The sequence below is a fragment of the Coturnix japonica genome, chromosome 20, assembly GCF_054131305.1.
Source record: "Coturnix japonica strain WE chromosome 20, WE-NBRP24, whole genome shotgun sequence".
NCBI lineage: Eukaryota > Metazoa > Chordata > Aves > Galliformes > Phasianidae > Coturnix > Coturnix japonica.
In genome coordinates this window covers 1,824,092-1,895,728 of record NC_140682.1, presented here as the reverse complement: position 1 = coordinate 1,895,728, position 71,637 = coordinate 1,824,092, and the positions used below count along the sequence as shown (strand labels likewise).

The 71,637-nt window shown below is 43.8% G+C and overlaps 2 protein-coding genes and 1 long non-coding RNA gene across 3 annotated transcripts; 1 reads left to right on the top strand and 2 right to left on the bottom strand.

Annotated features, from left to right (window-relative positions):
• Positions 1–26,798: 26,798 nt before the first annotated feature.
• Positions 26,799–34,472, bottom strand: LOC146757479 (kinesin-like protein KIF20B). The gene is made up of 6 exons (XM_085520665.1): positions 34,359–34,472; positions 33,800–33,961; positions 31,932–32,051; positions 30,224–30,424; positions 28,653–28,779; positions 26,799–27,031 (listed from the first exon to the last, which is right to left on the bottom strand). Exons 1-6 carry the CDS (start codon positions 34,470–34,472, stop codon positions 26,799–26,801), a joined length of 957 nt encoding a protein of 318 aa, XP_085376791.1.
• A 7,786-nt stretch (positions 34,473–42,258) lies between these two features.
• Positions 42,259–52,229, bottom strand: LOC146757478 (kinesin-like protein KIF20B). The gene is made up of 9 exons (XM_085520619.1): positions 52,131–52,229; positions 50,458–50,544; positions 50,206–50,322; positions 49,875–50,013; positions 48,386–48,570; positions 45,363–45,474; positions 44,839–44,910; positions 44,230–44,376; positions 42,259–42,421 (listed from the first exon to the last, which is right to left on the bottom strand). The coding sequence occupies exons 3-6, from the start codon at positions 50,254–50,256 to the stop codon at positions 45,382–45,384; spliced, it is 468 nt and encodes a 155-aa protein (XP_085376745.1). The 5' UTR covers positions 50,257–50,322; positions 50,458–50,544; positions 52,131–52,229; the 3' UTR covers positions 42,259–42,421; positions 44,230–44,376; positions 44,839–44,910; positions 45,363–45,381.
• Positions 52,230–53,580: 1,351 nt separating this feature from the next.
• LOC146757477 (uncharacterized) lies at positions 53,581–54,672 on the top strand. The gene is made up of 3 exons (XR_014936145.1): positions 53,581–53,676; positions 53,974–54,252; positions 54,566–54,672. It is a non-coding gene; the product is annotated as an uncharacterized LOC146757477 (long non-coding RNA).
• The last annotated feature ends 16,965 nt before the right edge of the window (positions 54,673–71,637 follow it).

Genomic DNA, 71,637 nt, shown 5'->3' with positions numbered 1-71,637 from the left:
CTCCCCTGAACGCCAGAACTCGAAAGACGTCAGTCTGTTCTGCGACAGAGTTAATATAGAGTCCAGGTCCCGTGACCTATCGTGTTGTTCCCTGGGAGATGTAGTCTTCTTCTGTAAGTTGCAGATTCAGTAAAATTATTCATGCTTTATATGATGTTATGATGTGGAATACTGATAGCAAAAATTACAAAATTATTAAACCATGACACAGCTACTTCGGAAGCAGCCCGATCCCCCTTATACGTGGCTAAGATCTCCTTCTCAGTTGGAGTGTAGCACTCTTCAGACCCCTTGTACGCTCAGCTCCAAAATCCCAGGGGTCAGCCTTGGGTCCCTCCTGAGGCTCTTTGCCACAAACTCCAAGTGGGACCTTTCTCTCCAGCAGCTTTATAGAGGATGTTCTTTACATCCTGTCCAGTCCGTACTGGCCCCAGGTCCACGGCACAGGCTATCTCCTGTTTAATCTGTTCAAAAGCCTGCTGCTGCTCTGGGCCCTATGCAAAATCATTCTTCTTCTGCATCACCTGATAAAGGGGGCTTACAATGTGGCTGTAGTTTGGAATGTGCATCCTCCAAAAGCCCACTGCACCCAGGAAAGATTGTGTCTCTTTCTTGCTAGTTGGTGGAGACATGGAAGTGATTTTGTCAATCACTGTTGGGATGTGATGAAATCCATCCTGCCACTTTATACCTAAGAACTGAATTTCCTGGGCAGGCCCTTTTACTTTGCTTCACTTAATAGCAAAACTGGCTCATAGAAGAATTTGAATTATTTGCTCTCCAGCACAGCAGCACTCAGTGGGGGTGTGACCTCATTCAGGCCACGGTAGTCTACTGTCAGCCTCCATTCTCCACTGGCTTTACGCACTGGCCATATGGGACTGTTAAAAGGTGAGTGAGTTTTACTGATCACTCCCTGATTCTCCAACTGGCGAATCAAATCATGAATGGGGAGCAAGGAATCCCTGTTGGTGCGATACTGCCGTCTGTGCACTGTCTTTGTAGCAATCGGTACCTGCTGCTCTTTTATTTTTACTCGTAGCAGCCTCACAACAGACGGGTCCTCTGACAGGCCAGGTAAAAATGACAGCTGCTTAATGTTGTCCGTATCTACAGCAGCGATTCCAAAGGCCCAGTGATACCCCTTAGTATCCTTGAAATGCCCTCTTCTGAGGTAATCAATACCAAGTATGAACGGAAACCCTGGGCCACTCACATAGGATGTTTTTTCCAGTCTTTACCAGTGAGGCTTATTTCAGCCTCCAGCACAGTCAATTCTTGAGAGATATCCAGAAATATGGATTGATTCTGTCCCTTCATGACTGGAGGGCATTAGGGTGCACTGTGCACCTGTATCCTCCAATGCCTTATATTTCTGTGGTTCTGATGTGCCAGGCCATCAAATCCACACAGTCCAATAAACTCTATTATCCCTTCCACTCCCTTGACTGAGGGCAGGGCCCCTCTATTGGTTACCTGTGATAACTGGAGCAGCCGTACTGGTGGTTGGACTGTTTTGTAGTTCTCTCACCCGTGCTAATAGTACAGGGGTAGGCTGGTCATGCCACTTCCTCATGTCTTCTCTGTGGTCACGTAGGTAACGCCACAAGGAAACACGCAGTGCAATTGTACTGTTGTTCCTTGCTCGAGCTGGAAAGCACTTGTGTCTAATAGCTGAGATTTTTAATGATACACATGAAGGCTTTATGATCGTTAATTTCTTTACGATCTCTCGCCTTCAACTGAAGCAGCAGCTAGGCCAATTACCAAGTGACACCAAGGAGATGAAGTGGCAAAATGGCGATTTATTGAAACAGACACATCCTTATATAACCTACGCCTTTTTGTCTACACCCACTGTATTACACTAAGATTCTTCCAGAATATGGGGAAGGGCCTGTCACATCTCAACAAGCTACCGTCCCAGCTGTCCCAACAGCGAAGAAACCAGGTAACAAGAGATTCATTCTGGTGCCGTGTGAACTCCTTTCTTACGCCTTCGATTTCAGTCATCTTCAGGGGTCGACAAACAGTAATAGAGATTTCCTCCTCATCACTCTCTTCTTCACGCCACTTTTCCTTTTGCCTTTGTCGGTACTGATCCAGACCTGTCAGCTGGATCTTCTGTTGCCTTCTCCTCCACTTCTTTTTTCCGTTCTAGATGTGAGGACATCCATTTCCATTTCTTGCCTTCCACAGGGGCAACTGATATTGTTACTGGTGCCTCCTGTGACTGATCAAAATTGACTTGGGGATTTCCCTTTTTGGCTTGAACCTCAGCTCAGAAACTCTCTCTTTTCGGAACAGTGTTATATAGAGCACGGTAAGAACAATTCAAGCCCCAACTAAGTCATACCCCCTTAGATCTATCTAGGCTGCACCATCCCTGACTCAAATACTGGCTTAGTTTCTCGGGATCCCACAGGTGTTCAAGAGTTAAATCCCATGACATTGCGGCCCCCCACGTGTTGGCGAACCTGAAGGCAAAAGTCAGCGTTCTAGGACAAACAACCACACACCAATATAGTTAAATATAGCTGTGTCCATCTATTGCCTGAAAAGCCGTACTTTTATAGCAAACAAACAAGGGTGTTCAAAAATCACACGCACTAATTGGAAGAAAGCTTCTGCAATAAGAAACCTAAAACCCCGCTTCAAAGCCACGAGCCTTTCACTCTTTTGCTAGAGGTGTCCTTGGTTCTCATGCTGTTTATCCTGCTCCGCAGCTGCAGCTCTGTAAAGTGCTTATCTTGATCCATGGCAGCTGCTCTGTAAAATTCTTCTTGTATTACAACAGAATGGCAGTTCCCTGGGGTCTCCAGCACACCTCCAGCCAGCTGGCAAATGCCGCTGAGGACCTTCAGGAAAGACATGCCCAGGGTAGTGACAATGTCCACTGGACAACTGTGAGCCCCACAATGGGTCTCGTACCTGTGTGCCACCTTCTGAACACCAGGAGCACGGTGTAGATGCAAGGTCCAGCCAGGAAATCAAAACATGCTTCTGGAAGGGTATGCTTTCTGAAGAGTATTTACACTAATGAGAGGACCACAAACATTCACTCAGCGAACTCCAAATCTCTGTGCCTTTGCAGGCCTAGGGTCTTGTTTGGTTCACAGAGACACGGTGGGTTGATTCTCAGCTCTGTACTGTAGCAAATGGGGTACAGATTCTGCATGACGGATGGGCAAGGAAGAAGAGAAAAGGCTGCTGCCATCCATGAGAGGGCACTGAGCTCTGCCTGCGGATGGCAGAGGAGCCAGCTGAGAACTGATGGAAAGTTCTCAAAGTGGAGAGCAGCAGATTCTGTTCCTTGCTTCCTGATCAGGAAGAACAAGAAGAGGGGACAGGCAGGAATCTGAGTTACAGCTCAGATGGAATTGTTTTCTTCAGACTGTCTGCTGTGGTGCAGTGTTTTGGTTCTTGGAGAAAACCATTGATAACACTCTGATGTTTACAGCTGCTGCTAAGCAGTGTTGTACAGAGCCAAGGCCATGGTCAGTGGAGGGCACATGGAGCTGGGAGGGAACAGAGTGAGGACAGCTGACTGATAGTGGCCAAAGGGACGTTCTCAATCAGCTGACAGCAAGCAGAAATTGTATTGAAAGGGGTGGGAGTTCATCTCAGTCTCTTCACTGCCCAGGGTCCAGCTGAGCATCAGTCTGGTGGTGCTGAGCAAGTGCTTGTGCATCAGTTGTTACATACAATTCCATATCAACGGATATATAGTGATAACTATTACTCCTTTTATCTCTCTTAGTAAATTGCTTTGTTACAACCCAGAAGTTGTACTTTTTTTCCCAGTTCTCATCCCCATCCCACTGGGAATTGGGCAGTGCACAAAGCACTGTGAGCTGCTAAGCCACATGTTGGGTTCAACAACCACCATCATTTTGGTGCCTGATGTGAGGCTGCAAGGGTTGAGATAGCAGCACATCTGTCCAGAGAGAGATAACTCAGGGCTTTGTGGGAGCTGGAAAAGTGCAGGCCATGATGCTGATAGTTTCCCTATTTGTGGAGTTTGTTGAGTCTTCTCATGAAGCTTCACTGCACAGCTCCTTACTTGGTGCTTGGATGCTGCATTAGGGTATTTATTTTGCTATGCTGTTTGACCTCAGTTTTTACCACGATAAATTGGCAGCTGACAAAGTGAAGTTTTGTGCACATTCAGCTCTGCGGTCATCTTTGGGTTTTGGAAGTAATATTGTCCATATGATTAGGAATTACACATTTTACATTGTCTTCTGGGAGCCCAGGGGTATTCAAGGAGTGACTGGATATTGTGTTGAGGGACATGGTTTAGTGGGAGCTGTAGGTAATAGGTGAACGGTTGGACTGGATGAACTTTTAGGCCTTTTTCAACCTTGGTGATTCTATGATTCTAGGATTGAGGTTAAACAATTATTCAGGAATATCACTGAGAGATCTGCCCCAAGGTGAGAAGGCTCTGCATGGCAGAGGGTGTGGGACGGTCTGGGCAGCTGCCTGGAGCGGTGGGCACCCCCAGGGCTTTGGAACTTCATCTCTGAGCAACTGCAGGATCCTGAGAAACTGGTAGAATATTGGGGGCAGGTCTGCTGTGGCTCTGGTAATCCCGAATGCAGTGTGCCATATCCAGAGAGCTGGATCTGATGACAGTGCTGCAGCCTCTGCAACTCCTGGCACAGACCCTGCAGCAGCTCCAAGGTTTTGCTACACGTCCTGCAGTTGCTCCAAGCTCTGGGACAGATCCTGCTGTCACTCCACCCCTCATAATGAGCTCTGTAGTCACTCCTGCTACAGGTCCTGTAGCTGTTCCAAGTATGGTAATAAGAAAATGCTACAAATTCCTCCCAAGGGAGGAAGTACAGCCCTGCGGTGACTCAAACCCCTCCAATGAGCCCAGTGGCTGCTCCAACATAATCACAGGTCCTGTGGTGGTTTCAGCTCTAGCAATGAACTCTGAGGTCACTTCAACTCCTGCAACAGCCCAACAGCCACTACAGCTCCTACAGTGAACCTTGTGGCTGTTAAAACCCCTGCAGCTTGTCCTGGACTTGCAAACAGATGCACATAGGGATTAGTTCATATATGTTTGCAACTGCATATGTTGTATTTGTTTGAAAATACACTAAATATATTATATATGTATAAATACATTTGTCATAATTATTATCCTTTTCTTTTTCTCTTTGTCTCAACCCATAAAACTTAAACCACAGCACTGCCCCGAGACACTTAAGGATTTCCTTGGGGCTATTCAATCTGATCTAGTCATACACTGAAGAGCACCAGAAGATCTCGAGGTTTTCTCAGGGAGCAGCTCCTGAGGTATATTCCTTACACCAGCTTTGGAAGAGGCCTCCATCCAATTCTCTGGTCCTGCTCTAAAGGGGCCCTCCTGTTATGGCAGTGCCAGCAAGGAGACCAGCTCTGACAGACCTGTTCATATTGCCGGCTACTGACTGCAGCCCTGGATTGCTGCTGTAGAGACAACAGGATGGTCGTGAGACACACAAGACCTTCAGGACTGCACAAATGAGAGGACTTGAGAGCACTGTGGTAGTGTAAAGAGATCAGAAATGAAAAGAGCACGTTGAGCTGCTGTCTGTGGCTGTACCTCCCCAAATCCAGACAAAGTAGGAAGAAAGAAAATCTAAGTAAAAGTCTATTTTGAAACCTTTTTAGGTATCTTTTAACGTATTCGGGGAATCTGGATACATGTTTACATGAGCTCTTGGAGTGAAAAAATGGAAATTAGTTTGGAAAGAGGTGTAATACAATTTTATTTTTAAGTTCAATAATATATATATATATTTTTGCACGTTGCTATATCTCACATAATCAAACAATCAAAGATGCATAAAACATAAAGAACCATCATTGGGAATCCTATGATGAAGCTGTACATTTTATGGAAGCTGGAATAGTGCGTATTACAACACCTTCTGAGAGCGTGCTTGATCTCCCTGTTCCTCATGCTGTAGATAACAGGGTTCAGTGCTGGAGGAACCACTGCGAACAGAAGTGCCATTGTCAGAACCAGGAGTGGGGAGGAAAAGGATGGGGGCTTCAGGTTGGCAAAAATGCCAGTGCTGACAACTAGGGAGACCACGGCCAGGTGAGGGAGGCACGTGGAGAAGGCTTTGTGCCGTCCCTGCTCAGAGGGCATCCTCAGCACAGCCATGAAGATCTGCACATAGGACACAACTATGAAAACAAAGCAACCAAAGCCTAAACTCACACCAAAAAAGATAAACACAACTTCCCTGAGGTAGGATGCTAAGCAGGAAAGCTTGAGGATCTGGGGGATATCACAGAAAAACTGGTTCACAACATTGCCTTGGCAGAGAGGCAGTGAAAACGTACTGGCAGTGTGCAGCAGGGAATAGAGAACCCCAGTGCCCCAGGCAGCTGCTGCCATGGTGGCACAAGCTCTGCTGTCCATCAAGGTCCCGTAGTGCAGGGGCTTGCAGATGGCAACATAGCGGTCATAGGACATGATGGTGAGAAGGGAATACTCTGCTGAGGCAAAGAAGAGAAAGAAAAAGAGCTGTGCAGCACATCCTGTGTAGGAGATGGCCCTGGTGTCCCAGAGGGAGTTGGCCATGGCTTTGGGGAGAGTGGTGGAGATGCAGCCCAGGTCGAGGAGGGCCAGGTTGAGGAGGAAGAAGTACATGGGGGTGTGCAGGCGCCGGTCGCAGGCTACGGCTGTGCTGATGAGGCCGTTGCCCAGGAGGGCAGCCAGGTAGATGCCCAGGAAGAGCCAGAAGTGCAGGAGCTGCAGCTGCCGCGTGTCTGCCAACTGCAGCAGGAGGAACTCGCTGATGGAGCTGCTGTTGGACATCTGCTGTTGTTGGGCTTGGAGTCCTGCTCAGAGTGCAGAAGATAATGACAAGTCCAGACTTTTCTCAGAGACACTCCTCCTGCTATACTATGAAATGCTTTTATTCTCTTACAACAGTGTACATTTAGCACCATTACTTGCATTTAATTTCATGTATTTCAACATTCCTTAAGCAGAAGCAGCATATGGAGCTCTAACCTTACTCTTATTTTCTTATCCCTTCTCCCTGGATATTTTCATCTGTTTCATGTCTCATATCTTTACCCCAAGTGCTCTTAGAGCCCCCTACCCCAGCTTCTGTGGCATTCAGTTTCAGTTAGAAAATGCTGCCTGTTTGTAGGATAAGTGAATTATTCATGCCTACAGAAAATGATGATAATTCCATCCTTCGAGAAAGGGGAGAGTGAAAGCACATCATGTGTGACTCTTCACAAAACAAGCAATTGATTGACGAAAAATTCTCAGAACTCTTATTGCCCCTTTTAGATTTCTGACTCCAAACCTCTTTGCCTCAGAAGAGGAAATGTAAACCCCCTGCCTTGGCTCTCCTTTTGCAAAGGACCCTAGGAAACATACTGTTGTGCAGTGGAGCTGTGATCCCCTGCCCCAGGCAGCAGCTGTGGCAGCACAAGCCCTGCCGGGGGGCTCCTTCCCCCCACACGTCTCCCCGCAGCGCCCTGGGCAGCTCCCCGGGCAGGCTGAGTGCTGAGCCTGGCAGGCGGCAGAGTCCCATACCCGGCACACAGCCCCTGGGGCACAGCAGGGACCCTGCTCTGCAGGACAGCCCTGGGCACCTGCCTGCAGTCCGGGCTGCACAGCCTGCAGCCGTGCTGGGACACGCAGCCCTCAGGGCTGTGCTCTGACACTGCAGTATGGAAGCCCTCAGCTGGAGCAGAAGGCTTTTTCCACAGTAAAGAAACATGCAGTGCCTGCATCCAGATCTGCTATGGGATGTCCCCGATTTGGTGATCCCTCCAGGAAAAGCAGCTCACGGTCTGCAGTGAGACTTACCCTGTCATGGTCTGTGAGCAATGCTCCTGCAGTGAGCTCACAGCCCGCTCACACCACACACATCCTGCAAGCTCTCTCCAGTTTCTCTCCTCTCCTTCTGTCACCTGCAGGCTGTGCTGTGCACAAGAGCTGCTCCTGGGCACAGCTGTCTCTCTGCAGCTCTGCCCACTTGTATGAGCTCCCTGTGTCCCAGCAGCCTGGACAAGCAAGCAGCAGATGATGTCATTTTTATCCTTCCCACTCATGTCCCCTGACACATCCCTGGGTCCTCATGGCCAACAGCTCCTGAAAGACAACAGCATCATGACTGTGCTTTGAAATCCGCTCAATTAACCACCACATGACCAGTGGTCAGTGACTGATTTGAGACATATGGGGAGTGCTCCCAGAGTTCGTTTGACAATGCACAAAGGGCACCCAGACAAGGAAGGCGAGGTTTGGACTTTCCCTGTGCAGGGCAGTGATCCAGTTGAGGCAGTGCAGGAGCCTCATCCGTTGACAGAAATCCTGGAGCTGAAATGGGATTCAGCTCCCTACACACCCACAGGAGCTGGGATTCCTCTGGTTCAGCTCAGAAGTGCACAAGGAGTTGCCTGCATGTGAGCTCCTGCTCTGAGTCCTCAGTCCTTTAGCAGGGAGGCAGCTGCTCACACACAGACACTGGGTGATGCCCAAGGTGCCTGGGCTGCTCCTGATGTGTGCCAGTGCTTGTAAACCGTGTGGGAAATCCCTGAGACAGGCAGCTCCTTCCTGGGCTTCAGCCGAGGGCCACAGAGAGGATAGCACCGGCTGTCTGGTGAATTCACTCACAGCTGCAAGTGCAGCACAGGGCCTTCAGCAAAGCCATGCCCATGGTGTGTCCATGCTGCTACGTCACCTCCAAGACCCACGATCGGTCTAATGCCTGTGTGCCAACTTCTGCGCACTAGTACAATAGATGAGCTATCCAGTCCGGCTATGTCCAGTGATGCTTTCCAGTGAGGATGTTTACTCCTGTATTTTTGCACTAATGCAAACACCAACGCACAAGAAGCTAGAAATCTTGGTAGAGCTGCTGGCCTGAGCTCCTGTTTGGACCATGGGGACACAGTTGAATGGCTTCCACAACTGCACTGTAGCACAAGGGGGATACAGAGTCTTTAGGATGGATGGGCGAGGAAATAAAGAAGGGTGAATGCCCTCTGTGAGAGTGCACTGAGCTCTGCCTGGGGATGGAAGAACAGACAGGTCAGAGCTAATGGAAATGGCCAACAGAGGAGACCAACAGTGTCTTTTCCTGTCTTCCTGATCAGGGAGAGTCAATGGAAGGTGCCCTCTGCAGACAGATGGGAATCTGATGTTGTCTGTCCCTTGTGCCCTTTGGGAGCCTTTTTCACTCCAGTATGTGCTGCAGGGACAGCACAGCAGGGCATGTGGCATCCAGCAGATCCATGGAGAGCACAGATGGCAGCTTCTTGACCAAGCCATGGAGGAACCAAAGAGGAGAGGTGCTCTGCTGGATCTCATACTCTCCGGCATGGAAGGACTTGTGGGAACTGTGAAGGTCAAAGGGACAACAGGCCATGTGCAAGATGCAAATGTATCTCTCTTTATTTATTTATTTATTTTGAGGCTGTAAGCTTAATAGTTGATCATAAATGTCAATAAAACTGAAACAAATAATTGAAGACAAAGATGGAAATCAATGAAAATGTGTTAACCCTTCTCAACATGAAAAATTCTCATGAGTCTTGTTCCATTTTAAGCTGTATGTGTGAATCTTTGAGATGATTTGATGTCTTTTTTTTTCTTTCTTTCTTTTTTTTTCTTTTACTGAAACTACAATGTTTTCCAGAACTGTGTTCGCTGGACACAAATGCCTTCAGGTTCAGAGACACAGACAGCGGTGCCAGTGCCAATGCCCTGTGACTATAGCCCGGTGCCCAGCACTACTCTTTCCTGCTGCCTATTTGATGTGTCTCATCCTCCAAGTGTTTTCAGCTCTCCTAAATAATTGCCATGGTTAAGGGCATGTTTTCAGCAGGCCATTTGGGCACACACTACTCCCACTGCCCTCCAGATTTCTCCATCCCTTGCTCTTTGTTCAGTCAGATACCTCCCAATTATCTGTCTGATTTCTGACTTTCAGGGGGATTACTGGAATTTGTTCCATCTCCCCAAAGTCTGATGGAATGTGTTGTCAACTCCTTCTCTGTGATTTGATCTATCCCTTCCTATCTATTCTTTTTCTTTTTCTTCTTATACTTTTTCTTTTTCTCAATCACTGTCTCTTTTTTATTAAGGCACGAAGTCTGAAAGATGTTCATTAATGTCAGTAAAAGTGAAAAACAGAGTTGGAGACAAAGAAAGAAATCAATGAGAATGTGTTAACCCGTCTCAATGTGTGAAATACTCAGAAGTCCTGATCAGTTTTAAGTTGATACCTCTCAACTACCTGGCTGATCTATCCCAGGGAGATTACTGGAATTTGCTCTATCTACCAGAGTCTGATGGCCTCTGTTGTCAACTACTTCACTGTGATTCAATCTATCCTATCCTACCTCAGTATAAATCATTTCTTTTAAAAGTATTCCATATGAAAGACAAACTTCAATAGATGCAGCTTGAACATGGCATGCAGTTGATCACTGTGTTTTACTGTTCATTCAATTGCATCACCTTTCCTTCTATTTGCTGGCCAGATAAAAAAGAGAAATCTTTCCTTTTCCATGTGCAGCTGGTTCTCTGAGGAAAGCCAGTGGGAGTTGGTGCAAAGCAGTTTTAATACTGAGTGGATGAATGCAGAGGGGAAGAGTGATGTGAAGAAAAGTGATGCAAGTCCCATAGGTCCAATGTGAGCAGAAATTGGGTGGGGAGGTTGAGAAGGACCTTTGTCAACACAGTAACAGTACAGAACTCATTGGGACATCCTGGATTGGTATCAGTTGCACAGTGCTGCTTTAAACCCAGCTATAAATAAAGAGACAATAAATTTATAATGGATTCTATCTCTTTATGCTCTCTCCAGATATCCCTCCTTTTTGCTGAACAAGTTCTGATAACCTGAAGAAGATAACAAGATGGCATAAAACACAGGAGATTATTTAGGTTATAATGGGCCCCAGGGCGCATTTGATGCTGAGTCTATCAACCTCCAGTGCAGAGAGAAGTTTGCACAAAGTGCTCAACAAGACAAAGTCAGAAGTAAAAGTGAAGTTTCTTGGAGTATTAATGGGCCCACTGAGGGCCATTACCAAGTAAGCTTCCCAACAGACTTGTTAGAGAAGATAACTGGAAGCCATGACTACAGGCAGGCAAAGGCACTGGCATGCTAAGAAACCTCTCCTTTGCCTTACGAAGCAGACAGGTCAAGCCCTGATTACAAGACCAGTGGTAGAGAGGTCCTGTCTCTCATGTTGGCTCCGGGCATTTCCTGCGGCAATGGGTTGGAGGTCTGTATGATGTTAAATGAAAGACATGGGGACAGAAGATCCCAGGCTCTACATGTGGTGCAAGGACGCTGTGAGGTTCATGTCCCATATGTGCCCTGTGTTTCATCGCAGGATGTGGGATGTGAGAAGGGCCCAGTCTGAACAAGCAGTCAATCCCTGTGAAACTCTGAACTTCACATCTCTCAGTTCCAGTGCCCTCCTTTGCACATTCTCCCAGAGTTTGAAGTCCTTTATGTTCTGTGGTGCCCAGAACATAGTGAGGCAGTAGCAATGCAGAGCAGAGGGATGATCCTTTCCCTCACCCAGCTGGCAAGAAGTTGCTTCATGCACTCCAGGGGACCGTTGGCTTTCCTGGCTGCCTTGGCACACTGCTGACTCACATTCAGTGTGATGCTGACCAGCACCCCAATCCTTTCCAGTCAGAATCCTCTCCAGTGTCCCATATCCAGTCAGTGTGTATGTCCAGCATTGCCCCTACCCAGGTGCACAATCAGGCACTTGTTCTTGTTATACTTTATGCACTTGGTGCTTAGTGCCAACTGGTACCCACTTCTCTGACTTGTCCACATCTCTCTGCAAGTCCTCTCCACCCTCAGTCAAGGCAACAGCACCTCCTCATCTGGTCTCATCAGCAAACTTGCTCAGAACATCTTCTACTCCTGCATTCAAGTCATCTGCATAAACATAAAAGGAAAGTCGCCCCAAAATGGAACCCTGGGGACCCCAACAGCGACCATCTACCAGCCTGATGGAACCCACTGACTATAATCCTTTGGGACTGACCTACTGGCCAACTGCTCACCCACCACATAGTGTTTCTGTCTAGCCATATGCAGAACATTCTGTCCAGAAGGTTGTTGTGAGAAACAGTATCAAAATCTCCACTGAAATCCTCAAGGATTACATCAACTGGCTTCCCTTGGTCAACTAAACGGATAACTGTGTCACAAAATGAGCTTAAATTAAACAGGACCTTCGCCTCACAAACTTGTGTTGGCTGCAACCAATGACAGAATTGTCCTTCAGCTGTTTTTCCATAACTCCCACCATCATTTTCTCCATAATTTTACCAGGCTCTGGACTGACAGGTCCATAATTGCCCATGTCATCTTTCTTGCTCTTCCTTACAATGAGTCAACATTTGCCAGCTTCCTGTCAGCTGGCATGACCCTAGACTTCTTTAGATGCAATTGAAATGAGAGCCCAGAGCACACAAAGGCGCCATCATTGAAAGAAAGTAGATCTGCCATAGCTTTGCAATGCCTTGAACTCCAGAGTATGCCACAGATGGAGCAGAGGGGAAGATTTGCCTCTTCTGTAGTGAACTCATTCATTTGGTAAGCAGAATAACACTACCTGATACACTGGGACTGTGTCTCTGCTCTGCTCTGCTCAGCTCACAGGGCAGCGGTTCAGGGTGTTGCTCTCATGTCAGTGCAGGTAAACTCACTTTAACCCTTTTTCCTCTGTAAATGCTTCCTCTATTTCTATGCTCAGATACACTTCCACATTCCCTCAAGTACACTTCCATATATCATTAACAATTACACTTTCTTATACCATCAAAACAGTTTGTCAAACAATACAGTTCTTCAGTTCACATAAACTCCCTTAATACAGTCTGTATTCTTCAGCTATAAACACTGTGCCACAGAACCAGCACTGACTGAACCACCTCCTTCACACACTTCCTCACAAGCAGTACATAGTATTACATAAATGGGTTGACACTCATTGGTCGGGTGGAATGTACACCTCTCCTCAGGACAATCTTACTAATCTACAGAGTACAAACTCCTGTCTTCTTACATACAAGCAGAAAGTACTTATGAGTGGACAGACAACACAGTCTTTCACTTTGTCCGTGTCTGGCCATTTCCCTCACAGGAGGAAGGAAACACGGGTCGGGACTCGGCACTCACCCTGCAGCTGTTCTGTGTCTCACTCACACCACACTCACTCTGACATTTAGATCAAAAACCATGGTTTATTCATACTACACAATGCTGACAAAGTTTTCTAGCTGGAATCTTAATAACACTCATACTGTGGTCGACCAGTTGCAAACGTTAATGTTTTTCCCAGAGTCGTCTTGACACACGGTACCAAACACTTAAAGCAGATGATAATATTGAACATACAACCTATAAGCCCCGTGATTACAACTTGGAGAACCCAGGCTACCATTTGACAGGCTATCCACTATATCCCATACCCGTAGGAGACACCAACCTAGGTCCCTCCTATTGCCAACCACCTAGGAGAGAGCATTTGTTCTTGTTTCCATTCATATGACATACAGTTCCCTTTCATAGGAACTCACCCAAGGAGTCTTCCTACCCCAGCTGGCAACCAAAGCCATGAGCTCACCTCCCTGGGAGCAGCACGTATGGCTGTAAACTGTGTAGGATGTCTCCTCAAGACATATGGGCTCCACTTACCATAAACATACCTGGTCCACCTACGGGTGGTCCTTGTCTGTCCCTGCAGTGATCAGGTGAGGAAGGGAGTCCTTCAGAGAAATCTCAGGGTGCGCCAAAAGTGTCTCCCTCTCAGCTGGTCCTGCAGCGAACTGAGCTGTTCCCACCTGGGCCGCCAAATTGACTACAGGAATTGAACTCTATAACCTCTATAACTGATACAGTCTCCCATGACATACTTATACCAAAGTTGAGGAAGTATGGGATAGATGAGTGGACAGTGAAGTGGGTCGAGAGGGACCTGGGCGTCCTGGTGGACGACGCATTGGCCATGAGCCATCAGTGTGCCCTTGTAGCCAAAAAGGCCAATGGCATCATGGGGTGCATTAAAAAGAGCGTGTCCAGCAGGTTTAGGGAGGTGATCCTCCCCCTCTATTCTGCCCTGGTGAGGTCTCATCTGGAATATTGTGTCCAGTTCTGGGCTCCCCAGTACAAAAAAGACAGGGATCTCTTGGAAAGAGTCCAGCGGAGGGCCACAAAGATGGTGAAGGGCCTGGAGCATCTCCCCTATGAGGAGAGACTTAGGGAACTGGGTCTGTTTAGCCTTGAGAAAAGAAGGCTGAGAGGGGACTTGATCCAGGTCTATAAATATTTGAGGTGAGGGGGGTAAAGTGTTGAGGCCAGACTCTTTTCAGCAGTGTGTGGAGACGGGACATGGGGAAACAGACAGAAACTGGACCATAGGAAGTTCTGCACTAATGTGTGCAATAACTTCTTTATGGTGAGAGTGACAGAGCACTGGAACAGGCTGCCCAGGGTGGTTGTGGAATCTCCTTCTCTGGAGATATTCAAGACCTGCCTGGATGCCGAGCTGTGCGACGTGGTGTAGGGAACCTGCTTTGGCAGGGGGGTTGGACTCAGTGGTCTCTGGAGGTCCCTTCCAACCCCTACAATTCTGTGATTCTGTGAATATCATGGGGTGGTTTGGATGGGGAAAGACTACCCCTTTGAATGACCTTTTGTCAGGGCATGTCCTGGGATTCCTAGGATTCTTAAAATGCAGTGTTGCTTCTGTCACTGAAACATGGGGCCCTGTGTGGGACAGAGGGAGGGTCCATGAGTCCCTGGCCCACCTGACTGAGTATGTCCATGGTCTTAGCAAAGACATACTTACAACTTGAGAATGACAGCTAGCTGCGTTCATGGTGGCATGGCCACTGCTGATGGCCTTGAACTGTCTGAACATAATTGAAGAGGCTCAGGCTGATGCAAATCAGCTATTGAATGATAGTGTTGAAAAACTGGGAAGACAGGTGGCAGTTTTGATGGGGAAAAAACCTAATTCAATCATTCTCCTATGGAAGATCAGGAACATCTCTCTGGAAGACCATGGGGACCCTGTACAAGGGAATCTGTATAAAATGGACTCTGTAAATGAAGGCACTAAAAGGTCAGATTTTGAGGTTCCATTTGGACTAGATCTATTTGAGATCTGACTGATTGTAACCCTAAAATGAAAAAAATAAATAAATAAATGCAGGATAGGCTGGTGGGAGTGCCCTGACCAGTGTCCAAACCCCAAACCCTGCTGCCCATAATACAGCAGCTGAACTGATGGATATAGTACAGTGGTTTAGACAGAAACCAAGAGAGCATGCCAGCATAGCTGCTCTGGTTATGGGACATGGAGGCAGAAAGCGCTGTGGTGAATGGACTGGAAATTTCAAAACTGACATCCATTACTGCTCACCCTGCCTTCAGGCAAAGACTGTATGCTCTGTCCAACATAATGAGGATAGATGTGTGTCATATAACATGGCCAAATAAGAATGACATACCATTAAATATGAGCCTGTAGTCCTCTATGGAAGACTAACAAAATTATATTAGAGAATTAATCATGAAAGAGGCTATCTAGGAAGATGATTTTGAGAGCCCAGTCAATAAATTTTTTCATCAGGAATGAGGGATCTCATCCTACAGCCATCACCTTTACATCAGGATGGGTCTATGTTATCAATACTGAACCCCCCAGTGGCCCTCAGATGCTGTAATACAACAGGCTGCCCAATTGATGGGGAGACAAGAGTGCCTATGGCCAGATGCAGGCTCTGAATGGTGGTGGAAAGGTCAGAGAACCATCTGCTGCCATGACTTAGGCGTCCAGCCCCTAAGGTAATCTAGTCTGGACCCATTAGGGTCTTGAGACAACATATGTTTAAAGACCAGATTAGAGCAGGAGTTCAGTTTAAAAAGATCGATGGACAGCATAATCAGGAAAAAATATCTGTTAAACAGGCCCAAGCACTGAGTATTTATAGTCCAACCTTTTCAGCCAAACTAGATGTGAATGTAACTCAAGAAGGGTCTGGATGGGGGCTCTGGCAGAGCCAGAGTTCTTTGTGAACCCCTATGAGGTTTTGGTCACAGGTTTGGCATGGAGCAGAATAATGATACATCTCTATCTATGCCTGTTGCGTGTTGGAGTGCATGCGCAATGCCATGTGGAGGGCTTATCACAATAAAGATTGGCGGATTTGCTGCGTAGTCCGGTCAGAACTCAGATCTGCGTTGTGCTTCCTGCGGCACCAAACGCCCAACAGTGGCAGTTCCGTGTATTGGCCAGCAGGTGGCAGCAGAGACCACGGAAAGAACGTCTGCGGGACAGACCCTGGGGATCCGTTCTCTTTTAATTATAGGGGAAGAACACAAAGATGGAAGAGGAGGGAAGGGGGAAAAAAAAAAATAAAAATAGAAAAAATCAAACCACAGCAAACAAATAAAACTTCTCCAAACGTAGCAAACGTGAATCTCTGTCAATAAATAAATGAGTAATTGAATTGATGTCTGTTTCCCCTCTCCCCCGCCCCCCACAAAACTTCTGAGATGAAAAAAAAACACCTGGTATCAATTGGACAGATGCACACAGTGAAGCCAGGGATGGTCTGAAACGCAAAGCAGATGAGCAGCTTTTAGAAGAAAACAGAGTAGTAACAACTTCTGTACCTACATTCACCACTCTGAGATCCTGTCTGGGTCACCCAAGGCTTGTAAATAACCACTGGGTCGGTTCTGATGTCGAGTGATTTGTTGTCAGTTCTCTCATGGTTCTCCGGTCAGTTCTCCGGTGCCAGGATCTGCCACAGGGCATTCTGACCACGGGCATCATGTTTTTACGCTGCCGCCCGCATTTAACAGGCAATCGGTCTGCCCAGCATGTGCAAGGCAGCACCTCTTTCACACCACCAGAATGTTTAAGGCTGCTGGGATTGTTGTTAGCGTCTCATTAACACTGAGGCTAGAGATACCCTTAGGATTGACATTACTATTAGCATTACTTTGATGGTGCCCTATCTGGGTCATTTCCAGGGGATGTCAGGAGTAAGGCATAGTGTCAGGAGAAAAAGAACAGACTCTGTTACTTTATAAACGTGATAATAGAGAGAGTTCATAGGAAAAAATACGACTCTTAAATAATACAAAGCATGCTTCTGATTGGATGCAGGCATCATCTGGGCTCTGATTAATATTACTCTTAAGGTAAAGATTATTATTACCATAATGATTTTTTTTTTGGATTATGATCAGGGTTAAGGTTCCTTTTGCTACAAACTTCTAGCATCATTTTTGTTGTTACATTTGGAGTTAGAGACGATTTTAGAATCAGGGTAAGGGTTAGGATTAGAGTTACATTGCGGGTTATTGCTGTTATCTTTACAGCTCCTGTGAGGGTTGGGGTCTGGATCAGTTGTTTAAAAATGAAATGAAAAAAGAATAAAAAAAAAAATATATTGAAAGCTTCAGATTTCCTTAATCTTTGTGGGAATCATATAATGTGCAACTCAGATCTACCTCTTCGTGCAGTGACTGCCTGTAAATTTGCTAGAGCCTAATATAATATGGCCTTGCGCTTTCCGCTAACTCACCTTCATTTCATTTTCAGAAATGAAGGCGATGACTGAGCATGTAAGTGACTTAATTCAATAAAAGACAGGAGGGCTTGAGAGGTCAAGGGTGAAGATGGGACTCCTCTTGTCAAGATGAGAGTGGCTCAGAGCTGGTGCTGCTGCCTGGTGCCTGGGACTGGCAGCCTGACTCTAAGTCCCCATCTAAGATGCTCAGCTTCACCTCACTGATGCTGACCTGCTCCTGCATGGTGGTGCTGCTGCTGGGGCACTCGGGCTGTGCTTGGGATGGGCAGCACTGCAAAGGCGCTGGGTCACAAACCAGGCAGGTGACTGCTGTGTCTGGCAGGCTCAGGTCAGCATCTTCAGCAGAGCCAGGAGATATGAGAGCATGAACGTGGATGAGCCCCTTGTGTCCATCACTGATACCATGTGGAAGGCTGTCATCCGAATTGCAGCGATTCATGCTTAATAAGAACTCTCCATTGATGGAAACACACTGCACATCACTACTTGGTTTGGATCATTGGGGTTGACAAGGGCTCGAATCACCTAGGAAGGCATAGAAACACAAGGGTTAGTGTCAAACGTTTGCAAGTTGAATCATGAAAGGTTGTTGATACTTGGTAATAGAGTGGCGTCAGGAAGAAGAAAATAGGCTTCAAGCAACAGAGCCACTGTCTTGAAAGTGATCCTCATGCAGGTCCAGCTTGTGAGTTGTTTCACTGTAATCCGCTTCTTTGGGTCTACCTAGTGGGCAGCAGCACTCGAGCTGTTACTGACATCACTGAAAAGAACTGGAGACGATTGTACTATTCCTAAGAGCTTCAAGGTGCCTAGAAGCACAAATAGAAACCAGCAGTATTTCATCACTTCACCAAAAGGAAGGTCAAACACCTGAGCTGTGAAGAGCAGTTACAGAACCTATGCATAAGATCACACCAGACATACTTTGTTCTAACAACAGTTATGGCACATAGTCCATTTCCTTCAATATTCCCAAAATGAAATTATGTGGAGCATTACAGGGAAAGAAACACTGCACACAGACACTATGACCCTGATTATACTCAAGCAGCAGACTTAAAACAAGTCAGAGTTTTAGATTCCAGGATATTTCAGGACCTATCATGTGTGAAATTCAGTTACACAACACTGCCTAGGTGCCTGCGTTTCAAGCAACTTTCAGATCACAGCCATGTAAAATAAAAACAAATTCAGTGCAGAAATAGCAAGCCTGTACCTTAATACTCATGAGATTATCCATTTTTTACAGCACTCTGACTAAGTTCTAAAACTTGCTCATCCCAGTTCACTTCAACAAGTTCCACCAGTTCAAGCAACACAGTTCTGAGATCCTATGTATGTTATGCAGATAGAATTGAACAGTGCAGAAATAATCTCTGACAGCTTTAAGAGCTCCGTTCTGCTTACAAACTCTCAGTCCAAAATTATTCGCAGGTTTAAGGAAATGAACACCTGAAGCAGTTGGATCATCTGCCATTTGCCGCATTCTGCTTCTTGGCATCATGATTAGCACAAAGGGTTTTCTGCTGTCCTGCAGAAATGGACAAAGTCCTGCTTACAAATGGACCAAGTTCCAGTGTACAGCAGAGTTTGTACCAGACTAACAAGCCACGTCATTCAATTCATTTGCTCAGGTTGTTATGCACTCAGAAAGGAAACAGAACTAACTGTTGAATTCTGAAGGTAATCTGTGGGGTCCTGTAGAGAGTGCTTTTTCCAGCTAGTTAGCTGAGAAGGGTCGTAAACACGGTGCAGTTAATCAAGCAGCCATAACACCTGCAAGGACAGTGAGAACATCAGGATGCCCTGTGATGGTGAGAAACTAGCCATGGTTCTGGGAACTCAGCAAGGGAGTATCTTTCAGGATGATAACAACAAGCTGTTAAGATACTCGGGGATGGTATGTAATTGGGAACCAATGATGAGCTCCACTTTTGCAATATGTATCAGCTAATTATCCGTATTATAAAGGTACACACAGCCAAGGAATAAACGAGATTAGCTGATCATGTCAATGACAGGTGTGGTCGTCTGCTTTTCTCCCGCCGTTCTGCAACATCGTTGTTGTTTAGTGTCACTGGGTTCGTTAAACTGCTGTTCATTCTCAGATCGTTGGTTTTTTTTCATTATTTCCCTCCTAGACCCATTCACAATCTCCCTTCCCTTCCCCTCTCGGCCGCGCCGCACCGCGCTGTTAGAGAGGGGAGGTTCTTTGTTCCTTCTCTTCCCAGGTTTGTTCCCACTGTCACCGAGTGAGCTCTAGAGAGAACTCCGTGACACAAACTCATTGCAAAGTCTAAGCTAGAAGAAGCGTCACCTTATTGTATCCCAGAAAAAGAACAGCGTTGAGATTTTAATTGTTTTTGGTTTTTTGTTTTATTGAGGGTGGGTTGTTTTTTGTTGGTTTTTTAGGGGTTTTTTTGGGTTTTTTTGTCTTTTTTTTTTTTTTGGGGGGGGGGGGGGGGGGGGAAGGGGTGGAGGGGTGCAAGGGGAAGGGAGAGGGAGGGGACAGTTGTTTGGTTGTTTTTAATATCCAATAAAGCTATGCAGTTCCGCTGTCAGTCGCCTCAGAGAGTTCCCGAAGGAGCTCAACCACATTCTGCTCAACATCGAGTTGTTCCATTGAGTGGAGCAATGGTAGTCTTGCAGATGGAGCAATGCAGGAATTCTGACAGGATCTCCAGGTGTATCCAGTTCATCAACTGAAAGCTCCGCAACCAAATTGGAAGGGACCAGTCCTCTTGTGCCATCTGTCAGCTCTCCCTGAAACCAGCCATTCTCACCCACATCTCCAAAGACATTACGTTTTGTCCAGCAGTCAGAAGAAGCTCGTTTTCTGGGTCCTCATTAGGACCCTCAACAGGAATGTAGCTGTGTCGAGCTAAGAATCTTCAAACTGCTGGTGATACCTGTCCTGGAGTATGCAGGATGAAGGACAAAAGCTCTGCTCTCACATTCAGGGCCATCCTCTGACAGAAGGCAGCACTCAGGACTGTTCCCAAGGATCTTTTTCATGGCTTTCAGTTCAAGCTCCTGGTCTTCCAGATGACCTTGAAGACTTCGGGCCTCTTCAATGGCAGAATGGAACGGACTGGAGCTATTACGGAGATTCTTGTTTGACTGGGTCAGAGTCTGTCTCGTTGCCTTCCCCAGCTCCATCTGCTGCTTCTGCTGCCCTCTTTTCCCTCTTGCGTGCTCTGTGAGAATGAGTTTCAGAAAGCACTACTCAGTGACAGGAAATAAGGGGAAACTTGAAAGACTTTGCAACCTAAGTCCTGGCAGTGTACTGCCAGCGGCTGATTTGGCCGTCCAGGATCCTGGCACCACAAATGCTTCATTGCCAAATGCAGCAATAAGGTGTTCTGGGGAAAGGCCAACTCACAGGTAGTCTTTGAGCACCCATATCACAACACCAATGGCCAGCACCAGCGCAGGCAGCAGCATCGCTGAGACCGTCACCGGAATGTGGCGCTTCCGCACAGATGTGTGAGCAGCAGCCTCTGTGCTTTTGCCTGTGTTCATCCCTGGAAGAAATGAGACAATGTCCCACGTTACCTTCAGCTGTGCTACAGATAATCTCTCAGTGTGCTTCATGGACCCAAGAGGTCATTTTGTCAGTGGGTGCCTCCGTCTCTGGTGCCGAAGCACCGGAGGACAAGAAGGATTGCTTCCACCTCTCGTTGGGTACGGAGAGGCTGCACAGGCACTACCCGTGTCCTCCTCTGGGCCGAGAGCTGGGGCTGTACCCTGGGGTCTGGGCTTGGTCTGTGGGGAGAGCTACAGAGCAGAATCCCTCACACTTTTCCCGGCATGCGTGTCCTGAGCTCGCCTGTGGGACGCCCCCCAGGCTGAAGGTCAGGCTTCAGCCAGCACAGGGCACAGCCAGAGCCAGCCCAGGGGAGAAACACTCCTGCTTCTTTTACATGTGCTCTATGCTCACACGCTCAGGTCTGGCTGCTGACCTGGTGTGCAAGAGCTGGCAGCAAGAGCCTGCAGGCACGCAGTGACTCTGGTTCGTGACACCGTATGATCATGGGACAGAAATTACCTGGCATGCCGGTTGGTGCTGCCTGCATTCCTCTGTCCGGGACGGGCAGTGTGGGATAACCGCCTTCCTGCAGCGCATCCGGGACCGGCAGTGTGGGATATCCACCTTCCTGGAGTGCATCCCTCTCACTTTGTTGGTCCGTTCCTTTAGAAAGAAAGCAGGGCAGTAGGATTGGGATGTCACGTGCCCTCATCAAAAACTGAGCTTCTCCAATCCCGAACTCAGGTAAAGTCCAGGGCCCCCCCCAAGTACACTGTGAGCCCCTCTGTTACCCAAGGGCATTTGGGCCCTCCCAGCTATTGGACAATGCTGACTCCCTCACACCTCTTGAGGAATCAGCTCCTGTGCAAGGCCCTCACATTCTGTGCTGTCACCAGCCCGTCACAGCCAGGTAGCTGCAGGCTGAAATCCAAGCTCTAACACACAGTCCAAGCCTTCAGAATTAGCATCTCCACCTCATTTCCAGCATTAGCAAAGGCAGCCAACCCTGCTCGGGATGCTCCTCCTGCCTTGAACTTGCTCAGCTGCACGGAGGGCTTTGGATGAACAGAAGCACAGCGCTTGCCACTTTGCCACTTGCTGCCATCTGGGTGCCAACGACTGCACAAAGCAGCTCTGGCAAGTAATGGTTGTGCTGGGGGAGCAGCTGCCTCTGGGTCTTGGCTGGATGCAGACCATCTGGCAGCAGACCAGCTCTGGTGCTTGACAGCACCTGCAAGGTGATACACGGAACACGGCTGCAGCACGGCTCTGACCCATCCCTTCCTGCTGTGCAGGCTACAGCCTGCCCACACCTGTATATCACACCTCAGCTTCCCAGGTCCCACAGTGAACAGACTGAAGTATACCCACCACGCTCTGCCTTCTCCATTTCCTTCAGCAGTTGCTTCAGGAGACGGGATGAGCCCTGAGAGTATTTTTCTTGTTTGGATTCATCCTCTTCTCTTTCCGGACCTTAACAGAATGTATGAAGTTAAATATCATGTGCATGAAGATCTGAAGATCAGTGGCGAGTCAGCCAAGTCAGTGAAGACAGAGTACTCACTGCTGGGATTCCAGTTGGGCTCCAGCACAGGAGGAAACCGATGACCGGGCAAGGCCCACACTGGGGGCACTTCTGCAACCAAAGACCCATGAAAAGTTTTAGTCACACACTACAGCATCAACTGAGTAGCAGAGCATACAAGGGAGGGCCTGCAGACACAAGTGTGATCAGACACAGGTGAGGAGAGCTTCCGGCACATGTGGGGGCCTCCTTTTCCCTGAGTGACCTGTAGGGTCTGGCGGTGGTTGGGGAATGCCACAGCCCAAATACAAAGGTCTGGGCTCCCTCAGCTGCAGAGGGGCAGCGGTAACCTTCCCACTGAAACGCGGCAGCTCTCTGAGAGAAAAAATACTCATGGCTCATCTGTGCAAACCCTTCCGGGCACAAACAGGCTTGGAAGACCTGGAGAGGATCTCCAGTAAAATTGCACCCAGGTAAACCATGAGAGCATGAACGTTTCAACCTCCAAGGAAACAGACACTCACAACTTACCCCTGGGTTGTCCCCCAGGCACAGGCATGAAGTCCGGATCCAAAGGAGCATCTGGAAAGGGAGCACGAAGCTCATCATCTAGAATCAAGAACAGATGAGAGAAGTTCCCACTTATATACACTATATGGTGTGATCTCCTTCTCCCTCAGTAACTGGATGTGGGGCATGGGAGAATAACTCAGGTCATGATTTCCAAAGTTGCAGGGTGGACAGGATGACCCGTAGGCTGGCACTTGGCAGCGTATGCAGTGCTCTCTCCAGGCCACGTGCCACATCTCTCACAGATTACGTGGAAGAAGATGCAGCCTCCCAGGGCTTTCTTACTGGGAGGCCTCTGATGGACAGCAAGGTCACACTGAGGCACTGGAGGAAAGCACACCTGTCTCTTCCCCTGGGCTGTGGACTGGGGCTCTGGCTTGGAAACTGGGGAGTGCCATGAGCCTGAAGCAGAAATGCTCATGCATGCCCAGCACGCCTCTTCTGAACTCTCCCTGGGCATCTCCCAGGACGAAGGCTGTGCTGCAGCCAGCAATTAGCAGAGCTACAGCCTGGCATGGCTGGAGCCAGCCCTGGGGAGCAGCGCAGCCACGGGCTCTTGCCCGGCTCCTGCAGTGCTGCCCATCACCCCCTACCCAGCAACACCCCCATGGAAGGCAGGCCCCAGACAAGTGTACTACAGGGCCGTGGGGACACAGCCTGACTTCTTGCTCCCAGCGCTGCTCAGTTTGGGTCCCATCTCTACCCACTCACCTGCTCCCCGTGCTCGCCACGGAGCAGCACAGCTCTCCTGAAAACTCATGGCCACCAATAGGAGGAAGAGGACAAGGCGGGCAGGGTCCATGTCCGCCCCCACACTTGCACCACGCTTCCAACACCACCGCTGCAGCCACAGTGAGTGTCGCACTGAGCCAAGCCTGCAGCCAGGCCTTGTGAGCTCATGACGCAGCTCAGCACAGTCATAGGATGGGGCATTGTGACCTCACATCTCTGTGATTCCGGGTGGTGGCTCCCCGCAGGCTGCTGCTCTTGTGATGCACTGCACCAGGGCTGTGTGGGGCTGGTGCTTACATCATAGAAATGCAGAATCATAGAATGGCTTGGCTTGCAAGGGACAGTGAAGAACTCAGAACCCCAGCCCCACTGCCTCGGGCAGAGATGCAACCCACAGAGTCTTGCTGCCCAGAGCTCCATCCAGCCTGGCCTTGAACACCTCCAGGGATGGAGCATCCACAACTTTGCTTGGCAAACTTTTGCAGAGCTTCAACAACCCCAAGAAGGCATTATTTCCAGCCTGGTGCAACACCTCAGGCCACAGAGGTAGTGACGCAATATGCACAGGTTATCCACGCGTGTGAAACGTGCTGCAATTAAGCAAGCCAAGCAGATAAATCTTCTCCAGTGTGGAGGATAATGGCTGAAATACAAACACGGAGAAGCTGACCTTCCCACAGACCCGCCAAGTCAAGTGTCACGTGCTTACATTTTTGTTGATAGATCTGCAGTTTCATCTTTTTTTGATGGCTAAGGAAATCCCCTTTCCTGCACCAAGTGTATTTCCCACGTGTAACGTGCTTCCAAGTCTGATTTTAGTAGCAGATATTGAAGGCTTGCTAGTTGGCACCTCCCATCCCCAAAGTCCCAGTGAACTCACCCACTGCTGACTACTGGATGCTTGGTGGCAAGAGAACCATCACCTATAGGATCCCACCTGGGTCTCCAGAAACTGTTGCACCTTTGGATACATGGCGATAAATACTGTGTCCATACAACACCCTCATTGAATCAGAGCCTGCCACCTTCCCTACAACCAGGCAAAGGGCGCAAAGGAAGCTGAACTGCTGAACCAGGCACCAATGGGGTTTACGTGTTTGCATCAAAAGACAAACTACCAAGCAGAGAGCATGGGAATCAGATGTTGTTTCTGAAGCAGAATTAAGATTAAAAAAATCGATTTCATAGTCTGACATCAACCCTCCTCCACCCCTCCCATTCCCCCCCCAGAGCACCCCTCCCTTCCTTCCCTCTTTGTTTAAAGGAAACAAGGGGCCAGGGAGAGCAGGAAGGATGCAGATAAGGAGTGAGACCTCACGGAAGACATCAGGCAAGGAGGAGAATAGATGTTGTAAATACCAGAAGAGGAGTTGCATCCCCCTGATAAGAACAAGAGGGGGTCTGCATGCTAAACAACTATTGAATATGTATCAGAATTCTGAGAAATCATTGACTATGTATGAGATGTACCTATATCTGTGTCACGATTTTACAAGTCCATGTGCAAGTTTGGTGGAGCTATCCCCCTTGCACCCAGCGCTGGAATAAACATACCTGCTTTATAACCCATCTATGTGTTATAGAGTTTGATTCCGCAAGTCACTTACACCCCATATTTTCCCTAACAGCCACACTGGGTTATCTGGATTTGTTACATTTATCCATAGTTGCTGGCAGATGTTTCTCTCTCTCTCTGTCTTTAATCCCCACACAGCCCATCTTCCCAACTGTGGGTTTCGGTTAGGAGGTATGCACCCATAGGGTCCATGCCCTGCTTGTAGATATTTATCCTGCCCAGCCCCAGGTGCCCAATCTGAGGCAATAGTTTCACATCCCTAATAGGCACAGTAATATGAGCCTGGGTGGTTACAGTATCCCCTCCCTGGGTTTGAGCTTAGGCAAAAATAGTAACCCTTTTGGTTTAGACTGGGCTGTATAGGTACCAGGTCACACAGGGATGTAAGGAAGCTTGGTGTGGGTGGCATTGTGCTGCTATACAAAATGTGATCACTGTGAGAATCCCCAAGTACCAATGGATACCCCTAAGGCCCATCTTTCTCCACAATTCACTCCTCTGCCTCACTCGTCAACTGGGTTGCAACCAGCTATGAGGGGTTTTTTTAGTTCTTCTCAGCAGCAGTAGTGTTCTTCAGGGGAAGCCTTTACCTGGAATACCCATTGGGCTTGTCGCAGTGTGAGTTTCAAGTCGTCACCCCCGGGAGCTACCTCCCACTTCTCGTCACCGATGGGTCCTTTAACACGGCTGGCATGAGTCCATCCTCTCTCTGCGGTTCGAATAGCTGTTTCTGCAGTAAATAAAACAACATAGGGACCTTCCCCTTGTGGTGTTAGTGTAGCTTCTTTCCAAGTTTTTATTAGGACCCCATCCCCTGCCTGTATCCTATGGATTGCTATCTCCAATGGGGACTGCTGTGCAATCAGATCCTTCTTGTAGTTCCTTGCACCCATTCATTAATTGTATAAGATTTTAATTGATCATCTTGTAAATGGGGGTGACCAAGAGGTATTTCAAGATTATAGGGCATACCATAATCTTCCCTCTTTGTTTAACAAAGACTTTGAATAAAATCATCATATCAATACTACAATTGCTGGCCTGGGATTATTATCGCCTCTTTGGGGTTCCTGGACAGGAGAGGTGCACCCAATTGATTTCAGCGGTCCTGCCTGGGTGGTGAGGTGACTTCTTGGGATGGCTGATAGGAAACTGTTACATAAAGGATGGGCTCTATGAAAGCTAAGGCACAGGTGTTGACTCCTGCAGTCCCGGTAATTTCGTGCACAGACAGAGGCAAGGGAATTTAATTCTTGCCTTGGGGGGTCTCTTGAGTCTCAGGTGAGTCTTGGGGCTCAGGTGAGTCTGGGAGCGCGCTGTTGCTGTATGGTACCCTGTGCACTTGATGAAGTGCCAGCAGCACACCCCTAATAATTCGAGAATCAGAGCGAGGTACTCCAGAGGGAATGGGCCCTAAGTCCAAGAATCGTGTGAGCTGAGTAGTTCGCAGCATCATTCTGGAGATAAGGGGAATAGGAGCTGCCAAGTACAAGGGAAAAGCATCCCCAGAATTGTGCCTGAAGATAAGCCCCTTGGGGAGAAGCTTCAGAATTGGAAAAATAATCCCAAAACTGGGGATAACGAAAAAGATATTTAAATACTGTATACAAAAAGCCTAGAGAGCCACTATAGGGAAAATCATTATTTTGACCAAAATAGGGGTCTGACAAAGATTGGGCTTGTCAGACTTTGAATTTATATGTAAACAGTAATACTCCTTTCTCTGAAAAAGAATTGGCTTATGACATTGAATGGGTGCAAGAAGTAACAGTTCCTCACAAGGAGTCAAAGTTCAAAAGAAAAAAAAAGCAGAAAGATCATAAATGGGATCCCTTAGATACATTCCCTCTCCCCCCCCTCAACCCCCACAATTTCTAGATCAATGCAAGCAGCAGCAACCCCTCCAGAGAAGGGGACTGGCTGAGCTGCTGATCCCATGCAGGGCCCTAGAGGGAGGATGCACTCTCAATTACTGAGGGAACTGGAACAGCGTTCCAGCAACCTGGAGAGTTCTCCTTTCTCTAATACTAATACTAATCTTACAAATACTTCACATTATCCTCTTAGGGAAGTCTCCTTAGGTCAAAGGAAAATAGGGAATGCTAAGCTGCCATTTTTACTAGCAGAGAAGTCAGGAGATTCAAGGAGGAAATTGATTCCTTAACTGGGGATCCCGTAAGAATAGCAGAGCAATTAAATTGCTACATCACCTACTTAGTAAACTGTAAGCCAGCCAAACACAGAGATCTTTGAGGACAAAATAAAACAGAACAGCAGGAAGACCAACAAGAATGACTTGGTAGAATAAAGAAATACCTCAGTACTTTCAACCTCCTCCTGCAAATAGATGAAACCTCCAGTCTGTTTGGACTCCTTAGTAGTTTATTTTAAGCCAAGACTACAGTATAATCGCTTACCGAAGAAGCAGGTATATCTAGAGGGCCAGAAACGACAGTTGAATACAGTTTCCTTTTGCATCGTTTTGGCTTGGTCTCTCCTTCTTCGAGACTTTCAGGTTCGTTTGATTTAGGAGAACTTACTGCTGACATCAGCTTCTTGGCTAGAAGAAATTTGTTTTGATACATAAACCAATCAACTTACTGGTTTTGTGAGTCTTTAAATCACTGAATGCAAAAAAAGCTTCGTAACAAACTTGGTTTATAAATGACACGTAAAATTTAAGTGAAAATACTCAGAAATTGTATTTGTTCATTGAGGTTCTTTATTGCTTCTATAGCTGAAACTGTTTATAGGTTCAGGTACGGCAGCTTAAAGCACACATTAAAATGGATTATGAAAGACAATCATGGCTCAGAAGTCACTGGAAGTCAGAAACTTCAGCAGGAGTTAAACAACAGGCCTAACTTTCGTGCTGACAGAAGCACAAGACAGAACCAACTTTCTCTGTATACTTGTAGGTTTTCACAAATGTAATAATGAATCTCTGAAGAGACGAATAAATGCATTTACTTCATAAATCAAAGGACAACTTAACATGGCAGACAAGTTCTCTAAGAACACATACATTAATAGCCTACAGCAGAAACAAGCCATTCTACAATGTCTAGAAAACATGGAATAAAACTTATTCTACACCAACCTTTAGAGTGTATAATAGAAGGAGAGCTTTGAATAAAATCTCCAACTTTTTGCAGTGTTTCATCCTTCTTTTTAGTCAGTCTTGAAGCATGTACTTGCTTTCTCAGGAAGTAGTCTTTTCCGGATTTCTGTTCAACAGAGATGTGAACATGTGAAACAAGAGCATTGTTTAAACTTCATTTTAGTTCAACGTTATTTTAAGTTGACATTTTGAGCTTTACTACTGACACCTCTGTTCATTATGCTGATGATACCACAACGGCAAGTAATGTAGACAACTTTATACCCTTTAGGGAGTTGTCAAAATCTCAGCTATTTCAAGGCATACGTTTCTTAAAGTTTCTTAATAAGGCAGTAGTTTCTTTAAAAGTAGCTCCCAAGCTGTGGAGTTGTTTCTTACATAAGCTGTTCTAATTACATAAAATAAACAAACATACAAAACAGAAGACAACAGATGGGAAAAATCTACTACTCATACTCTGACCATTCCAAGGATACTGCTATCACATGTGAACATCTGTTTTTAATAACTGCCATAGTTTCATAGTTTCATAGTTTCGTGCGGGTTGGAAGGGACCTTAGAGATCATCGAGTCCAGCCCCCGGAATTCGAGCCTCTGTGTAGCAGAGCGGCACTTCTACCACTTGCGCCACAGGGGGGATTCGAACTCCGGGCCCCAGTGTTGCAAGGCGGCGTCTTTAACCACTGCGCCACCGGGGCACACTATATATGCCATGCATATTAATGATATGAACCTTAGTTTAATACAAGGGCTTCACTTACAAAAGCACACGATAATACACTAAAGCTTCTCTTCCCAACTATTCAGTGTGCAATATCCTTCCCTCCAAATCATTACACAGTACAGCCATTACACACTCTGGGGACAGACTGACTTGCCCTTTGGTTAGCTTATGGAATTTAATAGGAAGAGCTCATAAGCATGTAAGATTCCCATTCAGGTATACACATAAGGATAAGACACTGCTTCTTCCGTGTGACCACACAATTACAGGAAGTCCCAAGCTAGCTTCAAAACTAGAACAAAAACCAACCATTTTCTCGTCACTTGCAGAGGGTGAATTTTGTATTGACAGATTTTGTATTTTTCGTGTTCTCACTTTTCACAAAATCCTGGGAAAATAAGACAAGTTTCAGCCATGATTCTTTTGGAAAGAACAATTGATGTCACAAAAGTGAACACTTTAAACATTTTTGCTAATAGTAGGGAAGTATTTGCTAGTGGTAACTATTCCACTGTAAATCAAATAATAAATAAGCATTCAATTATAAAAACAGGACATTAAGATATCAGTATTAGACATCTCATGATGTCTAAAAAGCTGACTTATGTCTACAGGTTTCAAAGAAAATACACAATGGAGTTAAGAGAAATTCCCTTCTCTTAAACCATTATCACTGAGCTTGGCTATTAGTTTTGTTCATTAAAGCAGTTCATTGGTTAAATTCTTCAACTACTTTACTGAGGTAGAAATAGCATTTTTTTAATGCTTAAATGAGAATGGTAAAAAGGCATCAGATATTTTGTTTTCTGTTGGGTCTAGGTCATACCTCATCCATGTCATCACTTCTTTTCTTTTTTGCCTTAGGCATTTTCACTCCTAAAGGTATCATGCTGCCGTGCTGCTTTATCTCCATCTTATCAGGTTGCAGAGGTGTCAGTGGGATTTCCAGCTCCGGTTTTGGGAACCGACTAGTTTTGCCATTTTCTGCGGACACTCCAGAAGAGTCGAGGACAGTTCCCAAATGCTCCTGATAGCACAGAAGAATTTTAAGTGCAAGTGTTGAGGTAGCCATGAGATTAAAAAGCTATAAAGCATCTGGAAAAGGATATGTAAGCATTCGATTTTCCTGCTGTAAGAACACTTGTAACAGAAGGAGTCTATTTCAGTTACAGCAGAGTTTTACCCCTCTTTCCTAGAACTTGTTACATTTAAAATTATTTCCAATCTATGATCACAAAAAATGTTCTCCATGTTAAACTGAGCCTGATACTTTACAAGTCATTTTTTCTCAAGGGCACAGACAACTACACTTTTTTTTATAGAGAATGGTGGTAGAACTGACACGATTTTCTTCATCTCAACTCTGCTGCATCAGAACTGGGCAGGAACAGGAGCATTTGATTCAAGTGTTCGATTAACTTCCAGCTTAATCTTAGGGAATTTGCCCTTCCTCTTCTACACTAGAGATGTTATTTACATAAGTAAGGTCCAGCTGGCAAGGTGCAAGCCCAGTACAAGTCATTAAAGAACTCCATTGCTATCTTTTCCCTGGAGAGAATTCAGACATTCAAGCAATGACACCGTACTTAAGCTGAAGGCTATCATGTACCTGCTCATGGTCAAATGGCAGCAAATGCACAGCTAAGTGACAGGGAAATGTCAGTATGCATTTCCCCAGCAGCACTTACTGTCCACAATCCACCCAATCCTGTTTTTTTCAACAGGAACAACAAAGTCAGAACTGAGATCACCTGGACTCCTCCTTCTCTATGGCAGGAATTCAGCTAGCATATCAAAAATGAGTTCAGATGCTGGTTGAACACATGGAAGACAGGCTGCTGGGGACATCAGAAAATGGTAGATGGCTGCTTCTACTGCTGCTAGTAACTAGCAAACTCCAGTGTCCCAAACACAGACTAGCAGCTTTTACTACTTACACTGTTCCGACCCCCTGAGGGGAGTCTTCTTCCTCTCAAAAAGTTACCAAAGATTGTAGAAAGACAAAAAGTAGTCAGAGCCACTTTATCAGGCTCTGCTAAGAATCTGAATGGAGTATCACCACCCACTGTATTTCCAAGAATTAAGTTGGTTAATAAATACTTTGTTTTTAAAATATATGTAACTGCTATTTTATGAAAGTTAGCAATTAAAAACTTATATAGGAATGATTAACATCATCTGCTAACAAAACAATATCCAGAAATCCTGCAGAGGAAGAAAATAAGTTCAATTTGCTGTGCCCGTTTCAGTGGCTCCATGAATTTTTTCCAAGTAACTTATCTAATCATGAGCCACTTCATAAGCATTAACATGAGGAGAGTTTTCAACAGCACCTGACAAAAATGCATCACACAATTGTTTCAACAGCTTTTATTCCTATCAAAGGCTATAAAAACAGGTGATCTGATCACCTTGAAAGGGATAAATAAATTAAAACTTGGGAATTGTTTAGAGAACATGAGATCTTTTCCTACTCATTCCTTATCAAAAGCAATACAATCACAACATTTTCAGATCTGAAGTTTCATACTAACCTCAGATTCATTTAATGAAGTGAGGCTCCTAGTACATGGACGTGACAAATAATTGTCTTCAGCTTTGCATCTTAATGGAATACTTTCTCCAGTTTTAGTTTTGCTTTGTTGTTTCCTAGGCTGTAAATATTTAAAAGGAGTAAAGATTAGGCTATGCATTAGACCTCCAAAATATCTCGAGTTTTCTAAAGTTACAGTGTAAAACCTCAAGCTCAGACGCCACATGAACACATAAGCTGAAACACAGCACAAGTGTGGGAAGGTAGTAACATCTATTCATTGTGTGATCTTCAGATACACCCTACTGGGTCTCACTAACAGTCTCAGGCAGTATTCTGCCTCCAAAAGAGAGAAAGCGAGACATTATTTAGGGACAAAATCTGTAACGCTGGTCGTTTTGTCACCCATTCCCCCCATACTCTGCGTGCTCACCGCTGCTATGTTAGAACACCAAAGGCTAAACCTCTGCCTAATCTTCAGCATCCACATACGAATACATGGAAAACTGCATGGAAAAGTTCCATAATGTACACAGAGAGATGGTGTTCTAGTAAATAAAATATTTTTGAGAAGATGAGAGCTCATGTTTGAGTGGAAGACAAAAAGAACCAACAAGTACTCATCACTGAATATGTAGTTAAAGGACTATATGCTAAGAAAAATTATTCTAGCTCCAGTATCTCCTAGGAAAACAGAAGAACAAAAAGGGGTTAACAAGATGTTAAGTACTTACTTTCTATAAATATAATCATACCTTTTCATTTACAGAGTCATTCCTTCTACTTTGTCTTTCTTCAAGTAAGGTATTTCTGGCAAACACTGAGGGCTACTGTGGTTAATGCGTTGTTTTAATTCCTTTATAAAGTCATCTTTGTCAGCCAGTTCTTTTCTTAACTCTTCTATCACAGTTGCATTATCCTAATAAACAGTAAAAACTGCTGAGTTGTGGGATTGGCAAAAGGAATTAACACACACAAGCAGTAATGCAATTACTTAGTAGCATCAGTTTTAGAATTGCAGGCTAGAACACTTAACTATTCAAGAACAGTAACATTTCACGGATTTTTACGGTCACTGTTACAAGTGCAGTAGTCACAGAATTGCCTGGGAAGTTGTAATACAATATATTTTGATTCTTCTATTTTACTTATGTGCTTCAGCCTTCATCTCTCTTAAGATATAATAACCTGAGCTTTTATTTGTTCCCAAATCCTCGGTACTGTGAGAAAGTCGGCAGTTGTAGGGGAAGTTTTGCTATGAGAACATCTTTCTTCTCAGAGAAAGTGAATCCAAACATTCTCAAAAGAGCACAACTCATTTAGTCTTTAGTTTAGCTTCTGAAATTCTATGCTACGGTTTAGATTGGCTATCCTGATTAAAAGCTGGATGTTGAAATAAGAAATGCAACTTCCAGAGATCATCCCCCCTCTGCTTTTTGATGCTTCCTTTAATCTCTCTCCACGTCCCCTTCTGTCTTTTCATGCCATTGTAGATACTACCTCAGAGAAAGCAAAGAAAGTAAGAAACCTGAGACAGAACTACTGTCTGAGTATTGAGCCTAGCTTGGGATCCGGAAATGCTGTGAAGTATCAGAAAAAGCTACAGATGTCCAGTATGACTGTAGGATCATAAGCATCAAACTGACATCTGCTTATCTGAACTACTGAAAAAATTGAAATTTTAGTAATTAACAGAAATTCTGTTTCTGAAGAACAAAAATAAAAGCTGGTGCTTTTTTTGGTTAGTTGCACATGATGTCAATACAACAGTGTTCAAGAACAGAACCACACCCAGAATACAAAGAGCAGGTACAGGAGTTTTACAGAATTTATGGGTAGCTAATCAGGTAGGAGGAAAGGAGAGCTGACCTTGCTTGAATCCTTTAAGGCAGATTGTCTCAGTTCTGCTATTTCTGTCTCTTTTTGTATGGCAATAGAAGCCAAAGTTTTGAGCTGTTTTTCCAAAGCTTCAACTAACTGATCTCTCTCCTCACGCCACTTTTGAATATTATGGTCCCTTTCCTCCAGCTCCTATATTTCATGTTGAAAGAAAAGCCTACACAGTAGAAACAAGCAGAATCTTTAAGACAGCCTAGAATTAATAAGTTTTTCATATAGCATAAATAAGGACTCAAGCTGATAGAAAGAGTTTATGGTAAGACATTTCAATTAACATATCGTGATGTCACTCAACAAGATCAGGTTATATGCATGTATTACATATGTATTTACTATGCAGATTATTGTATTTAAAGCAATCTGCCAGTGCTCTGTAGTGACTAATTATTTGAATATCTTTCATGGTCTACCACTAATTTCAGTTGGCCACTTTCATTTTGCTCCAATTTTTTTTTTTTTTTGACCTTTTTCCTGTTGCTTGGAAAACCTGCATCATTCATTTAATAAACATTAAGAGCAAGAAAAATACCTGTTTAAGTTGTTGGATAGTATAGTCTTTATAATCCAGCTCATCCTTAAACTGGTTATTAATCCTTTCAAGTTCATCCATCCTGTTCCTGAGGGATTCCTCCACAGAACGCATCGTGGACACCTGTAATGTAAGCACAGCTCACGGTTCATTAAAAGACTTCTGTAATCCAACCTGGCCAAATACTTCTTTGTTAAATACAGAGGAATTCACAAACAAGTGCTGAGTAGGAAAACGACAGCAAGGGCAAGGTTACCAAGGAAGACATGAATTCATTTTTAAGCTTCAATTTTCCACCCCAAGCACACCCAATAAACTTTCAGACTAAGATCCTGCAAAATGGGTTTTAAGATATCTTCTTGTTTAATAATTAAATTTTAACTATTAACATCACTGAAGCTGAAATTGAAGAAAAAAAATATACATGCTTATATTAAAGAGCCTCTGGAAATTAGTCTATTTCTCTTCAAGTAAATAGCATTCTTCTTCCCAGTTATCAGCGTTTTTTCACAAGACTTAGGTTTTAGGCTTTGGAGTTACAAACCTCGCTTTGTACTTGCTGAATTTGTTTCTTGGCATCTGAATGTTTGTCTTTTAGATCTGCATACTCTTCTTCTTTCCTCTGCAAATCTTTTTTCAAATTCAGTACAAGGGCAGAACTCTCAGAAAGAATATTTTCTAGCCTTATGTTAAAAATAAAGAGACAAAGAACATTATTGTTACACATCTCATGGAAACAGCAATTACAGCTTAATCCATGCCCTGCCTGTTGGTTTCTATTTGTAAATAGACTCTTAAATCTATCTAGACCAGTGACAAGATTTAAACAATTACTTTTGAATTTCAGCTTGCTTCTCATAATCAGATGCTGAAGCAATAAATTATTCAGATGCTATTCTGAGGGATGTACAACAAAACCACCAGAAATCCCCATATTATTCTTTATTTCCTTGCACACTCCTGTTTTCCCTTGGAACTCAAGTAGCATACCAAAGCATCTTAAAGTAGTAGTTTGGCCATTGATAAGCATGCAGATGCATTAAGTCGAAGGGATGTTCCCATTAACTATTTTTAACTCTAGTTCATTCTCAAAGGGCTCTAAGTTAACTCAGTGGTTACTTACGATTCTATACGTTGCACTTTCTCCATTTCACTCTTTTCCTTTTCCCGAAGAGAGTGTTTCATCTGCTCCAAGCTGTTTTTCAGCTGCATAACTTCTTGAATCAGATTTGCTTCTTTGCTACTTAACTCTTCAAACTTTTTGTCTGCATTTGCAGACTTCTCCTGCAGAGTTGCTGTAACTGTCTCCAGATTAACAATAATAGATTCTTTTTCTTTTAGTAATTCATTGAGTTTTGACACATTGTCTTCCATTGTCTTGTAAGCCTCCAGGCGATATTCAAGCTCTCTTCTTTTTACCTCACAGTTGGCAACTTCCTCCTGAAATTGTGCAATCACTCTCTGATCTTCTGCAGTCTTTTCTTCAATGTCCTGAGTTTTCTTTTCTATTTGCTCATGTAACTGATTCACAAGATCATCTTCCTGACTAGTGTGAGTTGTAATCTCACATAGCTTCATTACAAGTTGACGATTATGATTTTCAGCATTATTCAGTCCCGCCTTTAGGTTTTCATTGTCTTGAAGCAGTGCTTTGATGTGCTGACTTTTTTGTGAGGAAACATCAACAATATTTCTGCATACTTCCCAAATCCTTTCAAGACTATAGTTAAAGGAGAGGTCCTGCACAAGATCTGAGATGGAAGAAGTCTGTGACTGAATGCATGCAGAACTAATTTGAGATGTCCCTGTCTCATCTTTTTCAGAGTCTGAGGAATCCTTTACACTGACAGTCAGTACCGATGGCTTGAAACTCTAAGTGACATTTGTATAATTCATCTAATTTGGTCCGCATTTCTTTTACTTGTGACACTTTATCAATTATATATTCTTTGGCAACTTCTATGTTGTTAGTTAGTTGGGCATTTTTGTTTTCAAGTGTCATATTTATAGATTTCTGTTCATCCAGTTCAGAAGCAATTTCCCGATAGTCAGCTTGACCCTGCAGAATTTGTTCACGGAGGGCATCAGCTGTTTCTTCAGAAAAAGAAAGCTCAATACGCAGGCTTGTTACCTGCTTACTGAAATCTTCTTTTTTATTTTTTTCTCTTCTGCATTGTTCTTCAAGCACAGTTAAATGATATTCCAAGATTTCAGTTCTTTCCCTCGGTGCTAGTACTTCCTTTCGGTACGCGGAGCACTTTTGTTTCATGTGTTCAATTGTCCTTTGCTCTACAGTGTTCTTTTTCTTTCTCTCATTTACAACTACTGTAAAACAAACAAACAAACAAACCAAAAAAAAAAAGGGGGAAAGGAATGTAGCTCAGATTGATTAAAATAATTATTACATAGCGGTTCACAACACCAAGTAGCATCTTCTATGTGAAACACTGTCGTAATATGCAAGCCATGCCCTCACATCACATAGTATTTGATACTAGTGAAGGAATTCAAGTCCTCTGAACACGTAATCAGGTGCCTCAGATTTCTATACAGAATTAAGAGCAAAAGGTTTTCAGTCTGGAAGAACACTTTTACCATGGCACTACTCAAACCTTCCACTCCACACCAGTAGAAAATCTAATTAGATTTAAGAAACATGGGAACGAGATAGATAATTCACAGCTATATTCTTTCTATCTTCCGTGCTTCAGCAATCCCTATAAGGCAGCCAGGAATCACTCCATCTACATCTAAATGGTAGATAAACAGTTCTCTAAGAAATTTCATTCCAACTCACAGTCCTCTTACTTTCAAAAGAAAGATAAAACCCTGGACAAGTTGATCACTTAAGTGTTGATATCTGTCTCTCTTATTCAGTTCATCTCTAAACAAAATATGAGGATTCCTACTTCTGTCCACACTTACTCTTTTGCATATAAAGTTCACTCATAAAGTTGTACAAATTTGCAGATTCAAGTTTCCATAAATATTCCATTAGCTTGGGGCTGTTTTTTTCTTTAACTGGTGAGCAATTAGCTAAAATCACATGCATTTTCTTTCTATCAAAAGCGACTTCTGCTGTATTTCATCATTGCTTTAGAATCCAGTTATGTCCATTCCATAATATGCATACTTTAAGTATTAGAAAAATAAATATAAGTCAAGACTTACTAGGGATTGGGTCACCACAACAATATATTCAATGGTGATTCTTGTACAGTCCTTTTATTACTACAGTGCAGAATTTTATAGTGCCCACGTGCAGCCTGCATTACATACAGATTCACATGTACTGCATGGAAACAGCCTCTTAACTCATCTAAGGAGTTTTATATACAGCCCTCAACTGATTTAAAAGTCATACTGAAGAAACAGCAGTGGCATATTCCACCCCAAACCAGGTTTTGGGTTTTGACTGCTCACCCAGCAACACTAGTGAGGGGAATATGATTTATAAGTAATCTAAACACTTTATGCTGAAAACAACAAGCAAGTACTAAAGCAAGATAAATAAGACTAGGGAGAAGATGTGTAATGTTCAGTCTAGAAGCTCCTTACAGAGGAAGTAGGGAAAAAGCATTATTACAGAGCATAGGAAACAAGACCTAAAAGCTCAGAGAATGGTGTAAATACCCTGAACTTGAAGCTGAGATAACCTAGCATCTCCTAAAACACTTTTGCTCGTGCTACTTATATAACTAATTCTACAAAAGAACCAGCACAACATACCTGTGCTCATTGTTCTACTGTGTATATTTAACACAGCTAAAGAATATATATTAAGCAGTTTTTGAAATTGGATGCTATTAATACTCACAAATAGAAGAAAATTTTAACATGATTGAATACTCAGTACTTCTTAACCGAAAACTTCATGCTGACATTGTGACTATCAGCTACCCATTTTAATTCCTATGTGGAGCATTGCTGTCATTAATTTTTAAATGAGAGCTTTGGTCATATGATTAGAACAAACCCACTACTATTTGGAGTATGGAGGAGTCCACATCCCTCCCTCAGTCTCTGGTAAGATGCTTATATGTGATGCCATTCAGTGGTCACATTAGGATTCAATATTTATGCCAAATAAAGGCAGCAGGGACAAATCATCCAAGAACAGCATCTCATCCAAAGACGGCCTTGACTTTCTCCCTTGCACATATTTTGCAAGAGGAATACAAGAAAGGAAGGGACTACAGCTAAGTTTTAGATTTTCCCTTCTACATTGTATATGCCTTCCGTAATTCTAGGAACACTGATGCTCAGCTGTGCCCAGAAGTGAAGTTAAATGCATCAGAGCTTATCCAAACCATTTTGCTCAAATATTGCCCATGAGCGAGCAATTAGCAGGTCGTCAACAATTTTGATAGTTGCTTCAGGAAAAACAAAACAAACAAACAAAAAAAAGCACTTGAGCAGCTGATGCTACTCAGAAGATCAGCAACAGCAGTTGAAACAATCCTAAAGAAACTGCTTTAAAACTATTACCAAATCTGCAAGTGCATCAACAGATGAGGAAAAAGCAGCAAAAAGGAAAAAAATAGTGCAAAAAACTTTTAATCCTAAGCATTCAAAAATGAACAGCATAGGACCTTCTGAAAAAGGGATATTTACATAACAGTTACTTCTATTTACAGTTTAACACAGTGGCTTTTCTCCTTATACCATAAGGTACGCGCTTCACAGCCTTTTGCTTCCTATCCGGAATAGGAAGCAATTTATTGTTTTGGAAGACACCCTGTTCAACGATGGAAGAAACTGTACCTTTCTTTGGAGGTGGCTCTTCCACAGTAGGCTTATCTTCATCACTACTGCGCTTTCTTCCCACTTCCAACTCAGTTTTCTCTTGTTTCAGTGCTTTAACTGAAAGCACTGAAAATTGGCTGCTTTCAGTTCCTTTATTAGTGTTCTCTTCTGCCGGTTCTGCTTTAATGGTAGTTAAATGGTAGGTAGTCTTTTCCTGTATTGATATAAGATCAGTTACATTGAAGCTTAACAAAAGGAGCACTTAAGTCTCAGTAATCTTCTGTAGGCAAATATTTACACAAAACCATACAGCTAAAATATTTACCCGGTGACTCTATAGACATCAGTTACAAATCTCAATAGCAGACAGAACAAGTACACCTTCAGATAATGACAAGTGCAATACTCGGTAGAGTATACAAGGGAAAGCAAGAGCCTAGCAGGTTACAAAGTAAAAGACTTGCACACAATCAAGAGTTTACCAGTTTATCAAAGAATTTCCTGTTTCCAAGAAGTCAACAAAATTACAAACATGGTCAAAGAGCAAATGGTCAGCTCTCATACAAGTTCATCACATCACACTTCTGCTAAGCTGCTAAAATCACTTTCATCGTAACAGATATAATCCAACCTTAAAGCTTAGTCAGCTCTGTCACGCATATTTTAGATTGTGTCCTGATATTTTTGTTGTTTGTGTTAACAACAACTACCTTCAGATAAATTTGAATTGTTTACAATTTCAAGCGAGTACCAGCTACATACAGAAAATCAGTTTTCCAAAAATGTGTTGATTACAAGCATAGAATTAGTGTTTTTCTTTTTTTGTATAAGGATACGGAGATGTGTAAAACTCACATAATCTTTTACTTTTTCTTCTAAATGAGATTTTAAGTCTTGTAGCTCTGTAATAATGTCATCTTTCTGCACCACGATGTCCATTAGCTCTCGAATCCTTTCATTTTGTGCATTCATTTTCTTGGAAATAAAAAATAAAAAAAAATTCAGTCATCAGTTTCTAATGTAGTGTTAAGTAGCTGAATTACACAATGCATTAAAGGCAAATTCAGTTAAGCTTAGCTCGGTAAGAAATCTATTAATTGAGCCTACTGGAATAGCATTTTAAGCTACCACAAGTTGGTATTAAAACAATTTTACACAACATCTTCTTGATAAAGTTACATCAGTTGCTTCTTTAAGTTGCTCAACAAACTCATCCAAATTAATCACCTGCATTTCAAAGTCTGTAACACACAGAAAAGGTTGTATTACATAAGTAGCCAATAGATAGTTTATTAAGTAATCAATTTTTCCAGATATTCTAATGTTTAGGTAGCTTTTGAACAGATTAATTAATTTGCATGTGGTCTTCACTTATTGGGAGCGATTCAAAAGTTTTCTATATTTCTTGGAACGAAAACATTGCATCAACAAGACATAAAGAGTAGAGATTACAATATAAAAGTAAAAATCAAGATATAGACATTTAACCCCATACTTACGAAAGCGTAAAGCTGCTAGTTGCAGTTTAAAGGAGAGGGGGGGAAAAAAAAAAAGAAATAACCAAAAACCGTGGAATTGCTGAACCTGAATATACACAAGGAATAAACTATCACTTATCTACAGGCTATGGTTCCAAAGGTAGAACATCTCCTCTAATTCCTACTCAAACTGGTTATTTCTCTTTTAGATTAATGAACTATTTCTGTCTTCTACCTTTCACATCGCATAACTCACCTTTGTTCTTCTGCATCAGCTCTTCTTCAGTTTTAAGTAGTTTGGTGTTTTTCTCTGTTAGCTCTTCTTTGGTCTCCATCAGTTCAAAGTTAGTTTTCTCCAGCTGCTTTTCAAACCAGCCAATATCTTCCTTCGGGTCCTCCAGGGATACAATGGAACTATGTGCTGCCTCAGCTTGCTCTTTAATATCCATGACATCATAATGCACAGAATCAAGAATGCCCTCAGGATCAACACAGGTGTCAGGCACTATGCTATGTTCTCCACCCTGAAACGTAATTTATAATCAGTTAAAACTGGTGAATAGCTGACTACATAATAGCTGTTATTTCTACACATAGTCTGGATAGCCACTATGAAGACAGCCATACAAGAAGTTTTTAATTTCAGCTTCAAAACCCACCTCACAAATTCACATACAACATGACAGTGATTCATATGGGGGGAAGATAAGTGGCATTCTAGTAAAAGCTAATATATTTTATAGTATTTGATGTTTGGTCACTACTTAAACCAGTTTTCAAGAAAGTACAAAGGAGTTATTGCAGACTCCAATCCTGCTTTTAACCTCAAGAGTTTCACTAGGCAAACAATGTACAAGAACTGCCACTTCATGCAGCCATAGATTTCTGCTTTTTTTATGTTTTGAGTTTCCAGTTGCATTCAATGCAACTGATCATCATCTTTTCAGTTCTTTGTCTTGCAGCGCCACATCACCCTCATAGGCTGCTCCCTCTACTTTCACACTTAACCTCTTTCAGATAAGGCCACAATCCAAGGGCACACATCCATCAATTGTGCTTCAAACACAAACTCTCAGCACTTCAAAGTTTTCCATCAAGACTGTAGCACTGATCTGACAGCTTAACTTCTTCAGTGCTATATCATAGCACTCACTCCTACCCATTCCGCTTAACCCCCACTTTCCCACTGAAGCATCTGATGGCCATAACACAGCTTTTCAAACTCTTTACTGCTCCACTTCTTTTGTCAACACTTGAACTGGACAATATTCAAAATTACAACGGCAGCAACATATGGGGTAGCTGGATTTGCTTTCCTACATGGGATCATATTTTGAGAAGAGAGAAAAATTAAGTAAATAGCATAAAATCTCCTCCAGATGTAACAAGTGGCTTCTTGTTAGGTTGAATACTTTTTAGGAATGAGATTCTCAGAAGATGCTTCTGCCCTCACACCCCAAAGAAACACAAAGACCCCAGTAGAGATTTTTAGAAAACTCTGTAGGAAAATTAAGCTCAACTAAAACACTAAATTAAAAATCCTGACTGCTGTATGGAGACAAACACCCAGATTCACTACAGATACTACACAAATAGATTCATATTCTTAGAAGAACAGAATTTTTTCTTTAAATGCAAATCATAAGTACTGATCAACAAAATAGACTACAACATACTTTTTGTGCAATAGCTGAGAATCTTAGCACATTGAGTGTTTCTTCATAGGTTGAAGCACACTGGCTGATGTTTGCTAACATGTGTATCTTCCCTTTTCCACTGAAGAATCCCTGAAGAAAGTGTGTTAACTTACTTTCACGAAACGGTATGTGCTGCTGCACCCTTTGAAGACAAAAACCACAACAAATCCCATTAGCAGAAGTTAACAGCTTCATTTCAATGTGAGAGCTATCCAAGTGGAAGACAACACATTAATAACTGCACTAGTCTTTAAATCATTTTGAGTTGTGGGTTGTTTTGAATTTAATCTTTTTGCTAGTTTGCAGACAGGTTGTATGATTGTTCCAGCTACTATGCAGCCATTATCTTCTTAGACAACCCACGAGAACATTTAAAACAAAAAGTACATTCAACATCCAGCCTAAGATAGGTCATACAGCCTCACGTTAGCTTAAATTCTCTCTCACCTTTCTCTTTCCCTTACCACATCTGGCAAACTGACCTATCTACTTCTAAGAAAACAGTACCCAACAAAATCAGAGATAACCACTCTCTCAGTATATTGTCTCTAGGAAAGGACAATAGTAAATACTTTGGAAATAAAGAAGCATATACTTATCACAACATCTCTGGTGTTTCCTAAACCAAGGTTAAGCCACTGAATCAAACAGCTGGTGATGTACAGAAAATTAGGAGAGAACTCCTAAAGCGTGACTAAACACACTGTTCTCTAGTGAGGTTACCTGCTGGACTCTTTACAGCTACTGAATTCTGCCAACAGAGCTAAAAGCTTCACATAGCTACGCTCCTGTCACAACACATGTGACCCATAAGTAGCTTTAGTGCAGGAGTGGTAAATGAGTTCTTATTTTAAAGAAAATTACTATCAAAGTCATCACTACATTTCCCCCATATTGTTAAAATTTCAAGTGATCAGGACCAACAAATAAAACAGTTCTGAATAAATCAAAGCACTTTAAGCAGCAGCTAATTTTAAGGAATCCTTCTTCCCTAGAAAGGACAGACAGATAAGAGACTAATCCAGTAGCAAGGCCTATTTTCATCTACTTTTAAGCATAACAGAATTTGAATAGGCTACCAGGCACAGTGTGGCATTTCACGAACACAGAGCTCACCTAATCTTTGGGACAGAAAGACACCTTCAAATGAGAATCAGCAGAGAATTCTGCAATTATATCCAGCTATGACTGTAAATAAATACTACATTGTTTAAAATACAGAAAGCTCTGTCTGCACTCATTTAGAGCACAACCTCAGACAGAAGTAGCAAGCAGGCTTTCTTCTCTCTGAATTTGGTTAGCTAGATCAGAAAGAATGATGAAGTTGCATCAAGGTTTGGAAAAAAATATATATATATGTATATATGTAATTATATATATCTATATGTATATATGTAATTATATATATCTATATATAATTTTCCTTTTCCAAATTATATATATATAATATATATATTCTGACCATGTCTCTTGGCTAGGACAAAGCACAGCAATATCCCTGAGGAAAACTGTTACAGCAGAACTAAATGATAAATGCAACTAACTAACAAAGGAGGAAAAGGTCTAACATTTCACACATTTAAAGTGAAAATAGTGAAAACAAATTTTATAATCTGCCCCAGGACTTGTTTGAGAAGGCAAGGCCAGAAAAAAAAAAAAAAAAAAAAAACACAACGCTAATTTGCTTAAGTCTATGATAACACATTCAGAAATTTAGAACTGGAATGGTTTTATTTGAAAAAACAAACAAGCAAACAAAAAACAACAACAAAAAGAAGGCAAGTTTATAGATCACTTTCTTAGATCATCAAGTCTTCACACATCTGCAGAAGCCTACAGATAGTTTTCACTCATAACATAGTTTCGTACTCTGCATTTTAAACAATAGTTTAAACATTGTACATGATATCTGAAATCTACAACTAGTTTACAGTTTGTACAAGGACTTACTTTGACTGCTGACTGATCTTGAGTGCACTAATACACTTGCTTAGAGTTAGGAGAGATGCATTGATATTTCCACTCTCTTTCAGTCTGTCACCTTCATTGCACGTCTTGGTATTCCTTTCTGAACCAGCAAGATCACACAGTGATAATCTGAAGGCAGATAAGGAAAATTAAGTTTTCTTGCCTTTGAATGTACATTGATTATTTATCATTTCCAACACAACCACTCCTCCTAGAGGAACAATTTCTTGAACCCTTTCATGCTTTTTAATGTTGCTTTCCTAGTGAACTTGCACACTACTTCCTGCCAAACTCTTTTCCAACACAGCTTCCATTTTTCTGCCATATTCTTCCTTCTGAGGATTTACATTAGTTCAGAAGTTGAGTGAGAAGGATAAAGGAACACTGTGTGGAACAGTGGGCACAAGATATAGAACAGCATTACAACTTGATGGTTTAGTACTGCATAATGACAGGAAATGGGGAACCACCACTCATACAGGAGGCTGTATCAGGGAACCTAGTGTCCGTAGCCCAATATCAATACATCAATACTGAAAGTAACTGACAATTTCATCCTAAAAGAAGAAGGGAACTCTGCTCTGAACTTACTCATTGACTCGTGTCACTCGTGGCATTTCAAGGTCTTCAATTCTTAGTACCTTAATTGTAAATATACTGTGGCTAAAAGGAGAAATGAAGCAAGGTCAATAGCCAGAAATACACACATTTTCTAAAATCTGTAACATCTGTTCAAAACACTGCTGGATTTATTCCAGATTCAATTAACAATAATTCTACTAGATGCATTAAACCTTTTAAAGAGACATTCCGTCTTGGTTTATTTTGCTTTTCTTCCCCCTCATGAACCACCATTACTTACATGGAAGAAGGCTTAGTTATTTTGTTGAGAGTTTTTGATAAAACACTTAGCTTTTGTATGCACTTATCTGCTTGAAGGACTAATCCTTCTAGTTCAAAGCACTAGAATCACAAACTGTCACAAAATATCACATGGAACACTAGATATCAAGCCTTTTTAAAGCCTCTTCCCCGAAAAAAAGCCATAAACAATATTTTCATTCATCCCTCTTCCCCACACTATGTTACACCCAATGTTAGTGAAAGTTTCCCACCTTCAGCTGGAGCAAGTATTTAGCTTTGTGCTTGCAAAACTCCGGTGTTTCTGTCCCAGTTTAAAAAGTCTGAAAGCTTCTTTAGAATCAGAAATCTGAACCCACTGCAAACCTTTCAAAAGAAGGAAAAGTGATTTTTGCAAGCTTCGCTAGCAAAAGAGAAAGTGAACAAGAAATAAGGTATACAAACTAAGAACATTTAGTTAAGACAATAAAATACTTCATTAACTCTGCCTCAAACATACGACAAGCTGATGGCAGATAAGACTAAGATTCTTCCTCCCACAGAAAAGGGCAAGGTATAGTATAGCACAACAGTTTATCCTACCAGTATACTAAAGTATGTTCCATCCAAATTAAGCAAGCAGCCTTAGTACTGAAAGTACAAAAGCTAAGTTCTTAAACTACAGAAGCCGAAAGTTTGTATTCATTGGTGCAGAAGTCAATCTGAGAAGTTTTTTGTTTTAGCTTGTAGTTCTTATTGGGGATGGGTTATCTGGATTTTGTCTGCATTATAACGACTGTATGGCTCTCATTTTCAAGGATGATGAAGGCAGTGGAGTTCACACAGGCTTTATGGGCAAAGTACAGGAATAAGGAGAATACTGTTGAAGATGCAGATACGTACATGTAGCTTGTTGCCTTCACATTCAAGCAGACACTTCTAGAGCTACACTGAACACATTTAAGAGTTTTCTATCTCAGAAGAAACATGTTACACTATTCCATGACAAGCTTGGCAGTTTGCAAAGTATTCTAGTTACCTTTTACATAAGAATATCCCTTGATGTCTTGAGCAAGGCAAAGTGTCCTTTTTTTTCTGTCATTTGATAAAGGAGCCAGTAAATCATAAAAACATTCATTGTAAATCTCAAAAAATGAAACCCAGAGAACTTCACAAAATCATCTATAGATAATCTGCTAAGTTGGTCTGATCCTTCTGAGAGATTTTCTGCACCTGCAAAGTAGAAAATATTACAAGTCAATGTAGAGACAGTAAAACTAGCTGCATTTAAAAATAAGTAATAGTTAAGCTTACAGCTTAAAACTTTTCCCAGAACATAAACACAGAGAATCCCCACCTCTCATACAAACACCAAGTATCTGGAAGTCAAGACGCTTGCCCTACACATTTGCAAAGACACGCCTGCTATAAAGCTTGCTTTTTCACTTCCAAAACCCAATCTAACATCTATAGTTGGGTTAGAAATATTCAGAACTCTTCAGTCTTTACAATATGGAGAACTGAACTAGTAAGGACACTTCGTTCTGACTTTTTAGGGAAAAAAAAGTATTTAGTGAGTTCTTAAGTGCCCTAAAGGCCTGTCGGAAAACCACTAGGGATCTTATCAGAAATCATACTCTTTTTCTTTGTTTTACTTTCACCTCATAAAACCAGGTTATGATAGATGTCCCAGTAGTCTCCTAGCCATTTTATTCCTTCTGTTTTCTGCCCAGATGTTCTGCCCATTATTCCGTTCTGTTACAAATAAAAGCTAAATAATCCTTTTATTATCAGCATTAGCCAAAAAAGCCAGTCGTTGACCTTACAGAAGCTTTTCTAATTGCTACTGTTTAATATAAAACATACCCTTAGAATCAGCTGGGGATTTGTCATTAGTGCTGTTGTGATGGTCTACCTACGAAAGAAAACAGAGACTTTAGGATTTATTATTGATGTACAGCACCAATACACCACTGGTTGCTTTTATTTATTTATTTATTTATTTATTTTAAAAGCAGCTGTATTGCTCTACCAGAAAACAATACAGTATAGTTCCAAGGTGCCAACACAAAAATCCTGGCTACACGTTTTGACTGGTTTCACCTTACTACTCATTTCTGACAATTCCTTTACTATAAGATCTGATGCATTTCAGCTTCCTGATTCAGAAAGAAAAAGAACAAATAGGGAGAGAATCCCCAACAGGAAAAGGAGTTATTTAATAAGATGATTTTCAATAGCCCATTTATAATCTGCATTTTACCCTTCATGAATCTTGGACTCCTGAAATATTTTTCTTATTGGGATTTTCTTAATTCAGGACTTCCATATCCTATGGCTTATTAGGTCAACTCTCAGAAAAGGAAGTTAAGGTAGAATACTTGATCACTTAATGTAGATAAGCAGCTTATTATTTCTTAACTCAGGCTATCAAAGTGTTACACAAATGAAGTTATGACTAAATTTTGTAAATATAATATTTTTAAGTAGTTTGGTCATAGAAAATACAGAATAGCTCCCAACATGTAGATCTCATGATGTTCATAGATGTATACTCAGTTCCCAGGCTTCAGGTTGTGTTGCTTTTTTATAGAGCACAAAAGTAGAAAGAAATTCTCATCTACTGAAGAGGAGGAATCTCACCTACCAGATACAGTATGCTTAGAAGTAAAACTTTTAACATAGAAGTTTTCATCTACATGACACTCACCCAGATCTGGCTTTGTATAGTCAGCAAAGCTTGTACCTACTTAGCTTATAAGGTCAAGTATTTTACCTAGGAACACGGGTCTTGAAACTAGAGGAGGCACCTATATCGCACGATCACATCTTAACTCTCTAATGGAGTAGGATGAGATCAGCATATAGCTGTTCACTGCATTTTCTTTCCACATACTCACTAAACCTAGAACAGTTTTACACATCTTTGGTTCATGTAGAAGACAGGTGTTGTTTTTCCCCGAAATACTTAAATATCATTGGAGCCAGACTTCATACTCAGCTGTGCTCTTGAAATAATTCAGAAGGAATTTTACTGCCACCTGCCTTTCACACTGTGAAGTCCACACTTAACCACCTCATCAGTAAGATCAAGTTAACATACTCCACAACTAAAATACCCCAGTGTGGTGTAGCACACCACTAATAAGATGCTTCATTCTTTTTCAGCAGGAACAGAAAGACAAATAGAAAACTGTGTGTAAATACAGAACCCTCTTTCATTACAGAATGGAAAGGATAACACTGAACTATCACAAGATGCATGTACTCATCATTTCTTTATAAAGTAGTTTCCTACCTCTTTTGTCAGACGAAGCAACGAATTTTTAAGAGCAATTTCTTCTCTCACTTTGTCATTAGTCAGTTTTACGTAATCTCTCCACCGAATAGGTTTCAGATCCATTTTTGTGTATAGCCTTCCTCCAACAGTTTTAAACAACATATCCATCGTCCTTGGCAAAATACCAACATCATCTTCTGTCCCTGTAAGCAATACACAAAAGAAGGGCCAGGTTACTATTGTAAGCAACATATAAACATAAATGAAGACAAAGATAACTGATTCTAATCTCAAAGTATACACAAAGAATTTAGAGGCCAGCTACAGTCTGAAGCAATGTTTGCAGTGTTACTAGACTGTTCCCTGAAAAATACTGGCTTAAAGCATCAGCTCACATCCCATTCCTTAGACATTACAGGGCATCACTTTAAAACAGCCAGAATATTCTGCATAAGCATAGCCTTAAGAAGAAAAAATAACCCACAGCAAACTCCCACATTTAACAGACGTGCAGATTTTCAACTGTTTACCAGGCTCCCTTCCCGCTCTGAAACAACCCTGAAATAACAACCAGAGTGATGTCTCTGCTACAACATTCCCTTCGTCCCACAAACCCTATTTAGAAATATCTACAAGTCTCATAAAAACTGTTAGAGTAACTCAGCTCCTTTGCCATTGCCTTTTCTTGGAGCACACAACTACCTCCACATCTTGCCTACTTCACGCCTTAGTTTTTCCACTGTCACTAAATACCAAGCAAGCTTCAGTGTTTTAAAGTCAGTCATGAACACAAGAGAGGACAATACGCAGAAGAATTTCTATAGTGCTGTATGGAAGGTGCATAGAAAGATAATTTTTGAACATACTACCCTGTTGATTCTTAATATTTAAGTCCTAAAAAGGTATTACTATGGGAAAGTCTTCAGCTCCACGCATATAAAACTATTGGAAATACATAGTAACAGAACACTAAATAACAGAAATAAGGGGAACTTGTTTCCTGTGAACCCAATCGTTTCATTTGTTATGACAATATTAAACATAAAAAACAACTGCTCCCAGCCAGAAAGGAGATTGATGTATTATTTCTGTACTACTAAAGCTCAGGGAACACAATCTTCTATGCTGCTGTTATTACTAAAATCAGAAATTTGAAAAAAGATTGAAATACCTTGATCAAATGTTTCAGAATGTTTAATTTCTGCCTACAATAAATCAAACAAACTCAGACATACTTTGCCTTCAAATAAAGAACAGCATTTAAGATGCACGCATTTATAGTAGGAAAAAAAACCAAAGTTATTGTAGTGTATGCTGTCTTACACACTTGTAAATTTAGTAATATTTGTTATGGAAGAAGACGACTTTTCAAGGCTACTAGTATGCAAAAGAAGGCAACGTACAAGGCCTGTTGAGTAACTAGGTAAGAAGTCATAACATCTCTCTCTTCTAGAAGTAGTTCTCACTTTAAGAAATTAATTCAAGGAAAAAGCATTTCTCCTCATACCTTGGAATGTGTAAGTTTTCCCAGCATTTGTAACGCCATACGTAAAAACAAGGCAATTACATCCTTCTAAGAACTCTTTCACTGGTTGCTTCACAGTACCTTCAAAGAATTCTTCTTGAGTTGCTTCAGGTCCAAACACCTGAATGTTACCAAGAAGCTGGTTAATCTCTTTATTTTGTTTAAGCAATATTTAGGTACTTGTAAGGAGTCAGATACACGTTGATAATTCTAAAGACAGTTAAGAAAAACTTGTTTGCTTTATATGAAGTAACAGAAGACAAGCAACTTTTTCCATAAATAACTTAAAATCATTTAAAGACAATTAATTTACCTGTGAAAAGGTGAACTTCTGTGTTGCCTGTCCTAAAGTTTTATCGCTCATTCTTCCCAATGAGCTCTTAGGGGACTTCAGTATAATGCTTGTTGAGTCCTCAAGTGAAACACATCCCTATTACAAGGAAGCACAAGTAATGCAGGCATGAAAAAAGTTTTAAAAGGTTATCTTACAGGAAAGAAAACATCTTACAGGAAAAAAACAACTTTAAGGGTTGTTTTTTTGTTTATGATTAAATAAATGCCTTACCTGTGACCCATTTGCTCTCTCCCGTGCCGTAAAGGGTTTAATACGCAGGCAAACTTGTATGTGTCCCCTAGGCTCCAAACTAGACCTCTAAAATTAAAGAGCTGGAAGTTAGAAATCTGACTAGATCCTCTGTTTGATGATTAGCACATTAAAGCAGCATTATTTTCATCATCCTATTGTAACAGACTCATTTGTTAACACAGGAAGTAATAATATTTTACTGTTTTCACAAGTGCTTTGGACCCTGCTAAACTTCTTAGTCAGAGCCTAGAATTTCAGAACAAGTACTACTGCAACACACTCCTGTACTGCATTCAGGCCATCTATAAACAAAAGTACTCCATTATTGTGCTTCTGAGACAATGTTAGCTTCATCCACTGATACCGGTGCTCCTCATAAGGTATCAAAGCAACACCACACATCTTGGTCTAGTCTATGCGCAGTCTAAAAGCATAGTGAAGATGATTTTCATCTTCTCTGTAAGATTCTAATGCTTCTTATAAAGAAAAGAATTAAGTTTATTTTTTTTTTGGAGAAACAAGCTGCCTTTGTGGTCCTGAGGGCCCCTTTTTGTCACCTGTTGGGCACAGCAAGAGAGCTTTTCTTGTACAAATCTATGCCCTCTGTACCTTTCTCGATCCCAAAACCTAGAGTTGTGGTGCAGACACTGGATGCTGACCAGAGCAGTAAAAGAACAGAAGAGGGGAAAAGCAGATACAGGTAAGACACCTAAAAGAAAGAAAAAGAGCAGAAGAGAAGGAAGGATACAGTTAAGAACAAAGGACAGAAGATGGAAAGTGCTATAGAGGATTGGACTGGACATGAGCAGATCAGAGCTACACCAAGGTGTGGCTTCTCCCTGTGTCCCTATCCACCACTGGCAACATCCCCCAATGACAGGGATGCTGCTGCCCCAGCAGCTGATGGGGTTGTGGTCTGGGGTTATGTTCTATGCAGAGCCTCCACAACCTGCTACAGACCCCCAGTTCCCTGACACTTCTTTTTTTTCCAGGTGCCTGCACACAAGGAACAGGTGTTCCCTATGCCCTGCATGCTGGTAATTAGTGTGGGCAATTACTGTGTGGGAATTGGGGGAGGGAAATTCAGGGGTGGGATAGTGAGGATGAATTGGAGGGGGCTGGGAAATTGTTTGGGTGGGACTGTAGAGATCAGGCATGACTGCTAGGATGGGGGATATTTGGTTGGAAATACTGTCATTTCTATTACTCATTGCTTTGTATGATAAGTTATTAAATGCTTTATGTTCCCTCTGCTACATCTCTGCTTGCAGTCATTTGTGCAGTGACAAAGATCCTCAGCTCTACATGCCCCTCCAGGGCAGGATGGAGCACCACAGATGGCAGTGTTCCACAGCTGCCACCAGCAGCCCCAGCTCGTCCCTCCACACCTGAGGTGTGAGTGGCTGTGAGAGGAATGTCTCTGTGGAAGTGCAGCTCATTCCTCCCCTCTGATGGGGGCAGAAGGCATCTGCATTTCCCTCATGGCTCTTATTTCCTGTGTTACTGTGGGAAATGAGCTGAGCCACTGTGCCTCCCTACTATGGCAAGCTCTGCAGCTCTGCCACTGTCTTTATACTCAGCTGTTCCTGTGTGTAATGCTCCACACTTGGACCCTGCAGAGCCCAAAGACCTCCTTGGCTGCTGTTACTCACCTGGACATTGAGGGTGCTGGGTCTCCAGTCTGTACCTGCTTCCAGGTGTCACTTGCAAGACACTGCGAGTCCACCTGGTTGGAACTGCAGTCAACAAACACAAATGTGAAAGAAATAAGAAAGGATTCTTTCATTTCACAGGCTTTCATCTCCATTGAAAGATGTTCTGCTGTGCAGCACAGCTGGGAGCATTTCATATGTGCAAAAAAGGGGGATAGGCCCTGGCTGTGCCGGGCCCCAAAGCAGCCCCGACTGTGCTGGGTTCCCCTCTCACCTGGGCCCTGCAGTGGCCTCAGCTGTGCCTGGTCCCCCTCTGCTCTGGCCCCTGAGCTGGCCCCAGCTGTGCCTGGTCCTCCTCCATCCTGGGCCCCAAGGCCCTGCCTCTGCCTGCTCCCCCTCTGCTCTGGGCCCTGAGCTGGCCCTAACTGTGCCAGGCCCCCCTCTGGCACAGGCCCTGCCTCAAGCCCCGCCCCCTGTGGGCAGCAGTGCTAGTGCCTGTTGGTTTTGCTCTCTTCCCTCTTCTTTCCCTGTTCTCTTCACAAATGCTTTCAGATCCCCCAGGATGACATGCACTGTCACTGCTGCCTTCTTCCTGCTCAAACTTTCTGGGCAGCTCAGCTTTTTCTACAGAGCAGCGTGCCTTTGGAAGTGCTTGGAGGATGTAAACTAACAGCAAGAGAACACTGAGCTCTTCTGGGTCTTTCTAGGAATGGCAAAGAGACAGGAGAGAGTGGAGAGAGGAGGAGAGAGTGCTCAGCCTCGAGTGGTTGCTTGTATGCAGAAATCACAGTTGTCAACATCTGTGCTGTTTTGCTGTAGGCAGTAGTGTGTGACAAGAAGCCTACAATTATCAATTTAGTGAACGTAATTAATTCTAACAGTTCCCCTTTCTTCTTCCCATGACACTTGGGTTATGGAGTTCTCCTATGCTATGTGCCGGTGTAATACCTCTGAGCCACAGCACTGTTGCGTTTAGCAAAGCTCATGGCAACAGGCTTTGGCCAACCTCAGAGCTACGTAGATGATGAGAAGATATCCGATGATAGGAGGGAAAATGAACAAGCTCCAAGGTAAGTGTTGTTTTTTCCTTCTAGTCAGCACGCCATCGCTAAATCTTCCATGCTGTGACTTTTATCTTGATAGTGATGGTCCCTTAACCTCACACCTTTAGCACAGCACTTTCTGTGGAGATTCCCACCAGTGACAAAGTATTAGTGCCGCTTTTCTGCCTGTTTCTTTTTTGTCTGTATTTTCCAGAATGTGGGTATTTCTAAATAGGGCTGCATGAAGGGGTGCGTGTGTGATGGAAGAGTGAAGGAAGTCCACTGCAGATCTGTGCTTACTGTAGAAATGGCACCATGCTGTAGCAGCAAAAAGGCAAATGGTAGGAACTACACTTGAAGAGTGGAAGTTGGTGGTTGGCGATGCTCTTCAAGTATTTCTTGTTCCTTTCTGCCAGAAGCTGACACAAGTGGTCTTCCAGCCAAGAGCAGCCTTGCGGAAAGTCTGGGGAGGACTGCAGCCTGTGACGTGGCACCCAGGAGAGGTACAGATGCACAACAGGCATCAGGGTTTGATTCAATGTCTTTCTAGTTAGGCTTTCTGTCCATTCTTTCTTCATACTCCTTTTGCTGCGTGTTGCTTGAGGTCTTCATCCCTGGGATTTACAATTACCTTCCCTGTCCAGATTTGAAATGCAAACCCACCCTTCAGCTCAGATCCTAAGATCCGCTACTGTGAACACGCAAGATGAGATTTCCTAGTATTGTGGCCCATTTTGCTACAGAAATTAGCCTTGGTCACTCTTTAAATCTTACTGCTTCTCCTTTCTTGATTATAACAGATGTATGCCTGGAGCCAAATGGAAACATCTATGCGAAAGTGGTGCAGGAAGTGCTTTCAGAGAAAGCTCATCTTCAGGCTGGAGGGCTTCCTGTAACAGCAGGTCCCAGCTCTGTCTCCAAGACCCTGGCTGGGTGTAAACGCAAGGGTTTGGACAAAGAGAAACAGACTGCAGCGCAGTTGCCTGCTACCAAAAGAGCCAGAGGCCAGAACAGAGACAGTGTGCCGGCCCCAGCAGCACACCCTGGGCCTGCCCCAGCACTGAGCTCCAAGCAAAGAGGTAAGAAGGTGCTGCGGTACCGTCCTGGTGAAGTGCAACACATTGAGTTTGCTTAGGGCTTGCTTTTTCCTGCTCTGTAGAGGGGATAAGAGTTGAAGGCTACAAAGTCCAAAGGCAGTGAGGTGCCAGAATACCTAAATGCATCTCTTTCTGTTAATTTCACAGTGGTCTTCTGTATGTCCCCCTGGAAATGTCTGAGAGGCTTCCTAGTCCCATTTGCTTTGTCATTGGACTGCCATTTGTTTTCACAGCACCCATGTTTCTGCAGTTTTGCTGTTAACAAAATGAATTCATTGGTATTCTTGCTTTATAGAAAGAAGACAACGACAAAAAGAAAGGAGAAGGGAATTGAAAAAGGCTTCTCAGAGAGCTGCACATATAGAGGTGAGTCCTTGGTGAACACAGACACACATTCTCTTGTTGGTCTCAGTGCCTCCATCTGTCAGATATGAAAGAGATGGTAAAATCCTGAGGGAAGCGATGGAATAGAAAAGCAGCCAGCTGTGTGTTTGAGGAAATGACACTGTCAGTGAGAGCTGCCATGGGGAGCTTGGACGCCTTCCTCTGGCTTGAGAAGGATGTGGTTGGTAACAGCCAGAAGGTTTTGCTGTGATAAAGAAGCTTGCCATGTCGGGCACTGCAACCTTTGAAACAGCCTTTCCACGACAGAGCATAGGCAGTGTGTCCTGGGAAGTAGTGTCAGTGACCTGAATGAAAGGAACATGCTGTGCCACACGGGGCCATTCTGGATGTTTACTGGTCAGAGTTTCTTCATGAGATCTCCCTAGATTGTTTCTGTCCTACTTCTACGCTTGCTTTGTTTCTTTCCAGTTCTCCGCAGTGATGAACAGCCTTGCAGAGATGATGCAGAAGCTGCAGCTGAATGACTGAGAGGAGAAACATCACATGGCAGCGGCTGCAGTGCGCGGTGTTTCAGTTGCTGCCCAACTCAGTACTTGTAGTTTGATTGCAGTCAATCAATAAACCATCACAATTAGAGATTCACAAAGAGCACACGGCCTGATTTGTCCAGTGACACTCCATGAGCTGCTGCATGACTTTTGGTCCAGAGTTGCATCTACCATCTTCGGTCCACTATGCATCTTTGGCCCACCACAGCCCATCCCAGCACTGTTCTTCCTTTGCACACCCATGTGCCCACACAACATTGCATGCCCTTGTACTGATAATTGCTGCTATTCCTTCCCAGATTCAAGACTCTGCACTTGCTTTTGTTAAACCACTTCTTGTTTATTAGTGCCCAGCTCTCCAGTCTGTCCAGGTCTTGCTGAATGGCAGCACAGACTTCAGGTGTGTCAGCCAATCCTCCCAGCTTTGTATCATAGGTGTACTTACTGAGCGTGGACACTATCCCCTCATCAAGGTCATCAGTGAAGATACTGAACAAGACCAGACACATCAACAAACCCCGGGGAACACAGGTCTATAACTGGACGCTGTGCTGGTGATCAAAACCCTCTGAGCTTGGCCAGTCAGACAGTTCTCAGCCGAGCTTACCATCCACTCATCTATCCCACACTTTCTCAGCTTTGTTACCAGGATGTCATGTGAGACAGTATCAAAAGCCTTGCTGAAGTCAAGGTAGATGACATCCACTGCTCTCCCCACATCTACCCAGCTGGTGATGCCATCACAGAAGGCTGCAGGGTTGGCTGAGCATGACATTTCCCCGGTGAATCCAAGCTGTCTACTGCTGGTAAACTTCTTCCCTTCCAGTTGCCTGGAGATGGCATCCAGACCAAGCTGTTCCACCACCTTTCCAGGGAGAGGTGAGACTGACTGCCCTGCAGTTTACCGGATCCTCCTCCTTGCCCTTTCTGAAGACTGCAGTGTCACAGGCTCTCCTCCAGCTTTCAGGCACTTCTCCAAGACCTGTCAAAGATGATAAAGAGTTTGACAATCACCTCTGCCAGCTCCCTCCACACATGTGGATGCATCCCATCAGAGTCTATGGATTGTGCACGCTGATCCCAACCAGATGCTCTCAGATCACCCCCTCCTCACCCAGAGGGAAGCTCTCCATTTCTCAAGCTCTCTCTCTTCCCTCCAGGGCCCAGGAGTCCCAAGGGGCAGTCACTGAAGTGAAAAACAAAGTAAAGAAGGTGTTCAACATCTTCACCATCTCAGCATCACCCATTTCCAGGACACCCCCCTTCCCTATTTCCTTCTCTTAGGGATGCACCAATCCTGAGCTCCGAAGAAGCGCTATTTAAATGCTGCCCAGCTCTCATGGCCCCCTTACCTTTGAGCACTCTAGCCTGTGAGATTCCTCCAAGTAGGCAACAGCAAAAAATCAAAGTAGGCTCTCTGGAAGTCCAGGGCCAAATTAGTTCTAGGCACATTTTTACCTCCACAGGTTAGCTGGGTGCCTGGCACTGACCCCTTCCAATCCAGTACTTTCGACCCAAGTTGCTGGCTCCAGGGGGTGTCTCTACTGCAGTTCTGGCTGAGGACTTTGCCCGAGGAGACAAATCACGCTGCTTTTGAAACTCCCAAGTTTCAGGATTTCCTGCTTGTTTCAACACGCCAGGGAAACACGTGGGTGGCATGAGTTGGGCAGCAGGGTGCTGGCTGCAAGCACACAGTGACAGCAACTGCAGCCATCAGCATAGTCTGAGCCTGCCTGCAAGACCTTGCACACAGACCTCAGTGCCACGACTCCCCTAACTGAACACAGCAACCTGGAAATCCAACCCAAATGGAAATGTCCTTAGAGTGCCATCACCCTGCACTCCACGCACTTCATCATGTCCCAGAAACCAGAATCAAACCACACAGACCCTGACAATCACAGCTATGTCTGTTCTTCCCTAAAGAATCAAAGCTGCAGCAGGCCAGAAGTTTCAAGGAAGAAGAAGCGGCTCTTTTAACCATTTCCTGAGCAGTTTCTGAGGCTGTACGTGCAGTTTGATCACAGCCCAGCTGAGTCCTGGTCACACCCCGCTCCCTCTGACAACTAAGGGAATCAGCACAACAAATCTGAAGACAGAAGTGATAATGCAAACAAGACGAGAAGATATTTGCTGAGTCTGGATCCTCAAACGCATTTCAGCTGGGAAAAAGGACAGAGATGCCCACCTTGTAAATTTGGGTCACCTCCTCCCAGACGCACCAACACATCACCATTGTGAGAAACTCAAGTTTGGAGTTGTGCCAGATGTTCTCAGGTAAGTTTTGGACTGTTTTGTGTTTGCTTGAGACAGCTGCGTTCCCAGCCAGTTCTGGAGAGTCCCTGCACAAGTCCATCCCTTGAACACATGGCAGGTGCTCAAAAACCAGCTCTGAAAGAAAGCAAAGTTGGTGTGTAATTTGTGGTGGAGCTTGCAGATCTTAACAGCCAAATTAGAGTGACAGCAAAGTTGGAGGACAACTGGCAGAGCAATTGCTTTACCAGCTTTTCTGAAGTGTATTTTGACCTTAACAAAGTGTATAGGAAACTACTGATCACAGCCTGAACTTCTGATTGACCACCTGAGGCAAGCAATGAGTCAGCTGCAGGAGCACAGGTGAAGGTAATTCAGCTGTGCTACTGGAAGGGGTGGAGCTTGGCTCCAACTCTCCCAGATCTCATGTAAGGGCTGACCAGCTCTAAGGCAGGATTTCTTCCTCTGGTGATTTTTTTTTTTTTTTTTGACTTTACTGTGGACCTTCAATGTTGGTGAGCATTTTCCCTTTATCCTTCTATCATATTAATCATTTCTATGAAGCATCTGTATACCCTGTGTTTACATTTACATTACATTACCTATTGGCTGTCTAAGTGTTCAGTTGTATAACTATACACACAGGGTCAAAACTAAAACAACACGTGTTTTATGTCTGCTCTTAGCAGCTTGGAAGGAACCAGGCTAGACCTTGTGGTAGGGCACTCTGTGCTGGGAAGTCAGCAGCACTGTGCGTGTACAGCTGTTTATGCCAGGTGAGGCTGTGTGCACACGGTGTGTGGGGGCAAACGCTGCATTGGGAACATATTAGCATGAAGCACAGAAATACATGCTCAGAGGTACTATGGGGCATGCTGGGTTTGATTGTTTCAAGACGTGAAATTAAAAGGCTGAACAGACATCATGTGCTTCTGGTTTGGAGAGGGGATTTTAATAAATGTATTTGAAGTTCTACAGAAACTTGGTTTTACAGCAGGCAGTGTCACATTAGTCCAGTCTTTTTCCTATCATCCTGAGGATAATATCACCAGATTAAATTGCTGGTACACCTCGATCCTCTGAGTTTTAAGAGCTTATGCTGTAGTTAAAAGTTGCTTTCAGACTTCCAAAGTGGGTCACCAGCACACGTACTGGCACTGTGAAAGCACACAACAAGACACAGCTGTTTGCTCTAAAACATTTATGATTACACAAGAAAGATAAAGCAATTGTAACTACTCACTGCCAAGGTAGGAATGAAGTGATGAAGCAAGCTTCCCAAATATGTGGGCACTGCAAGCTGGAATAATCCACTAATGGTCTTCTAATGCAATTCCTTCTAGATTTGGTTTTCCAAGTCCTGGGTGAAGGCAATAAACAATTAACAGTAACTGCTGGCAAATTCTTGTTTGAAGACTGCATTAGAAGAGTCTGCCTTATAAATACCAGACTGCTGCACACTGGTTCCTGCTGCATGAACAGGCAGGAATGGGAATCAGCAGAGCACACAGTCCGGCACATGGGGAAAAACCAGTAAGAACCAAACAAGGTAACACTTGATTTGGATTTGTTGAGATAGCTTCTATTTCTTTTCTTCAACAGGGTGCTAGTCTGAATTGTTCTGTGACCAGAAGGAATACATTGGGCAAAGAAACTTCTGATTAGCTTGGAAACCATCAGGGAGAACAAAAATGTTCCTGAACTGACTGATCCTCTCTACAAGCATTTCCATCATGTGGACATTCAGGTGCAGATGGATTGATCTAAGAGTAGAGTAGAGGGTGTTATATGACAATATACAAGCTTTTGGCTGCGGTTAGACCCAGAAGATGGCTAAGCACCATGCCATTCTGTACAGAACACCCCTTTGGCCAGCGTAAACCAGCTGTCCTAATTCTGTTCTTTCCCAGCTCCTTGGATCCTTTCCTGAGAACAGCTTTGTCTGTGCACAACATGCTTAGCAGGAGCTATAAACATTGGTGTGTTATCAGCATTGCTTTTCTCCTAGAACCAACACATTGCATCATACCTGACAAGCTGAAGAAAGCAGGTCTGTCCCAGCTGGAAATGAGCCACATTTACATTGCTTGGGCTTTTTGTTGTGTTTGTTTATTTATTTTGTAGTTGTTGTTGTTGGGTTTCTTTTGGGTTGTGCTAACGATGAGATTTGGTAGTATCAGAATGTATCTGGTGAAGGGGGAAACAGTATTTGTTGAGAACTTCTCTTAGTTGTAGAACTGTATCTGCTTGGATGACACTGACCTCCCTGAGCACCGACTTTCTTCCAGAAGTATTTTCTTGTCTTAGAGGAAAATGAGCGATGTTGTTAACTTTCTCCTACCCGATTCCTTCCTGGCTGTTGGCATGCACCAGCTGTTCCAAGTATCAGTGTGTACGTTAGGTATAACTTGTTTTTCACTTTGCTTGTAGGTCTTTCAGGTTGCAGCCTATGAAGAAGAGGCACGTATAGCACTTGCAGTGCTGGATGCAGTTGAAGGCAAAACTGATGATGCTTTCCTAGCATTTGAAGCTATGAAGAATGTGGTTCACACTGGAATCTTGCCGAGGTTGGTTCCTAGCTTGCATTACCCCAAATGCTTTTTGTTACTTGCATTCCAGCTGATTCTCACTAATCTAAATACTGTCGCTTAGCTTTGGCAAAGAAAGGCAGATGAGTTTGTGAACGATGGTGTGTTGGCAGAAGCACAAGAAGTGCACAAACCCTGTCTTCAAAGAAAGCACTGCCTAATGAAGATCATTGATGAATGCTCCTCAGATCTGTCAGTAGCTGACAAAGTCATTCTTGCTCTACAGCTTGTTTGGAGAGATGCCGTGGTGTTGCTTACAGCTACACTGTGGCACTGTTTCATGCCAAAGCCCAAATCCAGCTATGTGGGAAACACAGTAATGGCCCTCTCTTACTGAATGTGCTGCAAGTTTCAAAGCCAGCCGTAATACTGCACAAGAGAAATGTGGATCTGTCTTTGCTAAAAAGGCAGGAAGGTCAATGGGACTGTATAATCTGTTTGGTGAGAAACAATCATGCTGCCTCCTAATGCACTGCCTGCCGGAATCCAAGCAAAACTAATACCAGAGCTTCTCTTCAGCGATTCTCCTTTAAACTTGAGCAAGTAGATGCTCCAAAGACCGCTCAGAATTACTCGAAAATGTCTTTTTCTTTAGCTGTTCTGTATGCCTAGTCCAAAATGAAGCAAGTGATGAAAACTGTTGATCCTGTCAGAATCCTAACGCACAATGTCAACCTAGTGTGCTAGTATCTGTTGTTCAGGTGCGTAATTACATGCGTTTCAAATATCTAATACCTATAATATTTGTTATGCACTTGTCTGTTACATTTCAGAGACTGAGAGCAGTGTTCTGGTTGTCTCAGGAGCATGCAACTAAAGGATGACTTCTTGAACAGTAAAAGTTTCAGTAACAGCTACCATGGTAATAGACTGAGGTTAGTTGGCAAGAAGCACAGACTTCCCCCAAATAATTTGAAACCAGTCCTCTTCAGTTGCTGGTTAATGTTTTCTGGGATGTCAAACCCTCACAGTTACTCAGTGATTCAGTAGTACACATTGCTGCAGACAGCTCAGCTCAGAAATAAGGGCACTGTGGGGTTAGTGTTGCTGTTCTGAAGTAATTCAGTCTTCACGTTTGGCTCAATTTCTGTCCAAAGCTGAGATGACGACTGTGCCATCAGACAATCCTCCATCTGATGGTGCTATAATTGCTGATGAACCAGCACCTATCCCAGAGCAGAGAGCTCGTGCTGGCTTTCTCAATGCGCCTTCGATGTTCTTCTGTTATAAGAATAAGCCTGGATACGTACCTGAAGAGGGTGATGGTAAGGAGAGACCAAGTTGATTTTTGTGTTGCCTTTTTTGTGGGGAAAGGACATTTGGAACCAACAGATGCTGATACCATTTGGACTGATGGGCAGCAATACTGCTGCCTCCTTCCTTTTGGGAGAGGATCATGCGTCTCCCTTCCCAAATCTGTCTCGTGGCTCTCTTAATAAAATTACCAACACACTATTTTCTCTGGAAACACAAAACCTACGCCAGACCTCTAGGCTGAAAAGCTGTCAATACTGTAATAAGGCACCTGTACACAAATAGGAATGGGAAGCTTGCTTGCTGACGCATAAAGCTCTTAACACTTATGCAGAAGTTTTTTATATGCTTGCTGGGCTTGTAAGTCTGAAGGGCGTAACAGACTTAGACTTCTCTGTGTTTGGAACATCACTGAGTAAAAAAGAAGCCTTTACAAAAGCTTTGGTCACAAAATTCATAGGATTATTCTCACACCTCTGAGACGTGACTATTTTCACTCTGTGAGGAATAAAACGCAGCAGAAGAAACACTCTCTGGCTCCTCTCACTGCACCTCAGGTCTTTTCAAACACTGGAAGGGAGACACAGGTCTTACATTTCTCAGGGAGAGAAAGGAGTCACAGCTGTTTCCAAACCTGGATCCAGCTTCAGCTACTAAAACTCCAACCGTGTTTGAATTAACTGATTTCAGAGAGAGATTTCAGAGGAAAACAGTACATCATTTTATGGAGTGATACTACTTCAAAGGTATAGCAGTCAACAACCTTTTTTTTTTTTTTTTTTATAGTGCCAAATTGGCATTAAGTGAAAATTGAACAGGTTTTGGAGCTATTTCAACATTTTCCCCTTGATTTTTGCAGCTCCATGGAAAAGAAGAAGCTCTGATGGAGCAAGAAGCCTCTCTGGATAATCTGAAAGAGGTGCGGTAATGAAAGGACGCTTATTGCAACTTGGCTTGTAATCGTTTCTAAAATGATCTGGTTCATCCTGTTTGGAATGTGATATTTCTACAGCAGAAGGATGCAGAAGTGAAAAGGATTGAAATGCTGCTGAAGGAAATTGCCGAATGTCAGGACGACCTTGAGGAAGCAAATGAATCCATATGAAATCCATCGAGAGGAATTATTTACTATGATCAGTAACTCTCCAAGTCTGAGTTAACACTGCTGGTTGTCTGAACGGGATGTCTGCAAAGCTGATGACTTGGTTTTTCTGTGACAGGAAGGGTGTGAATGCAGTCAATTACTTTCCCCCTCTGTGTTTCTGAGTTCTTGAGGCATTTTTGCAGCGTGGTCTCTACTGTTCTGTCACTTGTTTACAAGAAGAGAAAGGGTAAAGCAGTTGTTGGTTTAATCACTCTGCTGCTCAGGAACTCCGTCAAAGGATTTCGGAGTGTTGTTTACCAAAAAAATCGAGTTTTCTGTACACAGATATTTGAGTATTTTTCTTTTATTTCAGGTAAATGACGGGATTCTAGGGAAGAAGTACTCAAATCAATAGATAAGGACAGCAGAAGCTTGTTTCATCTATCTTGAAGGTAAGGTGTTTTCTTATCTGGATAAGATTCCTTTGTAGGTCAGAAGAAAAACAGAATTCCTTGTTCTGTTTTGTTGTAGTGTAAATATCAGTTTATAGTGGCAGAGATGCGTAAGGATACTGGTGAAGTGGCACAACAGATGACACCTTTCATGCAGGAGGAAGTGAGGGCAGCATCAGGAAGGGATCAAGTAAGAGTTGGGCAAGGTGGGAAATTCACTCAAAAGCCATTCAGCAATGGAACATTCTCTGCATACCTGTTGAAATAAGGAAACTTTTCTAATTTCATTTGTTTCATGAGTTAATTAGTTGGAGAAAGAATAGATTCTATGAGGGGGAAGTGGGCAGAGAAAATAAAGCTTGCTGCTAGGACCATCTTTTGAATTTTATGGGGTGTCTGTATCTACTTCTTATTTGTTTGACATATCATGCATCATTCAGTGGATAATGAGCAGAACTGATGTGCTCTGGCGCATGCCCATCTGCTCAGGTTTTGGCTTGGAAGATCATCAAGTTGAAAGCTGAAATAGCTGATGATGTGACTATATGTCATGGTTTTGTAATTTTATAATTTTGTAATTTTGCTATCAGTATTCCACATCATAACATCATGTCAAGTATGGATACTTCTGTTGAATGTGCAGTCCACAGAAGACTACATATCCCAGAGAACAACAGGAGTAACAATAAGTCACGGGACCAGGACTCTATATAATCTCGTTCCCAGGCTGGAGTGCCCTCCTTCTTCTCTCGAACTTCTCGGAAAGTGGGAAGCGTTCCAGCCGTGTCGCCTAGAGTTCACAGTAGGCCTCTCGGTTTTCGGAGACTCTCTCTCTCTCTCTGTTTCGTTCAATTTGTTAGCCTTAATTATATTATATTGTGTTATCTTGTATTTCGATATCATATTTAGTAAAATAAGTTTTTCCTCCTTAGATTGTCGCTGTTTTATCCCACTCCCCTTTTCCCCCTCCTTTCCGGGCCCCGGGGGGGGGCCGTGGGGTGGCTTCCCCTGTCACGGGCATAGGTAAACCTAAGTAACCCGTGACAGATTTTTGGTGGAAGATGCGGGCATAGAGCTTTTTAGCTTTTAGAACGACTCTTTGCTCTTAAAGAGCTTCGTTACGGGAGTGTTGGGAGTGCTATCTTTCCGTAGCTGCTCACGGAGAACGTGACCTTGAAATACCAGACAAATTGTCAACATTAAGGGCTGCTGCACATTCTCAGCATTGCTATCTAACTTTTGTGTAGAAAACAAAGGGATTTCTTTCTCCCTTAGAGCAAAGCTAGCTAGCTCTGACTTTTACAGAGCCTGCCAGCTATGAATCCACTCTTCATCCCAGTTGCTCTGTTTAAGAGATTGAAAGCAATTATGATCTTCTTAAAGTATTGGTCAACTATTAACACCATAATTTGGTGTTGTGGAATTGTGCAGGTATATAGCCTAATAAGGTGGATACTGATGGAGACACCTGCCTGGTACTTTTACGAGATGTGGTATGGTCAGAATTTTGGCATCTACACCCCAGATGGAATTGTGAATCTTACAAACACTTGCATCCCAGATGAACAGGCAATTTTACAAATACTTGCATCCCAGATTGAACAGGCAATTTTACAAACACCACCATGTTTAATTCATTATACAGGCTAAAAAAACCCTTTTTATTTAGGTTGTACTCTCAGATTTCCACACGCTTTTCAATAACTGAGATAGGGTTCATACTTTCATTCATGTTATCACTATCAATGCATGCATATATGTTCCTATGCATTCGTTCTATGCGGAAGTCTCCTCCAGAACCAGAGAATGATGACTGGCAGGGAATATGGAAAGGTTTAGGAAAAGTATTAGAAGCATGGGGACCCGCAGTGTCATGGGATTTCACTCTTGAACACCTAAGGGACCCTAAGAAATTGAGTATTTGGGTCAGAGATCTAAGGAGGTAAACCTTATGTAGGGTTTGGCTTATGCATACCGTGCTTTGTATCATACTATTCTGGAGAGAGAGAGTTTCCGATCTGAGATTCAAGCCCAAGTTAATTCTGATCAGTCACAGGAGGCATCAGTAGCAATATCAGTTGCCCCTGTGGAAGGCAAGAAATGGAAACGGGTGTCCACGCGTCTAGAACGAAAAGAAGGAGAAGCACAGGGGGGGGCAGCAGAAGACCCAGGTGCCGGGCATGGAGCAGTACCGAAAAAAGCAAAGGCAAAAACCAAGAGGCATGAAGAAGAGACTGATGATGAGGAGGAAATCACCTATTGTCGACCTCTGAAGCTGACTGAAATCCAAGGCTCAAGAAAGGAGTTCACACGGCGTCAAGATGAAGGCATCCTTGCTTGGTTGCTTCGCTGCTGGGACAACGGGGCCAACAGCTTGTCTCTAGATGGTAATGAAGCTCGCCAACTAGGAAGCATTGCCCAAGATGCAGGTATCGACAGAGGGATTAGCAGATGTTCGGATGGAGCTGCCACTCTCTGGTTGCGGCTGTTAGAAGCCGTGAGAGAAAGGTACCCCTATAAGGATGCTTTGAAGCCTAAATTTGGTAGTTGGAATACCGTCCAAAAAGGTATTCAGCGCCTGAGGGAATTGGCCATGGCGAAAATGTTGTACAGCCCTGATCCAAGCGAACTTGACCCTGAGAGAGTGAGGGCCGATCCTGACATGTGGCAGAAAATCACAAGTACAGCACCAGAGAGAATTGCACAGTCATTGGTATCAGGATCTAAAGGATTCGTGGACAGATGGCCCCGAGTTGTTGAGCTGATTATAATGCTTCAAACCACCGATCAGCAGCTCCCCCAACTGCATGCCTCAGTTTCTGCCATCTCACGGCTAGAAAACCGAGTAGATGAAATGTGAAAGAAATTGTTTCCATCAACTAATTGTAATGATCCCGTAATAGTATCAGAAACAACTGATGAAGGTCAATCCTCGTACGGGCCACCAGGTCTAATGAAGGATCTGATCAAACTAGTCCAGTCCTACTCCCCACCTGCATCATCAAAAGTCTCAGCTGTTAAACGCACACGCTTCCCAGCTCGAGCAAAGAACAACAGTACGATTGCACCGCGTGTTTCCATGTGGCACTACCTACGTGACCGTGGAGAAGACATGAGGAAGTGGCATGATCAGCCCACTTCTGCACTACGAGCACGGGTGAAAGAACTACTAGACATACCAACCACCAGTGGAGTTGCTCCAGTCATCACAGGTAACCAATAGAGGGGCCCTGCCCTCAGTCAGGGGAGGGAAAGGGATAATAGAGTTTATTGGACTGTGTGGATTCGATGGCCTGGCACATCAGAACCACAGGAATATAAGGCGCTGGTGGATACCGGTGCACAGTGCACCCTAATGCCCTCCAGTCATGAAGGGACAGAATCAATCCATATTTCTGGAGTGACTGGGGGCTCTCAAGAATTGACTGTGCTGGAGGCTGAAATAAGCCTCACTGGCAAAGACTGGCAAAAACATCCTATTGTGACTGGCCCAGGGGCTCCATGTATACTGGGTATTGATTACCTCAGAAGAGGGCATTTCAAGGATCCTAAGGGGTATCGATGGGCCTTTGGGATAGCTGCTGTAGATATGGACAACATTAAGCAGCTGTCTGTTTTGCCTGGCTTGTCAGAGGACCCGTCTGTTGTGGGGCTGCTACGAGTAAAAGAGCAGCAGGTACCGATTGCTACAAAGACAGTGCACAGACGGCAGTATCGCACCAACAGGGATTCCTTGCTCCCCATTCATGATTTGATTCGCCAGTTGGAGAATCAGGGAGTGATCAGTAAAACTCACTCACCTTTTAACAGTCCCATATGGCCAGTGCGTAAAGCCAGTGGAGAATGGAGGCTGACAGTAGACTACCGTGGCCTGAATGAGGTCACACCCCCATTGAGCGCTGCTGTGCCGGACATGTTGGAACTCCAGTACGAGCTGGAGTCAAAAGCAGCCAAATGGTATGCCACCATTGACATTGCCAATGCCTTCTTCTCTATTCCTTTGGCCGCAGAATGAAAGCCACAGTTTGCCTTCACCTGGAGGGGCATTCAGTATACTTGGAACCGTTTGCCCCAGGGGTGGAAACACAGCCCAACCATTTGCCATGGGTTGGTCCAAACTGTACTGGAACAGGGTGGTGCTCCTGAACACCTGCAGTACATTGATGACATTGTTGTGTGGGGCGATACAGCAGAAGAAGTTTTCACAAAAAGAGAGCAGATAATCCGGATTCTTCTACAAGCTGGCTTTGCTATTAAGCGAAGCAAAGTAAAAGGACCTGCCCAGGAAATTCAGTTCTTAGGTATAAAGTGGCAGGATGGACGTCGTCACATCCCAGCAGATGTGATCGACAAAATCACTGCCATGTCTCCACCAACTAGCAAGAAAGAGACACAATCTTTCCTGGGTGCAGTGGGCTTTTGGAGGATGCACATTCCAAACTACAGCCTCATTGTAAGCCCCCTTTATCAGGTAACGCGGAAGAAGAATGATTTTGCATGGGGCCCTGAGCAGCAGCAGGCTTTTGAACAGATTAAACAAGAGATAGCCCATGCTGTAGCCCTGGGGCCAGTACGGACTGGACAGGATGTAAAGAACATCCTCTATAAAGCTGCTGGAGAGAAAGGCCCCACTTGGAGTTTGTGGCAAAGAGCCTCAGGAGAGACCCGAGGCCGACCCCTGGGATTCTGGAGTCGATCATATAAGGGGTCTGAAGAGTGCTACACTCCAACTGAGAAGGAGATCTTTGCCGCGTATGAGGGGGTTCGGGCTGCTTCCAAAGTAGTCAGGCTACTGAAGAACAACAAAACAACCATCAGGTAGATAAAGCTGCTAGAATTGAGGTGGCTCAAATCGACTTGGATTGGCAGAACAAGGGCGAATTATTTCTAGCTCGATGGGCTCATGAGACCTCAGGCCATCAAGGAAGAGACGCAACATATAAGTGGGCCAGAGACCGAGGGGTGGACTTAACCATGGACGCTATTGCGCAGATTATTCATGATTGTGAAACATGTGCCATAATTAAACAAGCCAGAAGGATGAAACCTCTCTGGGAGGAAGGGCGATGGCAAAAGTATAAATATGGGGAGGCGTGGCAGGTTGATTATATCACCTTGCCACGATCTCGCAGTGGTAAGTGTTATGTACTCACTATGGTAGAGGCAACCACTGGGTGGCTTGAAACATACGCAGTACCCCATGCAACTGCTCGAAACACCATATTAGGTCTTGAGAAACAAGTCCTGTGGCGACATGGCACCCCAGAAAGAATTGAATCTGATAATGGGACACATTTCAAAAATTCTCTTATAAATACTTGGGCCAAAGATCATGGCATTGAGTGGATTTATCATATTCCCTGCCATGCACCAGCTTCTGGTAAAATTGAACGATATAATGGGTTGTTGAAAACTATGTTGAAAGCAATGGGTGGTGGAACATTTAAGCACTGGGAGAAGAATCTGGCAGAAGCCACTTGGTTGGTCAATACTAGAGGATCTGTCAATCGTGATGGTCCTAGTCAATCTAGCCCCCTACACACTGCAGAAGGAGATAAGGTCCCTGTTATACATGTAAAGAACATGTTGGGAAAAGCTGTTTGGGTCCTTCCAGCTTCTGGAAAGGGCAAACCTATCCGTGGAACTGTCTTTGCCCAGGGACCTGGGTGCACTTGGTGGGTAATGCAGAAGGATGGGGATGTTCAGTGTGTGCCACAAGGGAATTTGATGCTGGGGGAGTGCAGTCAATAATTTTATGTATCTATATATATATATATATGTTTGCATGTGTAGTGTATTTTAGTTATTATTGTTGTACATTTAGTTATGTTACATGCAATTCTACTATTTAGCTATCACAATTTTACATACGTGTATATATATGTATATATATGTATATATTAACCATGATGTAATAATGTAGAATAAGGGGTGGAATGTCATGGTTTTGTAATTTTGTAATTTTGCTATCAGTATTCCACATCATAACATCATGTCAAGTATGGATACTTCTGTTGAATGTGCAGTCCACAGAAGAAGACTACATATCCCAGAGAACAACAGGAGTAACAATAAGTCACGGGACCAGGACTCTATATAATCTCGTTCCCAGGCTGGAGTGCCCTCCTTCTTCTCTCGAACTTCTCGGAGAGTGGGAAGCGTTCCAGCCGTGTCGCCTAGAGTTCACAGTAGGCCTCTCGGTTTTCGGAGACTCTCTCTCTCTCTGTTTCGTTCGATTTTGTTAGCCTTAATTATATTATATTGTGTTATCTTGTATTTCGATATCATATTTAGTAAAATAAGTTTTTCCTCCTTAGATTGTCGCTGTTTTATCCCACTCCCCTTTTCCTCCTCCTTTCCGGGCCCCGGGGGGGGGCGTGGGGTGGCTTCCCCTGTCACGGGCATAGGTAAATCTAAGTAACCCGTGACACCTGGGAAGATCATGGAACAGATCCTCCTGGACAACATGATTAATCACATGAGGAATGAGCGTGCAATCTGAGACAGCCAGCACGGCTTCACAAGGGGAAGGTCATGCTTAACCAATTTTGTGGCCTTCTATGATGGAGTGAATGTATTGATTGATGAAGGGAAGACAACTTATGTCATTTACCTGGACTTGAGCAAAGCCTTTGACATGGTCCCCCACTACATCCTCATCTCCAAATTGGAGGGATGTGGATTTGATGGGTGAACCACTCAATGGATAAGAAATCATTTGAAAGGCCACAGACAAGGGATGGTGATCAATGTCCAGGTGGAGGCCGGTAACAAGTGGAATCCCCCAGGGGTCTGTCTTGGGACTGGTGCTCTTTAACATCTATATCAGCTACATCAATGATGGAATTGAGTGCACCCTAAGCAAGTTTGCTGATGACACCAAGCTGAGTGGGAAGGTTGACATGGAGGAAGGAAGGGGTGCCATTCAGAGGGACCTTGACAAACTTGAAAGGTGGGCCTGGGTGAACTTAGTGAGGTTCAACATGCCAAAGTGCAAGGTTTTGCACTTGGGCCGTAAGAACCCCGGGCATCTGTACAGACTGGGAGTAGTCCTTCAGATCAGCTCAGCAGAGAAGGACCTGGGTGTCTTGATGAATGAGAAACTTAACATGAGCCAGCAGTGTGATCTTGCAGCTTGGAAAGCAAATGGTATCCTGGGGTCCATCAGGAGAGGAGTGGCCAGCAGGGATAGGGAGGTGATTGTCCCTCTCTGCTCTTGTGAGGCCCCATCTGGAGTACTGTGTTCAGGTATGGAGCCCTCAGTACAAGAAAGACATAGAGCTCTTGGAAAGGGTCCAGAGGAGGGCCACGAAGATAATCAGGGGGCTGGAGCATGTCCCCTGTGAAGACAGGCTGAGGGAGCTGGGCTTGTTCAACCTGGGGAAAAGAAGGCTGCCGGGTAACCTCATTGCAACCTTTCAGTATCTAGTATTCTAGGGAACCTAGAACCAGGAGGGGAGTAAACTCTTTGAAAGGGCTGATAATAGCAGGGCAAGGGGACATGGTTTTAAGTTGAAAGAGGGAAGATTTAGGTTGGATGTTAGGGGGAAGTTCTTTACTGGGAGAGTGGTGAGGTCTTGGAACAGGCTGCCAGGGAGGTTGTGGATGCCCCGTCCCTGGTGGTGTTCAAGGCCAGGTTGGACGGGGCTCTGGGAAACCTGATCTAGTAAAGGTGTAAGTTTGGTGGCCCTGCCAAGCAGGAAGGTTGGAGCTTCATGATCCTTGAGATCCTTTCCAACCTGGGTCATTCTGTGATTCTGTGATTCTAAGATTCTGTGGTTTTGTGATCCTGTGTTGAATGCCCGAATCTTCTAAATGGGAGGATCCCACAGATCTTCATACATAGGGCCGAGTGTATGCTTGTATTTCCGCAGTAGATGGAACCCAGTGGACTCCTGCATACCTGGTATGGCCATAGTTGCTGCCTACCAGGAGCTTTCAGCCCTGGAGCCCCAGGGATATCTCCAGGGGAAGCAGTGAGGAAGAGAAACTCAAATCCTCAAGTGTGCTGAGCTGGGCCAGGCTACTGGGACACTGGGAGCTCATACAAGTGGGCAGTGCTGCAGAGAGACAGCTGTGCCCAGGAGCAGCTCTTGTGCACAGCACAGCCTGCAGCTGACAGAAGGAGAGGAGAGAAAGGGGAGAGAGGATGAGTACAGCGTGAGCAGACTGTGAGCTCGGGACAGGAGAGCTCACATGCCATGATACGGTAAGTCTCACTGCAGACCATGCAGCTTGTGTTCCTATAGGGCTAACTAAAACTGAGACATCCCATAGCAGATCTGGCTGCAGTCACTGCAAGTTTCTTTCTTGTGGAAAAAGCTTTCTGCTTTAGCTGAGGGTTTCCATACTGCACTATGAAAGCACAGCCCTGAGGCACTGCGTGTCCCAGCACGGCTGCAGGCTGTGCAGCCGGGGCTGCAGGCGGGTGCCCAGGGCTGTCCTGCAGAGCAGGGTCCCTGCTGTGCCCCAGGGGCTGTGTGCCGGGTATGGGACTCTGCCGCCTGCCAGGCTCAGCACTCAGCCTGCCCGGGGAGCTGCCCAGGGCGCTGCGGGGAGACGGGTGGGGGGAAGGAGCCTCCCAGCAGGGCTTGTGCTGCTGCTGCTTGGGGCAGGGGGATCACAGCTCCACTGCACAACTGAATGTTGGTAAGGGTACTTTGCAAGAGGAGAGCCAAGGCAGGGATTTTCCATTTCTTGTTCTGAGTGAAAGCAGAAAGGATTGGGGGAAGAAATCTAAGAGGGGCTGTCAACTTTGAACACAGCTCGGAGACTCCCAAATATATCTCCAATCAATTGGCTGTTTTTTGAACAGTCACACAGGCTGTGCTTTCAGCCTCACC

Coding starts and splice junctions, on each gene's coding strand:
- LOC146757478 (XM_085520619.1), bottom strand. CDS start 50,256: ATGAGCGATAAAACTTTAGGACAGGCAACACAGAAGTTCACCTTTTCA. Junction 48,571..49,874: donor GAAAACTTACACATTCCAAG/GTATGAGGAGAA, acceptor TATTGCTTACAG/GGACAGAAGATGATGTTGGT. Junction 45,475..48,385: donor TGCTTCGTCTGACAAAAGAG/GTAGGAAACTAC, acceptor TTCTTTTGAAAG/GTTTGCAGTGGGTTCAGATT.
- LOC146757479 (XM_085520665.1), bottom strand. CDS start 34,472: ATGCGTTCTGTGGAGGAATCCCTCAGGAACAGGATGGATGAACTTGAA. Junction 32,052..33,799: donor CCTTAAAGGATTCAAGCAAG/GTCAGCTCTCCT, acceptor AAATATTTACAG/CCTAGGAAACAACAAAGCAA. Junction 28,780..30,223: donor GAAGTGATGACATGGATGAG/GTATGACCTAGA, acceptor TCTGTTGAACAG/AAATCCGGAAAAGACTACTT.